The 69,001-nt window shown below is 46.3% G+C and overlaps 1 protein-coding gene across 1 annotated transcript; it reads left to right on the top strand.

The window, feature by feature from the left end:
- The first annotated feature begins 16,256 nt into the window (after nt 1–16,256).
- Nucleotides 16,257–44,470, top strand: TTC9 (tetratricopeptide repeat domain 9). The gene is made up of 3 exons (XM_086613843.1): nt 16,257–16,638; nt 39,764–39,946; nt 44,391–44,470. Exons 1-3 carry the CDS (start codon nt 16,257–16,259, stop codon nt 44,468–44,470), a joined length of 645 nt encoding a protein of 214 aa, XP_086469969.1.
- The last annotated feature ends 24,531 nt before the right edge of the window (nt 44,471–69,001 follow it).

Raw genomic sequence — 69,001 nt, 5'->3', positions numbered from 1 at the left:
AGGGATGCCATCCAGAGGGACCTTGACAGGCTGGAGAGGTGGGCCTGTGAGAACCTCATGAAGTTCAACAAGGCCAAGTGCAAGGTCCTGCACTTGGGTCAGGGCAATCCCCAGCACAAGTACAGGCTGGGCGGAGAATGGATTGAGAGCAGCCCTGAGGAAAAGGACTTGGGAGTGCTGGTGGATGAGAAGCTCAACATGAGCCGGCAATGTGCGCTGGCAGCCCAGAAAGCAAATCATATCCTGGGCTGTATCAAAAGAAGTGTGGCCAGGAGGTCGAGGGAGGTGATTCTGTCCCTCTGCACTGCTCTCCTGAGACCCCACCTAGAATACTGCATTCAGCTCTGGAGTCCTCAACATAAGAAGGACATGGAGCTACTGGAACAAGGGCCAGAGGAGGGCCACAAAGATGACTCGAGGGCTGGAGCACCTCTGCTATGAAGACAAGCTGAGAGAGTTGGGGCTGTTCAGCCTGGAGAAGAGAAGCCTCCGGGGTGATCTTATTGCAGCTTTCCAGTACCTAAAGGTGGCCTACAGGAGAGCTAGAGAGGGACTTTTTACAAGGGCATATAGTGTTAGAACAAGGGGAAATGGCTCTAAACTGAAAGAGGGCAGATTTAGACTAGATATAAGGAAGAAGTTTCTCACATTGAGGGTGGTGAGGCACTGGAACAGGATGCCCAGAGAAGTTGTGGATGCCCCATCTCTGGAAGTATTCAAGGCCAGGTTAGATGAGGCTTTGGGCAACCTGGTGTAGTAGAGGATTTCTCTGCCCATGGCAGGGGGGTTGGAACTAGATGATCTTTAAGGTTCCTTCCAACCCTAATCGTTCTACGATTCTATGTTCCTCCTTATTCAGTCTGTCTACACAAATCAACTTTGTCATAAAATATTTGCTGCAGTATAAAAAAGTGACCTACTTGCTTTCAATCTATAGAAGACTGTGTGTTACACAATGATCTGATTTGTAATGTGAGCACGACACTAAGTGATTGTATCAACTCCTATATCCTTAATGCAGCTCAAATCTATAATTTCAGTATCTGTCCTAGTTTTAAAGGACTCTTAATGCATGTGGTAAATATTTAGAAGCACATTTCTAAGTACTTTGTCCACACCTGCCATCTCTTCATTCCCTCATTCACTAGTACAATACTCAAAACACATCATATGTTGATAAGGTGGCTTCATACGTACACTGATATCGGCCCCAGTCCCAAAAGATGCAGCTGAGAAGCCTCATCCCGGCTGTGGTGTTGTGGGATGTGTGAAGGGGCTAGGTCTTTGGGAGAAGCAAGAGAGGCGGGAAGGTAGTTCAGCTGAGAAGCACAAAGGTTTTGCTAAGAGGTTGGACTTTACCCTTGGGCCCCTGTCACCTGTCCTGGATCATATCCCAAAGGTTACTGCACTGCCACATCACAGGGGTCAGTCTCTGAAATCAGCAGCTTTGAGAGCTCTGTGCTGCTCAGGAGGGCATATTCACCTGTTTTGTGTTATCAGCTGATGGGTTTGTGGCAGTGTCTCCTGTGCTCATGGGTACCTATCTACACGGGGCAACACTTAAGAACAATTTGAGTTAACTGTGTGGTTTACACAGAGCCCTTCATATTTAGTAACGTAAGATAATCTATGAGCTACTGTAGGAAGAATCCTTAAACACAAAGGAAAAGAATAAGCAATAAACTAAACCAACCACTAAATGGGTTAGCAAGTAAACAACACGAGGGGAATTGCAACATACTCTGTTAGTCTCAGCAAACTGGCCAAATTCCCACCAACCCCAAAGCCTCCCAGTACAGAATCTTGCTAATAAGTTCAAGCATAGCTTATTCTAACTGCTCTGCATTTTTCAGTGCTGGTGTTTCTCAGCTTAGCACAGTGACAACACTCAAATAATTGTGCAAGTCCATTAAGGAAGGCAATAGTAGAGCAGGAGATTTTTATAGGCTGATCTTCATTACAAACCATCCTTAACTGAAAACCCATGGACTAAGAATGAAATGAAATTTGGATACTGAAGTCAGTAGGTAGTTGACAGGAGATACAATCATAGAACCATAGAATCACAGAATGGTTTGGGTTGGAAGAGACCTTAAAGATCCTCTCATTCAAACCCCCCTGCCATGGGCAGGGACACCTTCCCCTAGACCAGGTTGCTCAAAGCCTCATCCAGCCTGGCCTTGAACACCTCCAGGGATGGGGCAGCCACAACTTCCCTGAGCAGCCTATTCCAGTGTTTCACCATTCTCATCGTAAAATATTTCTTAGATCTAATCAAAATCTACCCTGTTTCAGTTTAAAGACATCTCCCCTCATTCTAATGCTGCATACCCTTGTAAAAAGGCCCTCTCCAGCTTTCTTGTGTACCCCCTCTAAGTACTGGAAGGCTGATAGGAGGTATCCCCAGAGCCTTCTCTTCTCCAGGCTGAACAACCCCAACTCTCTCAGCCTGTCTTCACAGGAGATGTGCTCCAGCCCTCAGATCATCTTTGTGGCCCTCCTCTGGACCCACTCCAACAGCTCCATGTCCTTCTTATATTGGGGACCCCAGAGTGGAACACAGTATTCCAGGTGGGGTCTCACAAGAGCAGAGTAGAGGGGCAGAATCACCTTCCTCGACCTGCTGGCCACACTTCTTTTGATGCAGCCCAGAATACAGTTGGCAATCAGAGAAGCAAATAGAGGCATCATCAATGAGTAATTTCATAAATCCATATTAATACAGATATTTTTGTTTTGGAGGAAAGGTGTTAATTTTCTTTCTGTTCAGTCAATGTATGTTGCTCACCAGCCTAAGCTGCAGCCCCAAGAATGACATTGCATCTCCCACAGCCAGGAGGGAATAGCCTGCCTTTTGTAGGCAGGGTCTCAACCTTAATTAGGAAATCAATCAATTCAACCCAGCTGGGCAATCTGGGCAATAGCCACAGTTGCAATAGCCATAATTCCCCCTTTTTGTTTTACCAGTTTTTGTTTTTGAAAGAAGGTAAAGGCTTTACAGTGAGCAGAGACCCAGTCCATTCATTCCAACTCCAGCACACTTCCCTCCCATGAATATCACATCAGGGCTTGCAGCTTTATCTTCTTTACCAAAGGACTCTCACTCCAGCCCTGGCTACTCTGGCTCCAGCAAGGGAGTCACAGTCCTCAGGGTCTCTCAGACATATCGCATCGGGGTCACCAGATGTTACTCACCAGCCTAAGATGCAACTCCAAGAATGTCATTGCACCTCCCACAACCAGAAGGAAATGGCCCACCTTTTGTAGGCAGGGTCTAAACCTTAATTAGGAAATTCAATCAATTCCATCCAGCTGGGCAATCTGGGCAATCGCCACAGTTGCAATAGCCATAAATGTAGATTGCTTAATATAAGTTATGAGAATAATGAGGGCATTAAAATGATCACATTTCAATGCCAGGCCTGTTCGTGGCTTGCTGTCTGGCTTCAGATGAATTCCTCATACACTGTGTCTGACCTCGGCATAAGAAAAGCCTAGAGAGCAGCAAAGTCTGTTACCTACTGTAGATTTGGCAGGTTTGCAGACAGGCTCTCAGAAAGTCTGTCCTGTATGCCTATGTACTTCACTAGAATATGCACAGACCTCTGAATTTATGCAGCAGGGATTTTGCAAGTCCACCTTCTGTAGAAGAGGTGTCTTACTGACTTTAGCTGAACCAGATCAAGCCCCTACAACTTTCTGTCCCTGTTTAGAAAATGAGTTTTCTCCTTAAGCACTTTTCTCCACTGTGCCCATCTCGGTAAGTTTGGTTACTCATTTGGGAATAGTGTCTCCATTTTTTTTTGTTTGCAGAGATCCACGCCTTTGGAGTCTTGACTCCTTGTACCACATCTGGTACAACCTGGAAAACAAGCAGTGCATGTCACTTCACAGATTTATCCGAAGAAAACTGTGAGTCAGGGCTCACACAAAGTCTGCTTGCTATTCCTGTCACTGGTATTACTAAAAAAAGGCTGGACATTTCTTAAATTAACTTAGGATTAAATTGGCTTCTCCAGAGAACAGTCATCTGGACAGCAAATGCTACCTGTATGGTAGCATACAGATAAAAGGGTTTTGCACATTTTGCCTGTTTATGCCTCAACACAGATTTTTCACTGCCACTGACATTCAGCTCTGCTTCCTCACTCCTGTGTGGCTGTGGCCTCTGTTTGTCCCTGCTCTGGAAATCCTGATTTGTACAGGAGTTTCAGCCACCAGATCATCTTTCAGGAAGTTGCATCAGGTCCATCTTCAAACATCCACTGCTTCTTCACTGAAGTGCAAAGGTACTGTTTTTATCATAGTATTTTCCATTTTCTTCCTCATCCACGATATCCTTTTAGTTCATTTTTTCCTCTTTCTACTCTGTTCTTTCATATTCTCACTACCTCTGATTTCAGAGCTCCTGTTCAGCTCCATCCAATGCTTTCTATATCACTAATTCTCCATTTTTCAAATCCTTGCCGGAAATATATTTTCTCCTTTCCCTGGCTAGTATTTAACTGCCATCTGCTTTGAAACCACATTCTATTGTAAAGAAACATTGAATTGGAAAAAAATTACTTCCAGCCTCCAAATCCAACATATATCAGGTCTACATTTCTGTTTGTTGTAAATATTATGTATTGTATATACTAAAGTTTTTAACTAAGACATTATGAAGGAGGAAACACATTATTAATGTATCAAGTCAGGAAGCTCATAGCTGCAGTCCAAGACAAAGGAATTTCCAGCTTCAGATGCTCAAAGCAGCAATTTCTCATAGTTCTCTGACAACATGTGCTATATTTTTAAATTATTTTCATGCTCTCATCCTCTGAGGCAAGTGCAGGATAAAGAAAGAGGATCATGAATATGGCTTTCAGCGGCCCTCTGTTTTGAGAAATTTGGAAGCACTGCATTGAAACTACCTTTTTTTTAGCTGGCGTATTCTGATGAAATGTATTTTATGTTGCCTTAACGGTCATACACAAAGTATTCCAACTTTTGTGTCGTTTAACCTTCCATTATCTGAGGGACACAACTTGTACAAGATACTTTATCCAGAGCAAAACTGGCCCATATTACAGCTTGCCCACCTTTTAGATGGCCTAATTTAGAAATATCCCAAACAGAGCTGCATGAGAGTAATGCTGAAAACAATACTTTATAATGGCAACTGTTTATTTTAAGAACCGAAGTCTTTGGATTGTATTCCCATTGCTGCTGTTTTAGCTGAGGACTCTAGTTCCTGTGTGTGTAAGTACACGTACACGTATATGTAGGCAGGACTGACATTTTTGCCTTCTCCAAGGACATTTCATCAACAGTCTTCACACATAGCCCATCAATGATGTTTGGGAGCCAAGCCACCAGTCCGAGGATCATTTCACTGTCACATAAAATGCAGAAGTGAATTAGGAAATAATAAAAAAGGCACAGAAAAGGTGCAAGGCAGATAGCAACAGGGAAAAAATCTTGAAACACTAGAGAAAAATCAAATGCCAAGACAGCAGCCAAAATCTCCTCAACATCAGGATGCTTTCCTTTCCTGAGCTGCTCAGACACTCTTGCTCAGGGCTGAGAAATTATTGTGACAGCTCTGCACAGACATGTGAGGCCATAAAAGCTGCTCTTCGGACTCTCCTCAGGGCGATTCTGCCAATATAAGCTGTGCCCAACAGCTTATGGGGAAAGAAATGCCTTTAAAACTGTATAACGATGCAGCAAGAGCGTGTTGCAGGAACCACTAAATAAACGCTAATTTTCTGCAGTGAGATCCTCGGTGAGCTTTGATTAAATAGTGATAGTGGTACTCTCTACATGGCCACACTTGGGACCTTACATTTGCAATATCACATGGCCCCTCTAAGTGAGTTTGAAAAGCTTTCATAGATCAAGGTCCATTAGAATTTCTTTTCTCTTTGCAGGATGAAGCAATGATGTTTCCTCACTTAAGGTTCACTTAAGCTCCCAGTATACACAGAGTTATACTGATACCACACTGTCCTGGCCACCTTCCATCACTGCAGTGTCCTGGGAGATGAGACCTGGCCTGGAAAGCTGCCTAGACAGGGAACAGAACCATTTTTGCAACAAAAGAAGAAAGCCGAGAACTTCACATGTGAACTGCGAGCCTGATGCAACTAGGGTCGTGCACAGATGGTAATCTTGCAACCATCCTGCCTGGGGCTTTGTGCTCACCAGACCTCACAAATTTGTTTCTAGCAAATCTGGGATTGCACGTCCTCTGGAAAAACCCACATGCTGCATGATGATGAGTGTTGGGAATGCAGCAAGAAGCGTTCCTCTTGCAGAGTTTTTCTCCCTTTTTCTGCCATCTCCTGTGCAGATCAGCCCTACATGCGGTAAATGACCTTAAAGATGTCCAGCTTCCACTGCAGCTTTCACTCAAGTGGTTTCGCTCAAGCACTTCTTTAGATGCAAGAATCCCCGTGCTCAGAAATGGATCCGTCTCTCGGATGAAGTGAGCCATCTGCTTAGCTGTGCACTGCAGCACCCTCAGCACGTCAGGAGAGAGAGAAAAGCAAGCAGAATAACTATATCCAACTGGAAAAGCAAGTGGGAATGCATTTACACTAAAGTTTGACCCAGGCCCTGCAGCTTACACTTCAAACTCAATAACAGCAGAAGCGTATTGAAGGTTAGGAGCATAAAACACTTTCATCTCACCTCTCTTCCAAAGATAGCACAGCTAGCTGAGCTGCAGGGCCTGCCAGTCTGCCGATGGAGTGGTTAAGTACTCTCTTAGGGGAGAGTACCATTTACTGCATCATCAGCCACACTTCCTGAAATAGCCTTTTTCTCCTCGGAGGCCATTTGTCTGATCACCATCTACAACTTGCAGAGGCTTTTGAGACCAGACAGGAAAAGAGCAGAAACTTTCCCTTTGACATCAGCCCAGCCAGGTGCGTCTAGCTCAGCAAGAGCCTGCCCAGAGGCCGGGGTTTGGTCCCCATCAGGCATGACAAAGTTGGTAGGTATTGAATGTTCAACTCCGTGAAGATCGCCCCATGACATAAGACAATAAAAACAGATGCCATGAGACAATTCACATAAGCCCTGGTTTTCAAAGACATAGCCAATCTAGGAACTCTCCAGACAACTCTGCTTGATGCGAGATCTTAACTCCTTTGCACGTCACTGGGACAGATATTAAAAGGCAGCCACTCCTCTAGCAGGTCTGCTAGCTCTGTAAAATTAGCGCTCACAGTTTTCCTCTTGCAGTTCAGCTGTAAGCAGGGTTGGGAATAGCTGTGCCTCGCACTATCTGGCTGTCGCACAAAGCAAGCAATTAGAAACACAAGCGTCCCCATTTGCTCCCACGCTTCGTTTTTAATCTCATAAACAGAGATTGAGCCACAAAACTCAGAGAGGGAGACATTTTTTCAAGCTTAGGGGTAGTTAGATGCATATTTGATGTGTGTCTATATGTTACCGTGGAAGAATTCAGCTGAATGGAAGTTACAGACATATTTGTGAGTTCAACCCGGTGGTACTGGTGTTAGTTTCATAGGTAATGGGCAAGTAACGATAAATATGGACTTATCCTGGAGTGCAGTTGCAATCACAGCTTGGTCCTGGAGGTGTAAGCATGACATAAAGACAGTCCTAATGTGGACACACAAACCGAGCAGGCTTTACTGCTGGTAGTCAGTGGATGGCGTTTCTCTTCCAAGTGCCAGCGAGTAAGATTTATGGGGTTTCAGTGCATTTTAGGATTCTTTTTATGTTGTTCGGTAATTCAATTTCTAGTTACACTTGCATACTGACTGATTAGACTAAAACCCCAAGTGACTTATTCCACACTCCTGTACAGATCTGAAAACCAAGTGTCACCTGGTCCACCTCTTGGAGTTAAGTGGTCTTTACTAACTTTGAACTACCTGCCATTTCCCTGAGCAGCAAGAGGATGCCAGACACAAGCAGCCCTGCAGCAGCTGCTTCTGTGCAGTCTCTTATTCCCCACTAACGCTGCACAATGCGCAGTCTTTCAGTGCGACAGGGATAAGCGTCTTCACCTTCACCAAGGGTCAGAGCAGGCACCCTGCCAGTCGTGGTAGAGCAGCTGATGCACAGTAACTTGAGCCCATATGGCCGTTGTATAGCATTATAACATAAAGCAGTACTGCAGGTCTCCCTGGGGCAGCAATAACTGGGACGATGGAGTGAGGGTCTGCTTCCTTAGGGTCTCAGTAAAAGCATTGTTCTCAAGTCAGATCTAGGTCACTGCTAACTCAAAAGCCTCACACCATGCTCCTTTGCCTAGCGTAGATGTGCTTTCAGAATTAGGACAGCCTTGGATGCTGGTAGATAAGGTAGAGGAAAAACGAGGGCTGAATGATACAGGAGTGCCTACTTTGCAATTCTCAATATCTCCCTGATAAGAGAGTTGTGGGTGTTTTTTTTCCCAAATTGGCTCTTTTCACACACAACAGAGGAATCAACCTCGCTGCTCTTCAGTCCAGTCTGAGTAAAGAGCGAGAGCTTTCCCAGAACACTGAGGTTTGCTTGAAGAGCTGCAGCCCGCAGATGAGCTGTCAACAACTGATATTAAGAGATTGAAAGTGTTTCTCAAACTTTGTCAGCAGCATTCCCTTCTAGTGTGACCCTTCTGCAAATCAGAGTACTCATTTTTAATTAAAGTGCAAAAAGAAACACTGGGAATGATGACAAATGGTTTTGATTTGGCCCGTCCTGGCTCTTTTAGCCTCCATGGCTAAGCCTCTTAGTTAGCAATTTGCTATTGTCTTATGAAAAAGAAAGAAAGAATCCAGTACGTTAAAAACATAATTCGGAACAGTCATTTTAATTCTGAACAGCTGTTCTGTTTAACCATCTACTTCTTAATATTCTTCATCAGCAAACATTTCTGTGACAAAGAGGCTGCTCATATACACGCCCAAGGAACGGCTTGTCACAGAGACACTCTTATTTGCATGCAAACACTTCTGTTGACTATTCTTCCTTGATTGTACACTATTCCTGGGAAATTCATTGTAATCCTGATTAACCATTCTCAACCAGGCAATCAGCAGGCATCAAACAGCCCAGCAGGATCAACCGACCGATCACGCAAGGCAGACAGTGGAAGAAAACACACACACAATACTCTCAAAGTGAAGTGCGTTGCGTTTGATGAATACTTGTAAACAAAGGATCTCTTGTGCTAAAAGGAATTGTTGACTGCAACAAGCAGTATGGAGAGATCAAACGAATTCATATCAAGGTGGCAACCTTTTGCTGCATATGATTTTATTTCCCTTTCCTCTCTTCCCTGGATATAACTGTTTAAGACAATCTCCCAAGCAAAGGATTTCAGAGGCCTCTCTGATTTTGTTTTCCCAGGTCTTTCAGAAGCTCTGTCTCTTCTTTTCCCTGTGCATGGACTAAAGGCTATGGTGCAGAGCTTTACGTACAATTTGGAAATAAATAATGGATGATTGACCAAGCTGGTGACAGACTGTAGCAGCAGCAGCTGTGCATGCTGGAAGCTTGCTGCAGCTTGGGAATTCTGCAGTTGAATGGAGGCAGTGAGGGATCTCTTCTCCCGTTCACAAGGGCTTGACACCATTTTCGTCACAATCTGGTTTAGGCCCATTTAGGAAGGGGTGAGTCTATACCCTATAGGTACTCACAAAGGACTTGATGAAACAATTCTCACATGGCCAACAGTCCCATCAATGACAGTGAGCGCACACGGAGAACTCGACTGAGGCCTTACAGGTTGCACTGCTTTCCAAATTGATATTTGGGATTGAATGTACATAGACTTGAGTCCCGATAGCAGCCCTTAAAGTTTCAATTTATAAAAATCTCACCCAACAGCATAAATGCTGCAGCAAATTCACATCCAGCTAGAAAAACACATCACCAGAGCCCAGGTACTCAGCCTCCTTAGCTCTCCTCAAAAGCCTTTCCAGTTTCCTTGTAGCACTGTCCTGAAATGCGGGGAATCTGTCCTACACTTGCCTGTAAATTAATCATCCTATTGGACAAACACAAACAATTGCAGCTAGAAGGTCTGAAGAGCTCACAGATGCGTATCCAGTATCTTTCTCAGTATTTACAGTTTCACCCAAGAACACATCTCCTAACCGTGAACAGGACCCCACAAAGACAATTTTCTTCAGGTAAGCTGTGAGTAGGAAATTATGGTTTAGTGAGTCACAGATTCTAAAATACTCCTACGAAGCATGTGACCACTGCATAATAATAAAAATAATAATTATTATTGAGCAATGTGAGTGTACACTTTTGGAACCTGCTAAAGAAGTCTCAGTGTGGAGGAGGAGAGACAGGCACACCCAGACAGTTTTAGACACTCACGGCACCTAGGGGCATCCGGACAGGCAGGCACACCCCTTCTATTACAGAATGAGACAGAAAAGCACGTTCTGCTTCTACGGACAAAAAAACTCACCGTTGGACAAAAGACAGGCATGACAGCTAATGCTGACCAATATCATGACCTCAGCTCGTGGCATACAGATAATGACTGCCAACTGGCTTCATTTTATCTGAATGTATGCTTTATTTCACACTTCAGTGTATCTATATAATATATAAACCTGTTCTTTCCAATGCTTTCAGGCTCCTGTCAGGTTTTCAAGCCAGATATCGTTAGAGGTGTTGATCATCTGCAAGGCTGTATGGGGAGTCTAGTGGGCCCCAGGCAGCTGAAATCTAGATCTGGACATCATGTCATATGTTAAATGAAATGTGAGGTATCTCTCAAGTACAAATCTTACCTGACTTGGAAAGGCGATAGCTTCTCATGTTTTCCCCTTCAAGCACCATGTTCCCCTTGAAAAAGAAACAAACAAAAGTGATCCCTTAAAAGAACCGTCAATATGGTGACCTTATGACTGATGTGATGCTTCCTAAATATTTTAGTTCAGCCAGCACGTTACTTAGCTCCTCTCTAGAAGGAAGGAGCTGATGGACTAAATTGACTTTTGCCAGTCATCCCACACCAATCTTATGGCAGCTTTAAACCGGCTGGCTGAGAGATCCAGCTCTCAGCTGAGGGACACTGTTTGGTATCAGCATAGAGTCTAAGTTGGCCAACAAACAGCAATCATTCAGGCACTTCTGTTATCGTCTATTTTGAGATTCACATAGTTGTGACGTTCGTCTTCATACTTACCAGCAATCTGTCAGGAGGAGAGCTTGGACATTTCTGGAAGAACGTCAAGATGGAAAACTCATTCGGGTGTTTAGGCAACATTCAGGACTGAGCCACAGTTTGGTGTATTCAGTTTAGTTCATAATGCAAGGAGCACCCAGTTTTATAGAATCATAGAATCATAGAATGGTTAGGCTTGGAAGGGACCTCAAAGATCATCTAGTTCCAACCCCCTGCCATGGGCAGGGAAAGCCTCCACTACACCAGGTTGCCCAAAGCCTCATCCAACTTGGCCTTGAACACTTCCAGGGATGGGACATCTACAACTTCTCTGGGCAACCTGTTCCACTGCCTCACCACCCTCAGAGTGAAAAATTCCTTCCTTATATCTAATCTAAATCTGCCCTCTTTCAGTTTATAGCCATTTCCCCTTGTCCTATCACTACACGCCCTTGGAAAGTCCCTCCCCAGCCTTCCTGTAGGCCCCCTTTAAGTACTGGAAAGCTGCTATAAGATCACCCCAAGCCTTCTCTTTTCCAGGCTGAACAGCCCCAACTCCTTCAGCTTGTCTTCATAGCAGAGGTGTTCCAGCCCTCGGATCATCTTCGTGGCCCTCCTCTGGACCCACTCCAGCAGCTCCATGTCCTTCTTGTGTTGGGGACTCCAGAGCTGAATGCAGTATTCCAGGTGGGGTCTCACGAGAGCTGAGTAGAGGGGCAGAATCACCTCCCTCGACCTGCTGGCCACATTTCTTTCGATGCAGCCCAGGATACGGTTGGCTTTCTGGGCTGCCAGCGCACATTGCTGGCTCATGTTGAGCTTCTCATCCACCAGCACTCCCAAGTCCTTTTCCTCAGGGCTGCTCTCAATCCATTCTCCGCCCAGCCTGTACTTGTGCTTGGGATTGCCCCAGCCCACGTGCAGGACCTTGCACTTGGCCTTGTTGAACTTCTTGAGGTTCTCACAGGCCCGCCTCTCAAGCCTGTCAAGGTCCCTCTGGATGGCATCCCTTCCCTCCAGCGTGTCCACAACACCACACAACTTGGTGTCATCTGCAAACTTGCTGAGGGTGCACTTGATCCCACTGTCCATGTCACCAACAAAGATGTTAAATAGCACTGGTCTCAGTACTGACCCCTGAGGAACACCACTTGTCACTGGCCTCCACGTGGACATTGAACCATTGACCACAACTCTTTGAGTGCAACCACCCAGGCAATTCCTTATCCACTGAGTGGTCCATCCATCAAAATCACGTCTTTCCAGTTTAGAGACAAGGTTGTCATGTGGGACAGTATCAAATGCTTTGGATAAGTCCAGGTAGACAATGTCAGTTGCTGTTCCCCTATCCATCAATGCTGTAACCTCATCATAGAAGGCCACCAAATTAGTCAGGCAGGATTTGCCCTTAGTGAAGCCATGTTGGCTGTCACCAATCATCTCCTTATTTTCTATGTGCCTTAGCGTAGTCGCCAGGAAGATCTGCTCCATGATCTTGCCAGGCACAGAGGTGAGACTGACTGGCCTGTAGTTCCCTGGGTCTTCTTTTTTTCCCTTTTTAAAGATGGGGGCTATGTTTCCCCTTTTCCAGTCAGTGGGAACTTCACCAGACTGCCACGACTTCTGAAATATGATGGATAGTGGCTTAACAACTTCATCTTCACCTTATCAGGTTCCATGGACTTGTCCACCTTCAGGTTCTTTAGATGGTCTTGGACCTGATCTTCTCCTACAGTGGGCAGTTCTTCATTCTCCCAGTCCCTGCCTTTGCCTTCTGTGACTTGGGCTGTGCAGCTGGAGCTCTTGCCGGTGAAGACTGAGGCAAAGAAGTCATTGAGAACCTCAGCCTTCTCCATATCCCGGGTAGCCAGGTCCCCCGTTTTCTTCCGGAGAGGGCCTACATTTTCCCTAGATCTCTTTTTATCACTGACATATCTATGGAAGTTTTTCTTGTTGCCCTTGATGTCCCTGGCCAGATTTAACTCTATCAGGGCATTAGCTTTCCTAATCTGATCTCTGTTTGCTCAGACAATTGCTCTGTATTCTTCCCAGGCTACCTGTCCTTGCTTCCACCCTCTGTAGGCCTTCTTTTTGGGTCCGAGTTGGTCTAGAAGCTCCTTATTCATCCATGCGGGCCTCCTGGTGTTCCTATCTGACTTTCTCTTTGTTGGGATGCACCGCCCCTGAGCTTGGAGGAGGTGATCCTTAAATATTAACCAGCTATCTTGGGCCTCTCTTTCCTCCAGGGCTTCATCCCATTGTACTCTACCGAGGAGATCCCTGAAGAGGCCGAAGTCTGCTCTCCTGAAATCCAAAGTAGTGACCTTGCTGTGCACCCTCCTTGCTTCCCTAAGAATCTTGAATTCTACCATTTCATGATCGCTGCAGCCAAGGCTGTCCTTGAGAATCACGTTCCCCACCAGCCCTTTTTTGTTGGTGAGAACAAGGTCCAGCAAAGCACCTCTCCTCGTTGGTTCCCCTACCACTTGGAGAAGGAAGTTATCATCCATACATTCCAGGAACCTCCTGGATTGCCTATGCCCTGCTGTGTTGTCTTTCCAACAGATATCGGGGTGGTTGAAGTCCCCCATGAGGACCAGGGCTCGTGAATGTGAGGCAGCTCCTATCTGTCTGTAGAGGGCCTCATCCACCTGGTCCTCCTGGTCAGGTGGTCTGTAGCAGACCCCCACTACTATGTGCCCTGTCCCTGCTCTCCCTTTAATCCTAACCCATAAACTCTCAGTTGGGACCTCACCCATCCCCCAGGTGCTGCTCCATGCACTCCAGATGGTCTTTGACATAGAGGGCAACGCCTCCTCCTCTTCTCCCCTGCCTATCCTTCCTAAAGAGCCTGTACCCTTCTTATCAATGTTTCATGACCTTTTCTGATCACGTCTGCACTCCTTTTGGGAGTGACCACTGCCAGACTCTTCTGTAAAAAAACTTCAGCTTTGCGTAGCTTGTTTCAGGCATCCACTGTCGACCAGTAACCAAAGGAAGAAATCTCAAAGATTTCGTTAGGGCTAATGCATAGGCGGAGAGAGAAGGAAAAGTCACCCTTGTCTCAGTGCCTCCTATAACACGTACATCCATGGGCTCAGGCAAACTCTGAAAGAGAGAAAACTTCAACTTCCAGTGTCACTTTGCCACACTACCCTCCAAGAAACCAGTCTCTTCTTCAATTGCTTCTGCCGCTGCTCAGCTCTGAGGAATTGAACCTCGGTGGCAATCTCCTTTCCTCTGGCAAAGTCAACGTTCCAGCACAAGGGACATACATTGTCCTTGTGAATTCTCCTGAACAGCAATCAATAACAGTACGATGAAACCTCTGAAGTTATTTAAACTTACTTTGTGCAATATAACTAGCAGACAGATTAAAAGATGACCCAGCAGGAATCTTCCTTAATTTTTAGGTTCCACACATCAATTCCACTCTAGCTAGTGTGACTAATACCTGCCATCACCACACCCGCCCCCTAGGATTTCCTGATTCTAGATCACACATACTTTGAGCAAGATTTATAAGTAACTTATCTTATTCTTGGCTTGAGATGCCTGAAAATGATGAGCACCCATTTTCATAAAGTAAGACTTCGTGAAGATGTGTCTAGTAGGTCACCTGGAGATCAAAACACTTGAAATCATGTAATCATTGCTGAATATCTTAGCTCTAATTTCTCTCATGCAAGTATTTTCAAAATTGTGCTTTTATCACAAGTATGATGCTATTTGCTTCTCCTTGAGGCTCCAGCTCTTGGATTCAAGTGAGTAGATGTATGTCTGTACCACACTGTGGCCACAGCCTCGGCAAGGTCCAGAAACCTAGCCGCAGCCGACTCACGTTACTGATGCATAAAGCCCAACTTACTGGCCCTGCTAACAAGGAATTATCCAGGCACCAGTTCCAGGCCGGTATTAATACCTTTATGTGGAGCTGCACTGCACAGCTATCCCAGTTTGCCCAGCTCTGCACCACCACATGCCATCACGGTAGGCTGGACATATCTCAAAGAGAAACTCGAGTCTGTTTTAAACTGTCCTCCTGCTTGCAGAGAGAAGCTTGAACACATTGTACCACAGCTGCAGCTTTACCATGTAAAAGTTACATGGGTAACGAAAAGACAGCTCCCGATATATTATTCAGAAAAATAATCTCACTCTGTTTTCATGCACCCTCTAATTTTTAAGCATGAGGGACTAATACACAATGCAGACATGGTGTTTGGCCTAAGTAAGTGAAACCTGGTGCTCACAGCAGCTCTTCTGTTGTTTGTTGGCAAGAGGAGAGCCACTCCCCTCTGGTACCCCCAAACCAGGCATTGTTCCAGGCATCAGTGAGCATCGACCCATTTCTCAGCAGCACATGGGAAAACCTGTTTCAGGAAAATCAAGTCCCCGAGTGGCTGGTGCCAGGAGAGTTGCTGGGCCTTCGCTTTCGCTGACCCGATGCAGAGGACACAGCAGGCTTGTTTGCCTGGCGCTTGTTTGCCCAGCGATACGGAGTACCCACGCCAAAACACCTTGGGGGACCATGAGCAGGTGCCGGTGGTGGATGGCCACTAGTGGGATTTGGGAGAGGCAAGGGAGTAGGGAAATTAGGGTGAGGAGGGAAAAGGAGGAGATAGGATCCCAACCCACGGACACGGACATGAGACCCTAAAGTGCAGGAGGGCAAGACACGGGGAGGGGAAGGGACTCGCCACCGGGGGCTGGAGGGAGCCCAGTCTGAGGGCGAGCCGGAGGGCAGGCGGGGGGGTTCTGTGGGGATGGCCAAAGGGACCGGGCGCGCACTCGCCCCTTGCCGGGCCAGCGCGGAGGGCAGGGAGCGGAGCCGGGGCACCGCCGCACCTCGGCCTCGCCCCGCCGCGCCCCGCTGCGCTGCGCTGGGCGGCGGTCGCGGCGGTGCGGGGGGCGGCGGTGCCCGCGGCGGGCGGCTGGTGGCGGGGGCGGGCGGAGGCGGGCGCCCCGCGGGCTGCGGGGCGGGGGAGGAGGAGCGGCGGCCGCCGGAGGATGGGAGCGGGCGGCGGAGCCGGGGAGCGGCGCGGGGGCAAGGCCGGGAGCGCGGCGGCGGGCGCCGCGGCATCGCCCGCGTAGGGCGGCGCGGGAGCCGGGCGGCGCCGCGGCCATGGAGAGGGCGAGCCCGGCGGCGGGGAAGCTGAACGCCGGCGGCCGCGGGGCGGGCGATGGGCACGGTCCCGCGGGGGGAGCCCAGCCGCGGGCGGCGGCAGCGGCGGGCAGCGCGGAGCCGGGCGAGCTCATCGGGCGGGCGCTGGATTTCAAGAGCGAAGGGGCGCAGTGCTACAAGGACAAGAAATTCCGGGAGGCCATCGGCAAGTACCACCGCGCCTTGCTGGAGCTCAAGGCGCTGCTGCTGCTGCTGAGCCAGGAGCCGGCCGGGCAGCGCCCTCCCGCCGCCGCCGCCGCTGCCGCCGCCGCCGCGGGGCTCAGCGAGGAGCAGCGGCAGGCGGTGGAGGCCATCGAGGTTGACTGCTACAACAGCCTGGCAGGTCAGCGGGGCCGCGGGGCGCGGGGCGGCGGGGTCCCCCCACCTTCGCCGCGCACACCTCCCTTCCCCTCCGCGGAACAGCGCTGCCTCGCTCCTCCGCTCGTTTCGTCTCCTTTCCTTCCGTTGTCTTCCATTTTTATTGCTGTTCTCACGTTCGGCACAGAAGTGCTGCCGGTGCACGGCTCGGTGCCCGGCTGCCTTGGGGAGCGCTGGGGAGGGGGCGCCCGGCCAGGCCGCTCCTTGCGCTAGCGCTCGTCTGCAGCCCCGCGGCCCCCCGGCCCTTCCCCGGGGCAGCTCCAGCCGGCACCGCTTAGTCGCCGTGTCCTCTCCCCCTGGGAGGCGAGTGATAGATAAGGCAGCGGTGCGGACGTGGGATGCTCGGAGTGGCAGAAATCGTGGCTCGGGAACTGGCCGAGGTCGCACGCTGCGTTTTTCCCTCAGCCCGAGATGTCCTTCAGTCCCTTCACCGCGGCCCCAGTTCTGGTGCCTGTCGTTAACAGTATTACAGAGAGAGGGAGAGACTGCTTCAACTACAGTTGATCTAAGGAAGGAGAAGGGTTTGGGCACTGCTGCAATAGCCCCAAATAGTGCTAGATATAAAAAGAAATTTTTTGGCCTCTTAGCAATGAAAGTTGAAAGCAAATCCAGTAGTGGCTCTTCACTAGCTGCCAGCCACCACTGTGGTCCGTGGACATTCGATGCTCACTCCCTTTGCTCCCTGCCATCTGTTTAGAACTGCTGCAGGAAGATGGAGGGGAGGGTGGGGGGTTTAACTACTTTGTAGTCGGATTCTGAAGTCCTCACAGAGACAGAACTCCTGTTGACTTCAAGGAGCTTTGCCCAAGCAAGAACTGCAGGATCAGGGGTTATTTTTGGTCCCTAACAGCACATGCTTTTTTTTCTTTCCAAGCCTGAAAGCATCTCGAAACCAAAAACTTGTGCCTATTACAGGGCAGAGAGTGTTCATAACCTGGACAAGGTAGACAAAATGACAACATTAGTAAAGCTCTGCTGTTTTCCGGAAGGATGAAGGGTCACTCATTACCCTTTTTATCCTTGGGGAAAAAAATGGCGAAAATCAGGACATTAGTGTGTCAGCTGTCACCATCACTTGGCTTTTGCCTCTCTAGACAGAGTTGGTTAGCTTTGCTTCCTGTGATCTAATGCTAAAAAAGATGCAGAATAAAGCAAATGGTTTGAAACACCGAGCCAGAATCTCCTCATATCTTAAATCCGTGCCAATCTGTTATACTTGATATGCCTTTTGGGATGTATTGGGGGGCACAATTTAGCCCCCTTTCATCGTGTTTTCAAATTCTCTTCCTTCAAAAGCCTGTTGAAATCACATAGAGGGAGAGGCAAGTGAGATTCCAGAGCGATACCGTAATTGCACAGCTGTAATTTTGTCTCTCCAAATTTCTGTTCACAGGTTTATTAAAATCCATTGTATTTGGCAAGGATCATTTAGATTGGCAGGGTTATATGAAGAGCCCATAATATCCTGAACAAGATAGCTTGGCAAGTGCCTGGGCTTGAAAAAGTACTCACAGGAAATATCTCCGCTAGATACAAATGAGACGTGGTAGGTAGAAGGTAAATGAAGTGGGAGGGAGGGATGGGATTTGCTTCTGTGGCACTCTCTGCTGAGTACACAAGTTCCACTTGCTAGAAACGTGTCTGCTCCTGCTGACAGAGTTGTCCTGCATAATGGTTGTTGTCCAGCTCAGTTATTTACCATTTCGGGTTTGCGTGGGGAATTTTTTTCACTATTGGTTGTATTTGATCTTGTCAGCAGTAGCAATCAGACAGTGTGAGAAACGTGCTCCATCTTTAACCTAGATTTGAACAGATTTTTTCCTAAATTTAACCAGTGAACACAAGAGGAAGTGATTATAATTAACCCTCGAGCAGCAAGCAGTGCTTTTCCTGGGATAACCTCACAGCAGGTCAAGGTGTCATTTTGCACAGACGGTTGTCACATGTTTTCAGTAGAAAACAGGGCTTGTCTCGGAAATGCGTAGCTTCACGTGTTTCTGTAAGCAATTTTAAAGAAATGCCCTGCATGTTGGAGAGGGGAGCTTGCAGTTAAATTGGAATTGCAGTGTTGCTACTCCTAGTCCAGTCCCAGAGCTCCCATTCTAGCAGGAGGATCTGTGAATTTGCGTCTGAAGGGAAGGGAAGAGTGGGGAGGGACTTTCTCCAGAACTGTCATAATAATTATTATACTTTTCTAATAGCAGCTTCAAGAGGTGCAGCAGTGGGACTTTATTTCTAAGTGTGGTGCAGCAGAAGCCACCAGTTTCTTTACGCAGTGGGCTCTAGCAGAGGCACCAGCCCATACTGTCAAGAGTTGAAGTCAGCATTATTCGACATGGGGAGGAGAGGAGTTGCAGGGAGTTTTGCTTCTGAGCACTGAATGGGTGCCTAGAGCTGTTTTTAAGATAAATAAATCCGCATAGTGCAGAGAGCATAACAGCAGTACATCTTAATTCTGGAGAAGGCAGTTTTTCACTTAGCTCTGATTTATACCCGGCAGCATTAGCAGCTGTCATCTGAGTGTCCTTATTATCAAGTTCCTTTAGCACCTCCGCTTACTCTCTAAGCTTAGCATTTGAGAAGCCCACCTTGCTTTTGCACTGTCATTTTTCATGTGGCCACCACACATCCACCTGTCAGAGCTATTTTGCATCACAAATATAGATGCATGCACCCACAATTGCTTGTTTAGATGCAGCATACCAGTCAGAGGAGAGCATCAACTATAGATAAATCTGCTTAGCCAAATAAGCAGGTGAGAAATACACACCCAAAGGGGATTTGCAGCAGTCTCATGGGTGAAAGCTGGGGTTGGTTGGTGGTTTTTTTATTAATCCGACTGATTACACGAGTAAGAACGTGTGATGTGGGCAAACACTAAACTGTTGTCAGTCCCTGTATTGCCTTGCAGAACGTAAATTTAGGCACAAATGCACACACGGATTCTTGTTTAGCTCCGCTTCTTTCGTAGAGCACCTTCAACAGGCGATCGTCATACTGCGAGGTGGGGTGGCCAACTCTTTTTACTCAGAGCCCCACAATACGCATTGTGTTTTCTACAGTTCCCTGTTGTGGAGCTATGTGGCATCCCCACAACCTAAACTCTTTAGCCTGTTTTAAAGGATTCCAAATCTGCTGGGTTTTAAATTCTTGTGATTTTTTTTGGTGTTTCAAATCGGCCTAGGATTTTCACTGCTTGCCATCGGCAGTGCTGCTCACATTTCTTTCCCTATGCTACTAGCTGGGCTTCAGTTTAAGCTCCAAGAGTTTTACCTTAAAGAGACCCCCGCTCACATCTGCAAAACCCCATGCGGCCGCGTTCTTACGTGGGCCTGCCGATGCCCCTTCATTTTGCCACTAGTCTCTCGGATAAATGTCACCAGATGCAAGAGCAGCAGCATGGCCAAGGCTCCCAGAAGTTGCTAGGGTAGGCAAAGAAAAAGCCTACGGATAGCAGAGAGCCTGGCAGAATGAATGCAGGGCTGTAAGACAAACAGTCCTTTCTTCATGACTCACTGATGGTCTCTGGCCTTGAGGAAGTCACTTGACCTCTCTTTGCCTCTCTCAGCCCTATTGAAAAATAAAGAACGGGGACCACAAGCTCATCCTGATGATTCATTCAACTGAGTTTACCCCAAGTCAGTGGTTTGTGTTCTTTTGAAAAAAGATGAATGTATGAAGAATGCCTGCGGAAAAGAAAACTGCCCAAGTACCCCTTAGTTCTCAGTCTTCTTTCCACTCATGTAGCATCTTTGATCTAGAAGAAGCTTAAATGCTTATGGATTGCATGCAGGTAGGGATCATTTACCTACTACAAACGCAACCATTACTCTCATTAAATGCAACCATCATTTTATTCCAGCATTACTGCCTAAAAGTTTTCAGGATCAAAAGGACTATGTCTGCTCTGCGGAGAGAAACGAGTCCTGGTCTTTCTAAAGCAGCAAAATGCTAAGGGTAAGCATAGTTTTAAGCTGTTCTGGTGAGGGAATGGTGCAGTGCGATAAGGAAACCTTTGTCGGTTTTCCTAAGCACACAGAAATGCTAGAGTGAATCCTGGCAGGAGAAACAGAACCAGAGGGAGAACTGGGGACGAGGAGTGACGCTGGGGGATCTGGGTTTCTAATCCTACCTCTCTGCACTAACCAGTTGTATTATCTTCACCAAATCTCTTCATTATTCGAACCTCAGTTGATCCATCTGCATTTATGACCTCTTGGGAGTACAGAAAGGCTTTGTTAATTACCTGAATCTAAATTAAGTGTAATGCATTTATATACCCGTTCAGGTATGTTTAGTTTAGTATAGGAGTCCTGGCAGGAGGGCACACATACCTGCACTGAGTCTTACAAAACGTGGCTATCCAAGATACGTCTCAGCCTAGATAGTGAGGTTTGTCCTCCAACACTGGCAGAAACGTGCACTGGTACCATTTCTGACTATGCGAAGGTCATAGCGACAGTCTCACAAAACATGGCACTTCCAGCAGCATAGGAACCTCCTAGCACCCTCAGGCTCCAGCCCGAGCTGTAGGTACTACTCCCAACCATCACCAGCTGCACAGATGTTGGTGAGTAGTCCCACCAAGAAATCCAACTAAAATACTTAATCCAAGTAAAAATATAACTAAGCATGAGAAAAGCTGGTAAAACTTATCTCCGCTGACCACCCACTAGGACTCCTTACAAGGAGTCTCTGCTAAAATCTCATCCCAGTATATAGCCATTAACAAGTACAGGCTCTACAAGGACACATGGTGTTGTGGGTGTTAAAGCAGTCTTGGGTTGTTGCTTGAGTGAAGCTTTTTTTTGTGTGCTGCATCAACAAAAAAAACACCCTCTGTAAGGATGCCATGCATGGGAAAGAGAGAAAGCAGCAGAGCGGGATGTGGTCCGCTCTTTTATGGATTGATGTGGGAGTTTCTCAACATTCTTGGTTTAGATATGTCTACCCAGCCAGAGTGCACGGGAATATCTTGTTTTACAGGCCTGATGCAATTACTGCTCCAGGTAGGTGCAACTGCAGCAGAGAACAAACACAGGTGACTATGTGTGTTTTTTTAGGCCCAAACCCTGACACGTATTTAAGAAAGTAGTGGGATTTGAAGCCATTGCCATGAATGACCCTTTAGAAATAGTCTGTATTTACCTATTCCTTTTTATTTTGGAGGACAAAATTCTCCCTTTTCAGGAAGGAGTTTCTTGTGCATTGAGAGGATGGGATGGAAATACATCCAGATGCTGGGGGGAGTGGGAGGGAGGAAGAGAAAGGATGGCAAGCTGCCTCCAAGCTTGGTTTAAGTGATACACGTCTGACAGCATCTCTCTTGCTGAGGCAGAAGATGCATTTTCCTCTCTATGTGTCACTATTCTTCCCAAGCCTTTTCAAAACTTGAGGCTCTGATGGAGTTTTTTTTCAGCCACTTCTACCACATGTTTAATTCCCTTTGCATGAGGAGAAGCCTGTCCCAGCTGACTTTGTCACCATTTGCCTGAAGCAGAGAGCGATGGGAAGGTATAGAGCCCCTTGCCAGACTGCCCTGAGGAGCTGCAGTCTTGGTGAGCTGAGATCCGTCGAAGTCTAGCTACAGCTCACCATGGGAGATGACGCAGAAAATGTCAAAAATCAAAAAGCTTCCTCAAGAACAGAGTGGCAGTTAATTTGTTTACCTAAAGAGTACTGGTTGTTCTCCACTCTGAGTGGTATGTTTTCTGAGAGTTCTGTAGTAGTATGTCCTGCCAGCTTTACTCCATCCTCCTCTGAAATGCTGTCCTGGAGTATCCTCCAGCAAAAGTTCCGCAGTGAGTCACAGCCTCTTACACCTCCACAGGTTTCCATCAGTGATCTGCTGAAGATGGTTCGGCTGGTTCAATAAAACCTAGTGTCAAAGTCAAAGCTGGTTCCCAGTCGATTGCTAAATACACCTATGAGCTCCATGGTTACCTCCTTTTCTGGGAGCTGGGCGGCCTCTGCATGGTTCAGCAGGTGGAGCATCCTTCTCTTCCTCCTGTTCACTTAGGCTCACTCCTGGAAATTTCTAACCCAACTCCAGACCTGTTTCTCCAGCCTTTATCCTAGAACTGCTTATCAGTTCAGCAGCACATCTCCAGTTCCTCATCAGTGTCCTCTGAGCAGTGCCACTGATGCTCCAAGAATGGAGGGTCATCAGAATTTTTCACATTAGGATTTTAGGATGAGATCTAATGCACACCTGATAAAGGAGGTTGCTGTGGGGAAAGGAACAGTAAAAGTGAACAGTATAAATAAAAGGGGAGGTCTAAATGTTGCCAGGTCCCAGTTTCTTCTTGACATTATGCTATCTCACAGAAAATAACATACAAAGGACTATGAAATTGAGGAAACAAAATGAAGAAAGGGAAAAATACATAATGAAGTTGTGAGAAAATGTACTGGCTATTTATTTTCTTCTTTGTTCTCTCACTTCATGGATGAGAAACTCAAATAGAAGGAAGACAGCTGTTTATTAATCTTGTTTTTGGCTTACTCAGGTAACCATACCAGTAGCTAATACTGAGGGTTAAAAAGGATTTGAAAAAGAGTCAATATTAAATATCATTAACTAGGAAGTTGTTATTCCTGGCTGCTCAGGAATCTGTCTCCTTTTGTTCATTCCTGCACTGCATCTTGGATGGGAAACAGTAAGCTTAGGACATTGATCGATGAATGCAGGTAAATCTTGTTGTGGTGGTGTGGAGCGTTACTATTCTGTTCGCTTTAACAAAGGTTGTAGATTCAGTGCAGTTTCTGGAAGCTTTGCTGGAATTGCTGAAGGTAGCTGCAGCTGGGGCACATGCACTTGTGTGAGGCTGGGAAGTGGTGGTCGGACATTGCAGCTTGCCCTGTTCTTAATACTCTTTCCTAGGCATTGGCAGTCATTGAAGGTGGGGTTGGAATAGGAAGTCTGTCTCAGTGTAGCCATTCGGAGTCTGGGACACTGCTAGAAACAATACTAAGACAATACATGGAAATGAATTAGGCACAGTCACGTTTTCTCTCTGTGATAACCCGTGGCAGGAGTAACAAATGGGAGCAATGATCTTTAGCTGTCATAGCTTGATGTGCCAGAGCTCATCTGTTACTAACCATAGGCAGTAGCTAATATCATGATCTTTACTTCAAAATCTGCTCCATTCTCCCCAGTCTCCAAAATTCTTGACACGCCATTGCCCTGAGGCTCATAGGCTGGATAGCACCATCTGCTTCTCCTTGGCTTTGTCCTGTGTACCCAGTTGTCCCATCATATTTCTCGATTCAGGACTCGAGGCTGCTTACACAGTCTGTGCCTTTCCCCCTTCGAATTCCTCTACTCACTCTCCCAGTTGCAGTGCAGCCAAGTCAGACTTCTTGACCTCTCAGGCAAAGTTTTGTCTCTTTCCAGGCTTCCCCCATCTCTTTTCTGCCAGTGAGGTCCTCTCATCCCCTTTGTTCTCATACTCTGCCCCACAGCACCTTGGTGTGCCTGGTTCCTTTGAGCTGATTTTGCCTGTGCTATATTAGTTCAAGCTGGACCTTCCCTCTGCCATCCAGCAGGACCTTGACAGGCTTGAGAGGTGGGCCTGTGCAAACTTCGTGAAGTTCAACAAGGCCAAGTGCAAGGTCCTGCACATGGGTCAGGGCAATCCCAAACACAAGTACAGACTGGGTGGTGAATGGATTGAGAGCAGCCCAGAGGAGAAGGACTTGGGGGTGTTGGTTGATGAGAAGCTCAACGTGAGCCGGCAATGTGCGCTTGCAGCCCAGAAAGCCAACTGTATCCTGGGCTACATCAAAAGAAGCGTGGCCAGCAGGTCAAGGGAGATGATTCTGCCCCTCTGCTCTGCTCTCGTGAGACCTCACCTGCAGTACTGCGTTCAAGTCTGGAGTCCTCAACACAAGAAGGACATGGAGCTGTTGGAGCGGGCCCAGAGGAGGGCTGTGAAAATGATCCGAGGGCTGAAGCACGTTTCCTAGGAAGACAGGCTGAGAGAGTTGGGGCTGTTCAGCCTGAATAGGAGAATGCTCTGGGGAGACCTTCTCGCAGCTTTCCGGTACCTAAAGGGAGCCTGGAGGAAATTTGGAGAGGGGGTTTTTACAAGGGCAGGTAGTGGTGGAACAAGGGGAGATGGCTTTAAACTGAAAGAGGGTAGTTTTCAATTAGATCTAATCAAGAAATTTTTTACAATAAGGGTGGTGAGGTGCTGGACCAGGTTGCCCAGAGAAGTTGTAGCTGTCCCATCCCTGGAAGTGTTCAAGGCCAGGTTGGACAGGGCTTTGAGCAACCTGGTCTAGGGGAAGATATGTTTAGTTTAGTAAAGGAGTCCCAGCACTTGTGGATCCATTTGCCAAAGAACCCAGAATTGTCTGACAAGTCCTGTGTCCCAAGCTCCTGACTTTATCATGACATCTCAGTCCTATTCACTCCTATATACCATCAACAAAGCAGGAACTGCAACTCTATATATGTCCTTAGGTGGAGGGAGCAACCATCCTCAGGTTGCTGCATAGGCCTTTCAGGGAGCAGGACACTAATTGTTGATTGCAAGGCCACAGCATTTTTCCTTCTCCAGTACATCCACCTTTGACAAGTCAAATCCCTGCCCTACAAAAGCAAATACTTTTCTAGCCACTGCTCAGTGTTCCCTTTCTTTCTTAAGCAGGAGCACTGCTCATCACATTTACTTGCTGCTAGTTTAGGGGACTGTCACGTAGATTGTTCTGCATCGATGGCAACACCAACTCCTTCCATATCAGAGTGGCAGGCAGCAAAACTCTGCTAATCTGGCCATTGATCTAGTTGCCTGGGAGCTGCTAGAAGAGAGCTGCTGGGTCAGCCAGCAAAGAGCCACCAAACTAGTGTTCCTCAAATTTTGATTCCCCCTGATTACAGCTGTCAGTTTTCATGCCTCTGCTGTTACTCTGGCCTGGCCACATCAGGTGCATCTACTAGCTCGTTTCATACTTGAGGAAACTCAAGTAAGGTATCTACCTTGCTATAAATCTCCTTATTCTGTAAAGTGAGAGGGTTCAGGGCCTTCTTGGTGGAACCTAATCAAGCAGTGGTGGAAATTTCCTACCTGTCTGATGCGTCTGTAAGGCTCAGCCTAATGTGCAAAGACAAGATTTCAGATCAGCCCGGTTGGGTGCTGCTTAGCTCAGGTCTTTTTCAACTTGAAAGACTTAGTTCTTGACTCCAGGTAACAGAGCTGTTTACTGCTATCTGAAGCAGATGGAGGGGAGAATACAAAACAAGCAGTGGGATATCTTTGCCCTGCATATTCCCTAGTGTAGTGTGTGGGAGAGGAAATGTACTCCTGGAAGCAAATTAAAAGCAGAGGAAGTGTCTGGGACTTGAAAACTTGTGTCAGACCTTTGATGCTTCATTTGGCTATTCCTGGGCTGATGTGACTAACAAACATCTACTTCCAGTATGCTGTGCTATCCCTACAGTCACCATCTAATCCACAAATTCACCCTGATATGAAAAGCTTCATTATGACATGTAGAATATCCTTTCAACCAACTGCAAGGAAGAAGCTGTGAGAATTCGCATTCCTCTGCTCCACTCCTGCTCCAGAGAGGAAGAGGGCAGAAGGGTTTATGTTTTACCATCTCTTTCAGAAAAGAGAATAAACCAGCCCCTTGGAATGGCCGTAGCCTCTCCCAAACAGGAGCTGCCCAGGGAGGTCATCACCCTACCCAGCTGATCTTGCAGAATCAGAATGATGAGGGAAGGAGTCTGTTATGATGCTCTGGGAAACCATCATAAGGCCGCCCTAGCCATTGCTCTGCAAAGGCACCTTTTTTCTTGTCTATTGCTTCAAAAAGTATCAAATCAGAATCTCTGGCCCATGTCTGTAGCAATGATTATCTCATCAAATAGTATGGGGCAAAGTTAAGCCTCAACTCCTTTAGTCACCATATTTTTTTAATACTAGCGTAATTCAAATCCTAGATTACTATCCTCTTAAATGCTTTGCAGTGATTAATTGCTTAAGACACAGCAGTGAGTTCAAGTTGCAAGGAAACCAGAGCAGCATAAGATCTTCGCCTATATTGGAAGTACAAAGAAAATGTATTCACTTTCCTTTTTACATTCTCTGTCTACTGTGATGAAGGTCAAAGTGAGGCAGCTCAGGAGCTTTGCTCATGGGAGGTGTGTGTAAATTAAATTAATAGATTAATACAAAATAATTTTTAAAACCCAGGGCTGATTAACTTGGAGTCCAGTGCCAGAAGGTATCATGGAGTTAAAGAACCTAATGAGGTTAGAAAAGAAGGCTTAGACACATAATTCATCAGAACATTCACAGCTGTATTAGATAGGATAAAACCTGTAAAGCAAATATTACATTTTCATGCTCGAGAATCGCTGCTAACTGGTTTGGATTTATGAATAAACTTCTCTGAGATTTTAATTTCCCTGTCCGCAGCCATGTCACATGGATGACTCAGTCATCCTGTGATCAGCTAGCATATTCACATCCTTTTCCTCTTTGGTTATTTCCAGCTCGTGAGCTCACAAATTCTACCAGGAATTCCTATTAGTCCCCAAAAGCATGGTCTTAAATTTTGTATTATTGACTTCCTTCCCAAATAAATTTACTGCCGTCCACCAGGTCATGTAGTTCTTTTTATATGACATTGTCGTCCTCATCCCTTTTAACAGTACCTTCCAACTTCACACTGTCAGTAGGGCACTCCTACTTTTACATCAGGCATTAACAAAAACACTAAACAAGCTCAATTCTGAAATTAATCCCTGAGGTATTTTACTAGTGATCGCTATTTATAGACTGATATGCTCATCAGCAGAACCCATTTCAGCTTCTTTAGCCATCAATCATGTAATTCTTATACTGTATCTTCATCTTCTCTAGCTTAACCGAAAAGGCACAGTCAAGACAGAACTGTATTACTGGCCTGATCCAGTACAATGATCTGGGTGTTCCTGGTGCAGGAAAACAAGCTCCCTACTTGGAGAGAAAGTAACCCTCCATATGCCCCAAATCAGACGTGCTCTCCTTCCTTGTTCCTCCCCTGCCAGCAACACATCGCACAGACATGGTGTATAAAGGGTTTGGGAATGATCTGAGATCCTTACCTGAAGCACTTTGCCACAGTTTATATTAATGAGAAAACACCTTGTTAGAGGGCTGGTTTATATACTCCTGCACAGTTGAAACTCTTTCTCAAATAATCGTTTTCAGTCTGATTTCCAACAGAAATGGGTCCTAAGCAGGTATGTTTTCTATGGTCTGCCTGTCAGTCCCTTCTCAATAACTTTCAAACCTGTTGGCCAGCTAGATTTGATGGATGGACAGATGTCTCAGTGGTACCAAGTTTATATATGTATACAGTGTCTCAGTGGTACCAAGTATAAATGGAGGGCCGGGAAGAGACAAGGACACTAGAGACCCAACTACTCAAAAGGGTGACTTTTAAGCTCACTGTACTTCTTCAATCAAAGCTCAGCCAGGTGACACAGCCTGACACAGCCAGGGTTAGTTGGTTGTGTTGCTGACAAACCACTCTTCTGTGTAAGTTTTAGTGCATGTTTAAGGAAAATAAGGTTTCAAGAGCTTTGTTTTATACCGCTCTGTCTGCAATTAGTTAGAAAACAGTTGACTTGGGCATCCTTTGCCTCTTTGATTCCGTCAGTTGTTCTCCTCTTCATCCCTCCCACGGAGGCCATAAAGGTTTCTCTCTGTTCCAAAACATCATTAAAACGAAAAGGCTTTGGGCTACACTGGACCTGGATAACACACGTGAATGGGTTATTATTTTAATGAAGGAAATGTTCCTCCCCATTTGACCTCTCCGTCTTGCCAGATAAGTCTTTTCAGCTAGGGAGAGTTCAAGGAGAAACCAAAAGCATTTGAGTCCCTATCAATTATACATGGCATGAATACACAAGGCGGCGGCCCTGCAGACAGCCCGCTCTCCACCCTGCGCAGACTCTGCAATCATCGGCTCTTTCACGTGTCCTGGGAGGTGAACTGCGAGCCACCACAGGGCACAGCACACAGCTGTGACCCAGCCACGTCACCCTGCCCTGTTTGTGGTACAGGAGCTTTCATCCCAGATTGAACATGCTGCGGTAAGCCAGGCTTGAGGCAATTGTGGTGTGCATGACTGTCAGTGACTTCACTTGAGAGCCTTCAAGCTGTTCCAGCTGCATTTCACAGTACTGCTGTCAGTAGTTTGAACCACTATGAGCAAAGGATGCTTTACCCTTCAGTAGAGGAGGCAGCTTGAAATCCATCACTTCCTCCAAAGTGTCTCCCTACTTACAGAAATCCCCTCCTTGTCTCAGATGAGTTTAAAAAAACACCCAAAACATCATTCCATTAAGACCTTAATTTCACTATTTAATATACTCTAGTAAGAATCATAAAATATTTGACAGCACTTGTTAGAGTTGGACTGCTGTGGAACTCCAGGCACGTACCAGATGGTTGTCACCACCTGATGTTACTGATCTCTGATAGAATTCTATGTACTTTTCCCTTGTGAAAATGTCTCAAGAGACCAGATTCCTCCAGTGGGTGTCAATAGCAACAGGAGGCCAGAGGAGGAAAGGGTACCATGTAGAGAAGGTACCACAGTGAGAGAGTAAAGCAACACAAGGTGAACAAAAGCAAACTGCAAGGAAGAGGCGGTGGAATAAATAGCAACTGGAACAGTAGATCTGGAGGCCAGATGTGTCTGAAGTCAGATTGACTGGACGAGACTGCACTAGATGAGTACTGATTTTAAAAGATGAAGACAGGTCAAAGATTACTAGATTATAAATATAAACTGAGAGAGGAGGAAACCTCCAGGGGGTTTAACCTGGCAGATGAACAATAACAGCCTTGGTGAAAACAAACAGAAGGGACTTTCATCTCTTCTAATGTAGCTGCAGGAGGAACTAGTATTTATGGCTATTATAGAATCAAAATTATCTAGTATTTAAAAGCTGATGGAAGCTCTTGCTCTACCAGTGCTTTGCTTGGGCTTTGCTCCTACCTCTCCTGGCTGGGAAAATCAAAGGCATAGAGATTGGAAGATGCAATATGAAGACCATCTCCACCTTAAGCTCTTTATTTTGGTACGATAAAGATTTGCTGGTACACAGCTGGGGGCAGATTTTGGCTTCAGAAAAAATTGTTTGCTTGACGTCTTAAGTTTTAACTACTACTTTAATATTACTGTAGCTAAGCATTTTCAGTAAGCCTCTGGTTTTGATATGAAGGACTGGTAACTACAGGAACTGGTAAGTCAAAATACTCTTTCAAAACAGAAGCTATAAGGATCAGATGAAAAGTTTGCTGAAATTCCTTGCTTCTCAAAGCTGTGGACCTTTGAAGGAAAACTGCAGTGTCGTATCACTGGATTTGTGACAAAAAAGAAGCACAAATCACTGCAAACTTGCCTTAAAGTAGCTTAAAAATCATTTAGAAATAATGAACACTTCTGAAGAACTGCACTCTTGAAAATTAGGAAAGTCTGAAATATGGGAACATACACAGCAAAGGCAGAAATCATTCATGCTTGCTCTTGCTTAAGTTCTTACATATTCACATGCCTGGCTAGGATGCTGCTCTGACATCCCCCAGCAGTACCTTCTGATAGGAATTAGAACTCAACAGCAGCCATCAAGGAGAACTGAGTTTGTGCTCTGAGTGGTAACAGGACAATCAATAACGAGACTGCAGAGCTGAACAGCAATTCAGGAGTCTTCTGTCGATACTCATGCATGGTATAAGGGTACAGATAAGACATATCCCAGGTAACGTTTGCTTAAGCTGTTCTTAAACACTTCCAAAGCTAGGATCCTTCACATCTTCCCCAAGCAGTCTCTTTCAATGCTTCACTCTCTTCACTGCTAGCAAGTTCTTCCTAGCTGAAATGTAAGCCCCCTTCTTACTTCCCGAATACAAGAAGAATAGATAATATCCTGGTTATATCCCTTTTTGCATTAAAGGGTGGTGTTTTTTTTTTATTTTTACATATTTTAAATTTTTTTAATTTTATATATAAACACTGTTAGCCTATCTTCCCTCACGGTCTTCTTGAGGGCTTACATTCCGTCTTCTCTGGATTGCTTGTGATTGTCATAGTCCTCCTGTGGATTACATCCACGTTTTCTTTCAAGATTGTAATCCAAAATGAGACACAGTACTCTCATGTCTTGCAAACTGCTGCTTTTCATACATGATGGTGTGCATTTTTCTTCATTAACAGTATAGCCTTGTTGACTTTAGCTGGTGATCCACTTCACTCCCCAGATCCTTTTCAGCAGGATTGCTCTCTAATCAGCTGTTCCCCTGCTGTACTTATACAGTGAGATTTTTTTTTTTCCTGCCTAATTGTAGGACCTTTCACTCGCCTCTGTTGGAATTGCGTCCTATTTTTATCAGGACCACACCAGTTTCGGGGGATCCTTTGGAATTCTACCCCTGTCTTCCAATATGCACCAGCTCATCATATCTGCAAATTGACAAGGCAGGCTGCAATCTGTCATTTAGGTCTTTATTGACAATACCAAATATTATGGGGCCCAGGACAGATCAGTGCAGAACCCTACTTAATATTGTTTTTCACTTTGTTAACAGAGTTAAGTCTATTCATTTAGACAGTTCTCCTTCAATTTGCTTACGAAAATGTCACTAGAATTTGTCATTTGAGTAGTGTAAAAGCCATGATATGTAACATCTACTGTTTCTCCTTTATCTTCAAGATTGATCGTCCTATTGCAGGCTGAATTTAAACTGATTTGTTCTGACAGCTCACATTAGCCATTACTTACCTCCTTATTATCAGCCCTATGCACTCCAAGGGATAGCAATAGGCAGACTCCTAGGGTGGGCTGCCAGACACAAAAAGCCTGACACAGAAGAGGCTCAGCAGCTCCTTTGAGAACTGCTAGATGCCTCTTAATGTGCATGATGGTGTAAGCATCATCATACTTATCATAGAATGCTTTGGGTTGGAAGGAACCTTAAAGATCATCTAGTTCCAACCCCCCTGCCATGGGCAGGGACACCTTCCACTAGATCAGGTTGCTCAAAGCCTCATCCAACCTGGCCTTGAACACTTCCGGGGATGACGCAGCCACAACTTCTCTAGGCAACTTGGTCTAGTGTTTCATCACCCTCGCTGTAAACAATTTCTTCCTTATATCTAATCTAAATCTACCGTTTTAGTTTGAAGCCATTACCCCTTGTCCTACCATTACATGCCCTTGTAAAAAGTCCCTCTCCAGCTTTCTTGTAGGTCCACTTTACGTACTGGAAGGCTGCTAGAAGGTCTCCCCAGAGCCTTCTCTTCTCCAGGCTGAACAACTCCGACTCTCTCAGCCTGTCTTCACAGGAAAGGTGCTCCAGCCCTCGGATCATCTTCAGGCACTGCTGCTGTCTCGCTCTTTCCTAGAAAAGCTAATTGGAACTGTGAAGTCATGGTCTTTCTTCTGGAAGAGGTGTGAAGGAGGCAAGAGCAGCAGAGGACTGAAGGGGACCATGCTATGTATTGGGTGGAAGGCATGGCCAGGAAGGCAGGATGGGAAGAAGGGGAAGGCGGCTTGGAAGAGGTGGCACTCTTTGGGCTCTCCAAACATTTTTGGATCCACACCTCACTTAGCATTAATCCTTCCCTACAGAGACAGACAACCTGTCATACAGTTTGGATTTTAATTTTCCACACATTTCCCTGCAAGTAAAAACATACAGGCATATTTAGGCCTTTTTGGTACCTGGAGAGGAATAAATGAGAGCCACTAGCTGGAAAGTTGTGCTGTCATTCTGATATTCCCTTTTCATCCCATTAAGTTTGTCTGGGAACTAAGAGTCAGCTGATCAGATTATTGCCAGACATTATCAAGCTGTCTATAATTAGCTTTTTATGGGTGAGAAGCCAGAAAATCCTTTGTTTGCAAGCTTGGACTATAGAGAAAGAAGAGAAATATTTCATGGAAGAGATTGTTTGGAAACTGCAGATCCTAATTAGCGTCTCAGCCTCGTAGTGAAACTGCAAGAGGCATTTCTCTGAAAAAAAAAAAAGATGCTTTAAACATCCTCTTTTGAGGAATGCTGGGTTGCGTTCTTAAAAGGCACAGCATACATGGAGCTCAGTGGATGCTTTACCATGTCTGCTCTCTTCCCTTGGTGTAGGCTTCTTACATTCCTGCATGTTATATGGCACCTTTTAGTGGCAATCTGGATTGAAAATTTAACAGAGGTTCAAACATAGGTTAAAAATTGGGCTGTGCCATCCACATGTAACCTGAGCAGTCTGCACACTCAGTGTCAGTAACTCCAACTTCAGAGAAATTTGGATAAGCATTCCAGTAGTCCAGATCTTGTTATTCTGTACGTTACAATTACAGCAGTTTAAGTCCAAGGCAACTTTTATTCTAAGATAACCCTTTACATTTTCAGCATCATCTTATGAAAGATTTTACCTGATTCATTTTGGAAGTTAATTATAATTTAAATTACTAACATATGGCTGAAATTTTCAATGTCATGTAGTAATAGTATTCCTTTTAATTCCTCTACGGACAACATAAACACCATTTACCCAGACTGCAGCACACAGAGGTTAGTGATACAGCCATTACTGGCATGGTTAGAAAATCACTGTCTCTTCCAAGACAAATGTTTTTCTTTTTTTTTTCCCTCCTGTTTTGTTTTTGTGTTTGTTTGTTTTTTTTTTTTTTTTGTTATATCCCAATAATTTTTCTTCTCAAACACTTAAATTCAACCAGAACTTATCACTATCATGTTTTCTCTTTTCTGAGGAAGACCTTCACCATGAAGGATTCCAAGCCTTCTGAAGTGACAGAAGTATGAGACTCTCCTAGTCTGTCCTATTAATTCGAAACTAAAGAGATATGAGAACAAAGCCTGTTCAATGATATATAAAGGTCTTAATCAAATGTCTGAATAAACCCTGAAGCAGTTACATCAACGCATCAATCATGTTTTCCAAAATAGAGCCAGAGCAAGTATATGCACCATCTTCCTGCAATTTAAACAGATTTTAAGTAAGCTGCTGGCTGCTATACTTAGGGCAAGATTCTATCAGAAAGTAAAGCATTTTGCAGAGTTTAATTGTGGTTATTTCTGGGGATGACACTGTCGGTTTGTGAAATACATATTGAGTTTGTAGTGGTTGGAGTACCTAGCACTTACTAAGGAGTAATAATCCACATATAGAAAGAAAGAAACTCCAGTGGTAGAGTCAAGAATAAATATGGTAAAGAGTGAATATCCACTTCAGGTTTAAGCAGTAATGGATTTAGCTACTTCTCTCTACTGCCACTGTCTGGAACAGTCTCCTTGGCCTTGCTCACCTTGCAGTAAACTCCTGCAAGTGAGCCAAATGCACTAATACATTTTTGGAAGACAAATGTAATATCCCCTAGATTTTCAGTCTGAGCAGTGGGAAGCAAAGGTCCTTGGCATTCAGACCCTTTTGCGTGAGTATACGAGAGTGGTTCAACCACAGAAGCCACTCTTAGGTCTTGCACAGGACACCTGCTCCAGTCTCCAGGGAATATTGGCAAGGGCTAGCTTTAAGCATGGCAGGTTAGTATCCCTTGATGAGTGTACTCAGCAGAGAAAAAAGATGATTCAAGGCAGGAATGTGACTGTGATCTGCTCGAGGAGCTGCTCTCGTGCACACCCAGGGAGACTGGTTTCCTCTGCTTGGATTTCACTGCTGTAAATGCTCCTCTTGGTCCTCAGGCTACCTGCACTGTGTCTTTATGTCCTTAGCACCTTGTCTCAAACTCTTAGCTCCACTTCTCCCCCCCATACTTTGCCTCCTCAATAGACCGCAACTCCCTGCTCGTACACCCCTTTCACCACCCTAGCAGTTCTGTGCCTCTGTCCCCATAAGTGTTTCAGCCCCAGTCTCCTCCCCTTGCAAACATCTGTCTCCCTGTCTTTTCTGTCATAAGATGACCCCTCTCAGCTTCGTTTCCACTCTCTGCTCTTCTTTCTTCCTGTGACCAGTGAGCCAATAAGAGAATTTTCTTGCTCTCCAAGTTTAGAAATCCCCACTTTTTCCTAGATCAGATTGTGCCCAGGGTGGACCAAATATTCAGTGGAATTGGGTACCGAATTCTAAGGCATCTCTACTGACTGCTATATGCAGTACTATGGTGGTTTTATTTTCAGACGGTTATCAGTTGGCCAGCTATGTTTTACCCCAGGGATAACAGAAGGCACCTGCTTGACACAAATGATATCTGCCAGATTTTGGTTTGCAAAGCCAAACGATGCGAGGGCATGAGACAAATCCAAAGAGACAGTCACCAGAGATCTTTAACAAGGGAAAAATGAGATATGTTTACCTAGCCTGTTTTTCAAAAATACCCGAATAGTCTTGGCTGACATTTTGCGAAAGCACACATCCAAGGCAGACATTGCACATGGAATATTTTAGTCCAAAAACTTTAAAGACCAGCAAAGTAATAAGCAGTTGACCCTCTCCTATGGTGGAAGGCGCAAGGCGATCTTAAAAACAGGTAGCGCTACCAGCTTACCTGGGTGATAGCAAACTGCAAACAAGACAGGAGTTTGTGAAATAGGAACTTACAACCCAAGATATTCCTGTAGGGCAAGGGCATTTTCATCTCCCAGAACAAAAGCAAATGGAATTCTTGTTATGACTAACACAGCGTGCTGAGCCCAAGGAACATGCCACAGGGTAGGGATATGCTAACGTTTGCACAATAATTTGGCTCAGTCTCTTAAGTGTTCTGTAGCACGGATAGATCTTGAGCCTTGCCTACAGCGAGAATTTAGCCACTGGTATAAACTGTGTCTGGAGGATTGTTCTGGCATGCAGATTTACCCTTTGGTGAAAATCCTCAGGTAGACAAGGCTCTTGATGTTGTTGTTCAAAATCTCCACGTTAAGACCCATACGTTCTTCTTCCAGGCTTAGTTCTTAGCTCAGCCAAAATTAGAAGCCAGAAGTTTGGGCCAAACTGAGCTATTTGTGTAACCTGCAGAGGTGTTCACACAGAAGAGGTTTCTCTGCTAAGTTGCTAACTGGCAGCACTTCCAGTTGAACTTCATTTTGAGGGCTCAGAGAACAGCTGTACAAGTAAGGAAAGCTGAAAAATATGGGGTTTTTTAGTAAGAGACTCCAGACACTTCTTCATGCAGGCTATTAAAGACAAGATAGAGGAGTGGCTTGATCAGAGTCTCAGAATACCAGTGCAACAAGCAAACACAAGCTTTTGAGAGTAGCAAAGGTGTGGCTAGTAATTACACCAGTGGCCAGTAACTGCAGCTAAACAAAATATCAGTATAGAAACATCATGATGTTTCTTAAAGAATGAAAGTAATTAACCTTTGGGAGAAAAGAGCTCTCATGGATCCTTTCTCATCCATCAAGCCTAGATATCTTCCTGAAAGATACTCTAGAATTGAAAATTAATTCAGGGTGCAATAAAGTAGAATCCAAAACCCCCAAATGCCGGGAGTTTGGTTACAACTTCCCACCATTGCTAACCGCAGCTACTGGTAAAGGTTAAAGTTGTAGATGTATTTTGGCTGTACAGGTGCTTTAATGTTTGTTTTGCCTAACCTTGTGCTGAGCAGGGCCACACAAATTAGCTCTTACAGTACGGTTATCTATTGGTACCAGATCTCTGTACTGCACCACTTAAATTATTGCAACTCATGGAACTGGCTGGCACAGACTGAGTCCACAAATTAAAACTTAGAAATCTAGGCTTAACACTCCTCTTATGAGGAAAAACAGGCAAACCTCCGATTTCCTTGCTTAAACATCAACAGTCAGTTGGGAAGCGTGGTGGACAGGGCCTCTCCATTGGAGCTAATAGCATTAACCTTCTCCTCCTCCCCATAGCACAGCTCACCCAGTAGCTTCAAAATGGCTCATTTTACAGCAGATAGGGACTCTACATCACCGTGTGACATACAAGGTTTTAAAAATTGGGAGTAACTTATTGCTTAAGCTGTCACAGTAAATCAGCTGCCAAACTGAGAATGGTAACTGAGTATGATGGATAACCATCACACACAGCAGGGAAGCAGGACATCCTATGTTCCAAGCTGGAGAGATGTAGCCACCAGATGCTGTATTACAAGGACAATGAGACCCACAGGGAATGAGTGACTGTAGGTTTGCATCTGTGAGTAAGGGGCATCCTTCTAATGGCTGAAGAGCTGCTAGAGATGGTGCTGTGTGGGACCAAGCCTGTTGAGTTTCAAGAAAGTGGGAGCTGGATAAACTTCACAGTTCAGTCTCTTTGACTGAGGTCTGTTCCTCAAAAGGATTCACTGGGGGCTTATTACGAACCAAGAAGGAGGGTGATGAGGTGTTTGATGTGGTAAACAAAGGCTCCCAGACAGAGATGCACACGTCTATTCAGGAAAGCAGCACATTTTCAAAACAGTTCTCCCCTGACTGAATTAGGTGGGAAGTACAAGGATTCCACATCTCTTCCATTTCTGAAAGCTGAATTACTAACAGCCTCAATATTTGCATTGAATCACGGTCCGTTAAGATAATTTGAGTGCACCAAGAACAGAAAGCACGCACCTCTAAATATTTATAAGGGAGATACTCCCTCCAGGTTCACTTCCATTAGCCGCTTCCAACACTGGCTCTCCAAATGGCCAACCTTCCAGCAGAACTGTTTCCTGCACATCCATCTGCTCGCTTTGTTCAGATAAACACGTCTCTCCTGCTAGCCCTGTGGTATTGGCTTCTTTCTGCCGCGTGCACAGGGAGTGGGGATGCCCTGCAGAATCTTTACTGTGGGCATGAGTCACGGAAAGAACTCAGCTGGGTATCTGGAAGCCCATTTTGGGTTTATGAATTAGCAGGATATGGGAGACTTTTTCTTTTCATTTAAAGCAATTCGTGAAGCAAGTCTAATATACATGAATAGACTGCCTGTCATTTTGCACAGAGTCATCTCTATGACTCTCACTGGAAATACCAAGTAGTAAATGAATAGAAAGACTGAAATCCACCCCACACCTCCACCCGCCCCTCCCCCCCCCCCCCCCCCCAAATTGCTCTGAAGGGCAGTTTCACAGAATGTGAAAGGCTGGATGAGATTGGCAGCATGCAGAAAGCTGCTGCTGCTGCTGTACGTGCTACTGGACAGCAGATAAACAAAGCAATCCCATTTCCAGGGCTGCGAAGCCAGCAGTAAATTTACACAGCCATCTTTTAAATAGCTTTGAAAAATAAAGGAAAACAAGGCACAGTCATTTCAAGCTCCATTAGAAATAGAGTGAGAAAAATCAATGTTTGACAAATAGGAAGGGACAAATTCTGGATAAGGAAATGCTGCTGAGCTTTTAGAAACATGTGGTTTTTAACTGGCAATCAAATAGTGAGCGACCAGATGCCTTTGAAATACCTGTGCACTTTAATGGTAGGAGCTGTTAAAATACATTGAGAATCCATCATTAAAGCAAATGGGACAAAGCTCTCATTAGTAATTAATTACTGCATCACTTAACCAAACCTACCAGTAGTGGAGCTAGTTCTGCAGTCTTTGCTCGACATACCTGTACCATCAATTCTCTGCTAGTAAGAGTCTGTTGATGATTGTTCCCAGTCGGCTATTTAAGGTTTAAACGTGTACTTGGGTTAGAAACATATTCTGTCCATGTTAACTGATTGTAGACTCGGACTAATTTGGGTTAGAAGGAAGCCCTGGAGGTCATCTAGCCAACCTCCTGCTCATGAAATGTAAAGTGAGATACAGGGAGGGTGCAGGGCTTACTTTAGGGGTGCAGGAGAAGGGGATCGATTATATTCCTGACCTAGCATCATGTCCCCTCAGCTGCAGGCTGCAGTTACCATGCAAAAAATGAAGTCTGGCTGTTCACTGGTGACACCTGAACTGTGATGACTTGGATTTCCAGGAGCAGTGAGTCTCCTCCTTGCCAGAGACATACTGAGTAACACCACCTGCCATGGGAAATGTCTCTCCATGCCCTGGCACTTGACATTGCCAGCCTCTGAACTGATCCTTGCAGCAGCATCCTGCCTTCCTTCCCCAAATCGTGTCATTCCCGAAGTCATCTTGGGTTGCAGCACTAGGTGACCTTGTGGACAGCAGGACTTTCTTCATTTCCCCCGAGCCTGCGACTGCACAGTGTCCTGTTCTTGTCAGCGTTCCTCAAACCATTCTTAATGCCCAATATGGTTAATTAAGTTTAGCCCACCAGAGTAAGCACTACAGTAAGCCATGAACAGGGCTGTAAAGCGTGCCTCAGTGATCTCTCCCTTTCCTCTTTATCTCACTCCCAGTTGTGGGAAACACACTATGGTGATTTTCTTCAGCCCCTTGATGTTCATGCAGCAATTGTCCTTCAGCACACGGAGTCCTCAGCACGCTGTTTCTTCACTGTGTTTACCTTTTCCTTTAGGAAGTCAGCAGAACTGACCTCTGGGGACGGACTGGTGTTGCAATGCTTTGCAGAAAGCACACTGCCTAGACACATTTTTTCCTTGGGCTGCAACCCCGGGAGTCTCTGGTTTGCTAGCAGCACATTCCAACAGCAGAGCCCCTTGCTTCCTGTAGCAAAACTCCGTCCAGGACCTCCTGGATAAAAGGCAGTTACATATTATTTGTAAATCTAGCAGCCTTGGATTAAGCCAAATATGAAATTTCATCCAGTTTAGTGCCTTTGTCCCTTGTCAGGTGACAATTTGTTTGACTGCCTTTTTGTACTTCCCTGAGCTCCCGCCTTCAGTCTGAGAAGGGATTTTACTGTGAAGGAAGCCAGTCACTGCCGTACGGTGTTCCCGCTCTGCCAAGGGATGTTGATGTTCTCGCTCTCTCCCTCCGGCCCCCCTGAGCAAACACAATCCCTTTTCTTCGCAACCCCCAAAATAGAAGTGTTGGTATTTTAATTGCAAACAATCAGGTTTGGCAAACGGTCAGTATGAGCGCACCCCTTCTCAATCACAGATCTGAGTCATTTCCCTCACCTAAGCTGCTCTCTTCCCCCATGCAGCAGCAGGGAGAAATACGGCACTAATGTTCTTCTGTCCGTCCGTCTATCTGTCTGTCTCCCCACCTCCCCGTCCCGTCCCCTGCAGCCTGCCTGCTCCAAGCCGAGCTGGTGAATTACGAGCGAGTCAAAGAGTACTGCCTCAAAGTGCTCCAGAAAGAAGGCGAGAACTTCAAGGCGCTCTATCGATCAGGAGTGGCATTTTACCATCTGGGTGACTTCAGCAAGGCCCTCTACTACCTGAAAGAGGCAAGATCCCGCCAGCCGACAGGTACGGGGAGGGGGGGATGAGCGGGGACATGGCTTTGCATGGAGCGCTTTTGCATTTCTTCTCATGAGACTTGGTCCGTTCCCAACTCGATTACATTGATTTCCACAGGGATGAGCATGACTCACTGTACCCTGAGCTGTACTCCCCTTCAAGCGCTTTCTCATAGCGCAGCGAGGCTGCAGTGCCCAGAGATTAACCACTACTGGGGCTGCAGCACAACCTGGAAGATGACAGTATTGCTGGAATGCCATCTGTGTGGCCTCTTCCCCTCCCTGGTTTATTTCTGAAGAAGAAAGCAGGATGGGGAAGAGTGTATCCTGACCATTACACTTTCTGACTCTTTGAGAACAAGCTTTTCCCCCTCAGCAAATTCAAGAGGCTATTTGTAATCCCCAACAGCCATGACTTCCACCGTCCCAGTAAAGGCTTAGTATTGTAATTTGATCAGAGACACAGACATTTACACACAAAGTATTCGTCAGGATGCTTCAACTTTTGCCATGAAATCAGCCAAGTACCTGTCATCCACATGTCAAACCCCAACAATTCAAACGATTCATTTTGGGACAGCAAAGAAGTTGCTATATATTCAAGCAACTCAGCCTTACCAGAGCAACCTCCTTTGTGCTAACCTGCCCCACCTCAGAAGGCAGGTAGAAGGCTACGGTGCAGAGATGGTGCTTCCGTTTTCCAAAGAACCACCACCTAATAGACAAAACCACGCTATTGTTTAAACTATATCTTTTAAAAGAATTCTGTAATACTCAAAGGAGAAATAAAGGATTGTGAGAAAGTAAAATGGAAGCCACATGCAAAGAAAACCCCACAGAGCAGCTCTTCCACCTGAACCTCATAGGGGAGAACGACAACGCAGCATGAAGCAGGAGTGAGCCTGGGCCATGGCAGAGCACGCTGGAGCTGATGTTCATGGAACTAGAGGAGGCAAGGGATGCTAAGCTGGCTGTGCTCGGTGTCCTACAGGAGCTGGTCCCGCAGGTCTCCTGTGGTCGCTGTGCCCTGGAGCAGCACCGGGGCGAGTGCGCTTTGGGGTGTGCTGGGATGTCCCTCCTCTTCTGTCTCCCCCGAGGGTGCCTGGTCCCATCTGCTGCGCTTGGCCGTGGGCTCCAGGCAGTCTGACAGTGCAGCTGTGCCCCCACACTCCCTGAGCAAATGTGCTCAAAAGCTCGGTTTAGCCTATTTCAGTTTCCAGTGTGCCCTTCTGCTTTCAGCCCTTGCCAGAACCAGGAAATGGAGAAGCCTGTGCAAGAGCAAAAATAGTCAGTGGAAAATAAGGAGTTATCCTAACCTTGAGGTTCTGACTAGGCTCAGATGTCAAAAAGTCCTTTTAGCTGAACCACTTTGCTGCCTTTTTTAAAAAGATGCATTTTTTGATTTTCCCCGCTCCCCTCAGTGATACTATTTATTTGGTATCCCTCATTGCTTTTCGAAATAAATACTAATTTATGCAACAGCTTCAAATACCACAGCTTGCTGCAAAAACATACCAGAAAGTGTCCCCAGAGGTCCTTAATGTATACAAAAAACAGTTTTGGCCTTCAGCTCTGCATCAGAGACTCTTCCCTGATATTGTTAGACCATTCAGGGCCATTGTTCCACTGTTTTATTTATGATTATGGAAAACGTGAAGGGTATTCAGAGGGAAAGAAGTGAATACATACAGTAAGAAAGGACATGGCTGTTAAAACACAGCAGGAGGAATCAGGTAACTATCAAGAATTACTACATGACCTGGAATAAGTCAGTGTCTCCACTTTCAGTGTCTCCATCTGCAAAATGCGATTGCTTTCCTTTATCTGAGGTTTCACTAGGCTCACTGGCAAAAGTACTTGGTTATTATTACAGTCATGTTCTGTGTGTTCTTTTTTTTTAAATAAGGAATGTTTCTGGCACAAATCACAGTTATTCTCTTTGGTGGGGGAGATTGTACATGGTAAAGAGGAATTAGCTAGCAAAGGGTTTTACTGTTCTAAAGGGCTGTCGGCACAGCAAATCCCTTCTGGCTATTTACTGTCTGTCAAGGGTGAAAGTTGGGTTTGGCCTGATTTCTTATGCTTCCTCCAAACAAAAATCACAAAAGCAGATGGAAATAACACAAGATAATTGTATAACTCTCCTTACTAAGGGAGAGGGAAGCCGCTGTTGAGTTGTGCAAAGCATACATGCAGCTGTCCGTGAACTCCATGTCCTGAGGCTGGTGCAGCACAGGCAGTCAAGCATACACCTTACCTTCAAGCCTTGTTCAGCTCCTTCCCACTGGCGGGGCCGCATCATCGAGGTAGGTACCGACTGGGATTGAGACCAGACCATCAGCTGGCCTGGTAATACCAAACACCCACAGTCAGTCTCTGCTGGCCCCGCGCTGAAAGCTCACATTTGGACATCACAGAGACTGCACGTACAAGCCAGGTTTGCCATGCCGCCTGGAGTAGGCTCATGGCTGAGCTCAGGAGCTGCCTTCCTGAACACCTGCAACTTGGAAGTCCTGGGAGCAAAACCCAGGTCACAGTGTCTGCACAGCAGATAGGCAATGGGGCTCTGAAGCTCCAGGGAGAAGCAGAAATGACCTTTAAAATGGCAGGAGGTGGCTCTGCACAAGGATGCAGGCATGGTCCTAGAAGCCAGGAGACCTGTTCTTGCAGCTTTGCCAGCATCTCTTTGTATGGGTCTGACCCCTCATCTGAGTTGTGCTCATCTGTTATTCCCACATCGGCCAAAGGGAATCACTTCTTCCTCACTGAGAGATGAGAGTCGAGTCTTCCTTAACGTTTACATTTAGCTTTGAAATACTTCTGCAGGCAGAGCTAGCATGGTGCAACACTATTTGATGGAAAAGACCTGATGAAGATAAGGCTCTACTTCTCCTGTAAACAGAGCACTGCTCTCATTATTTCTCTTTGGTGAAACAGTGGCCCTCAAAAAGGAAGCAAAACGTGCCAAAACCTGCCTGGGAGATTTATAACTAGTGCACAGTGGGAGTATCTCCCACCCGCTATCAGGCTACACCTTACTTTGCCCCTGGCTTCCCAGGTGTGTGGAAGTTTCCCAGGTGAGCAAAGCTGTGCCATCAGCAGCCAGCTACCTCCCCCGCGAGCCAAAGGGACCTGGCGACCTTTCATTGCCCAGTTATGCACTGAGCGCACCTCTGCTTCCCTCAGCCCGGCGTCGAGTCCCTTTGTGCCCACAGCTGCTTAGGTGGGTGCAGTACTCACACTTGCTAGTGCTAGACGTGTTACCAGTAATTTGTTCATCTCTTTGAAAGCTCAAGCACTTCTCATTTCCCTGTCTGAGAAACGTGGGTCATGTTGCTGTTCGGATGAGGAGGAGACAAGGTTGCCCTCTGACTGTGGACTGCAGTGCACTTCAGATTGGTTTCTGAGCATCTAACAACTTAAATGGACTAAGCTGGCCCTGTCTGTCTGTCTGAGTAAAGCTGTGAGCAAAGAACCATTTTCAATCAATGCGTGAGTGAAAGTGGCTATTTTTTTGCTTACTTGCTTCTGATACCACATGGCTTTTCCATGTGTGTGGGAAATCACCCCCATGATAGTAAATCAACATGATTTGAGAAAGGGTTGACCATGACTGCAGAATCACGGGGTCTGTCTGGAGACATGTACCCATTTAGATCAACGTGGCTTCAGGGTGAACTGGTTCCCTCATTGCTGAGGCCAGGAGGTAAAACAGAACTCACATGTTCTGTGTTGATGCACTGAGATACTGGAAGGAGAAAAGGGGCTCAGCTTATCATCTGCACGATGCTGGGCTCTCACAGATCTCTACAGGGATGAATCAGTAGTTCTCTGCCTGTAGGAACTTCATTAGACAGGTTATACAACGCAGCACGCAGCATATGACAAAAATGCAGATAGAGTGTCATGGCGGAAGGACTCCCAAATATGAAATTTCAGGAAAGCAAGGGTAGAACGAGAATGTGAAGGATGCTCTTCCCAATTCAACTCATCATGGAAAAATGTAAGAAGAATGAAATAGGCTGTAAAAGGAATAGGAGGGTGAAAAGGCAGGGAATAAGTGTACACAAAACGCCTTTAGGGGTTTGCGTGCAGGCACAGAGGGAATGGAAGCCAACGGAGGTGCCATTCCACAAAAGCAGGCAGGAATGACCTGGATAGTTTCGATTGTGCAAACTCAACTGTTCTGACCAAGAGTAATCAGAGAAAAGGTAAAACTAGCTGAGGCAAGATCGTGAGCAACGGGGACAGTGAGCACAAATCAGATCAGCCTATCCAAAAACCAAAGCTGCAGGGTTTGATTCAGAGCTGCTTCCAGCTGATGCTGTTCTTGCAGTCAGCGCTGAAGCCATGTTGCTCCGCAGGTGGTGCACCAAGCATGAAGGTGCAGTGTGTCTGTCTTTCACAGGGAGTTGTAACCACCATACGTGTATGTGTGTGCTCTTTCCCTGCAGATACCAATGTCATACGATATATCCAGCTGACAGAGATGAAGCTCAGCAGATGTTCCCAGAGAGAGAAAGAAGCCTTGTGAAAATGAAGCCACTTCAGCTGAAGTGCCCAAGGGGGAACATTTCCTTCCTAGAAGCCCATTTGGTGGATTTTCCTGTTTGCTCTGCCTCATCCTCATCTTCTCATCCATCCACATTCCCATGCTCTTCATTGAATCCCAGTTTTGAAAAAGAGACTTAGACACTGGATATGGCTGCTTGCCAATCGTGGTAATACCCCTTCCCCGTGGCAGGAGAGCACAACGGCCACAGCCGGCCTTTTTCCAAGGCAGTGTCACACATCCGGAGTAGGCAATGCTGAGGGACCTTTCTGGTCCTGAGCTGACTGCCTATTACCGTTAGGGAAGCAACCCCCAAAACAACGACCTCCTGACCAGGCAAGTTGAAGACAAACACTTTCCGCTCTTGAGCGATCACTGGAGCTTGGAAGAGCTAAGAAACCAAGAGAGCTGCTGGTCGCTTCACAGGGGATGCCTTTTTACTATTGGTTCCCCGTGCCTGCTTCTCCAGTGTGTGTTATTGGTCTTCAGTGAGAGCCCACACGCTCCCAGGCTAATGCCAGTGAAAACTGTTTCTAAACATCCTCTTAACGAAAGCACAGAGCACCCCTCGAACCCCCTGCAGAGCTGTCCCGGTGCCGGAGGAGAAGGCTGTGGGCTACCACAGAACGCTGAATGGACTGTGAAAGCGTGGTGTACAGCGTGAGGGAAAAACTGTGAAATAATTCATTAAAGGCAAATAAAAATTATTAATAGGCAACAAGTCCAGGCATTGCTTTCCAAAGGGACCTCTTGGGTTCCCCCTGCCAGACAGGCAACATTGTCTAATGGGGGGGCAGCATGGGGTGGGGAACAAGGGACGTCTCTGTTCTTATCTTGGCTCTGCCAATGCCTTGCTGTGTGATCTTGGGCAAGTCACTTAGCCTCTCTGTGCCTCGGTTTCCCCATCTGTACACTGGGGATAATAATACTTCCCTACCTCGCAGGGGTGTTGTGAGGATGTATTAGTTAATGTTTGTAAGTAACAGTACAGTGATGTACAGTGCGAAGTATTAGTACATTGGATTGAGGTCTTGATTCTCCCACCTTGTGTTGGTGCTTCCTGTGTCCTGTTTGTTTCTTTTGTAGGAGAACACAGTGCTAACAAACAGGGCAGGACCAATAGCTTTGGAGCCTGTTTTAGCAGCCCATAGGGCCTGTGTAGTCCTCCTCCAGCAGCCTGATTACTTCTGAGAGCTCAGGCTCCTTGGCTCAAGGGTCCTTTTCTGAAACTGCCAGTAATGGGATCAGTTAGTGCCACAAACCCATTCCCAGTGTGACTGCCCCATCAGTGGTCCACAGGGACCTGCTGCCAGTTGCAGGATGTACATGAGTGGTCTCATGGTGGTCAGCGTGAAGTGAGCGTACCCAGAGCTACTTCACTCAGCCCTTGGCTGAAACATGGAAACTGAAACACAGACCGCTGGACAGACAAAGTTCAGCCAAGTACTGCGTGCTTTGGTCCCTGCGTGCTTTGGTCCCAGCTGACATGGTGTCTGCGGACACTTGGCTATGGCATCCCACATTCCAGCTGTGGTATCTCACCACACTTTTCTCTAGCCAAAATTTGAAAGAGTTGGTAGAGAAACATCAAGAGAAAAGGCAAATCTCCGTCATTGTCTCTGAAAAAACTGAAGTTTTATTCTTTAGATCAGGGACACAGCCAGCCCACATTGGGGGTGGTGAAGAGACCATCTTAAAGTGGCATATAAGTCTCTGAGATAAGGTGGACCTACATCAGTTGTGTGAAACTTATATTACCTGGGATGGCACCAGAAGTTCATGTTCCTCAGATGGGTGGTGGAAAGCAGCTGCTTCCCAAAATTGGGAACACTGTGTGCAGCTACTGTGAGGGAGGCAGCACAGTCACCTTCTTCAGACAGCCCATGGTTCATACATCTGTACCAGAAATAGCAAGCACCTCTGCCCACCACTACGTGTGTCTAAGCAATAAATGAGGCCACAGCTGCTGCTAGGACAACAATTGCATTAAAGACAAAGTGGACAAATGAGGGAAATTCTGTAGGTGACCAGTAACTAGACCAGAAAAAAAGTTTAGGCAGAGCCGTGCTTGGGTGCATGTAAGGTGTGTCTGGTACTGTCTAAAACACAGAGCTAATAAGGCTCCGGTTCTCAGGTGCATGCAGTTCTCCATCTCCTAAATACATCACAGCACACCGCAAATTCAAGTAGAGGTGACTTCCCCCCTACTTCATATTGCTCATGACAGTTCATCCCACAGCTGCGTCTGTCTCTTCGCTGCGAGTGAAATGAGGATTCATCCTGCAGGCCATGCAAGAGGAGAGGACACTACCTACACAGTCTCTGCCCCAGGAAAGCTCAGGCAAGCAAGACAGGCTTGTTACTCATGACCTTAATGTAAGAGAAAGGGAATTTTCCAGTCACTGGAGATATAGGTCCATGGACTGTCATTTTGTTTTGAAACAATTTTAGCCCTCGCAATGGCTTCATTGACATACTGTCACTGCATCAGTCCCATGTATACCTTAGTATAAAAAGGGCACAGCAGACTCCAGAATACAACCTCCTCAGTTCTCAGCCTCTTTCCTTCCAGGAGCACTGCAAAGCATGGGGGAAAGTGGAGAGCTAGTGAATGTGCATATGAAAAAGATCTCAGGGAGCCTCTAGGTTCTACACAATCACCTACTTTCTGCAGAAGATGTTTTTCTTTATGTAGCTTGACACTCGGGGTACCTGCAAGCCATGCACACTCACATCAGGAGCTGGTAGAAGGAAGCCACCAAAGAGAAAACAGTCAGGGACTGTTTTGCCAGATATGTAGCATCTGTATGCCTCCACAGTGACAGAGAGCTTGAGCAAAACATGGACAAAACTCCAGCTCGGGGCCCTCCACTTGTCAAGGAGAGAGACAGCAGTAATGCCATGAAAGCCAACAGAGCTCCTGCGGACTGCACTCTCCCCAGAGCAGCCAGCTCTGCCTTGCAGTATCAAACATCCCAGTAGACTTTGCAGTCTAAAACTGGAAAGATGTGCAGACACATCACTGCTTCTACTGCATGTGTCAGGGGAATAGGGAAGAGCCTTTGAAACTTTCTAAAAGGCTTTGTCTTCTGCAGGAAAAAAAGAGAAGGCATATTTGACATCCAGCACATCAAGGGGCTCTTCAGCTCTAGAGGAGCAAGGCCCTAAAAGACCACTGGCAAGCTTATCTCCTGTCCACTGCTGAATTTAAGAATATCCAAGGGAGAAGCCTGTGGTTTTGTTCAAACACTGCCTTAACAGGAAACTGAAGAGTGAAATACGGATTGGCCATAATGGGGAGAACCTAGTGTCAAGCCCCCAAGAAAGAGGTCTGTATATACAACAAGAACCTCCAGAGTCCATAATAAAGTTACACACCTTTTCCAGTGAGTGGTCCTTCACAGGCAGATGTGGAGGTGTGTCGTGGTTTTTGGACTGAGGGTCGAGACAAGAACCGAGAGGGAGCACCCACCAACCATGGTCCCGGGCAAAACATGACTCAGGCTTTCTTAATAAAACAAAACAATTTATTAACAGTTACTGAACAAGAGACACAAGGAACGAAACCGGTTACTTGAGAGGAGAAAAGAGAAAACAAGGCCAGATCTTAAAACAACACCTCCCCACCCTGTTTCCTTTCGTTCCTGGCTCAACCCCCCCCCCGGCGGCGCAGGGGGACAAGGAATGGGGAGTGCAGGTCAGTTCATCCATGTTGTTAACTACCGCTCCTTTCTCAAAGGAGGAGGAGTCTTTACACCATTTTTCCCTTGCTTCGGTGGATCCCCTACTCATGAAGAAAAAAGTCCCCAAACTTTTCCAACGTGAGTCCTGCCCGCAGGATCGCAAATCCTTCCCCATGGATTGTACCAGTTCAGGCTTTACCAGTCTCAGCCTCTTAGGGAGCTGCTGCCACTCGCGTTGGCGTGGGTCGTCCCACGGATCCCAGATGCCTCCACGACCTCGTCGTGCATTCCATGCCCCATTATTAACAGTACCTGGTCGCGCATCCCCTGCTCCACGACCTCTCCTGGGCTCAGGCATCTCCTTCCCGACGTGGGTTTCTCCACGGGCCACGAGTGGGTCTCTGCTCCGCCGAGTACACCTTGGCTGCAGGGGGGCCACCTGCCATCTCACACCGATTGCAAGGGAAGCCTCAGCTCCAGTACACCTCCTCCTGCTCCATCTTGACTGACCCGGTCGTTGTGGTTGTTTTCTCTTAGATCTTAATCCTCTCTGGGGGAGCTCGGCCCGGCGGGCACCCCGGGAGTGGGGCGCTTACCGAGTCCCCCATGCGGCTCCCCCGGCGCCATCTTGAGCACATGGCGCCGGCCCAGGCCCGAGCGGCCGCCCGGCCGGGAGCCAGGGCAGCGCCCTCCTGCTCTCTCCTTGCTCCTGAGCAAAAAGCCCTTTTCCCACCCCTTTGTCCCAACTTAAATAGGGCAATTCGCAGAGGCGCCGATTTGGCTCAACCTCCCCCGGGGGGGGATGGGACTCAGATCTGGTGGCACAGGGAGCAAATCCCCTCCCCTGCCACCAGAACACCCCCCCCCATCAAACTATCACAAGGTGTGAGCAGAGAGGCCACTCAATTCTACTCAAGTTACCCGCCATTGCTGTAGGGAGTTGGGGAGACAGAGAAGGACACTCTGTTGGAGGTGGTCATGTCCACTGCAAGTTGATGGCATTTTTCTGTGGAGCAATCAAATGGCAACATGAGAATACACATCCTGGAAACCTGGAAACCAAAACAAGCAAATAATCCTTTAGCTCAGCCAGGTAGTATATGCGTATGGCCTCAACATGCGGTACATAGAGGAACGAACATAGGCCCCTCCAGGTACCCAGCAGGGCTAGAATGTCTCCAGTGCAATGGGAAGGGAGTCCGTTCACCCATCACGTGTGAAAACAGTAGGAACAAAATGGCATGGCAGATGCCAGGCAGAGCAGTAGGAAAGCTGACAGCAAGCAAGAACTGAGATTGAAATGAGAGAGAGGTGAGCCAATCATGGGATATGAAATGCAAGCCAAACCCAGGTTCATGGGCAGAATGAGAATTGAACTAGAAAAAACCTGGCCAAAGGCTTAGCCATGTTATTTGCAGTTCATAACAAGACCCAGTTTTAATTGGCAGGATACACATCAGGAAAAAGGGCAGTAAGATTAGAGGTGATTTTCCAGCTAGAGGGGGCAAAAGAAGGAGAGGATTCCTTCCTCCAGCATGATCATTTTTGAAAGTGTCAGGAGAAGATACACACATGCTGGCTGCAGAATATTTCCGAATATATGTAAACCATTGGCAGGTGGTAAAAGTGGCCTGGACAGAGTGGAGAGGTCTTTGTTTAAACTAAGAAGAGTGTATGTCCGGTTTCCTGAACTGACAAGAAGGCAAAGGTCTGGCTATTCTTACTTGCTACTGAACCCAGAAGCCCATAAGATGAAGAGAGGCATCTTGTGTGCAGAGCAACTCCCTTAGCCATGCATCTCCATTTTACTTTCCCAGAATTTCTCTGCAAGTTTCGTCTGTGTGAATGTTCTCCCCAAACTACAGCCCAGCAGGCCTGGGAGCAGCTGTATTCTTGTGATGCTTCACGTAAGATCTCCAGAGGCTTTGTCTGCATTATTTTCTTTATGCTCAATCCCTTGATGATATTACTTCTTTTTTCTTTTTCCAAGGGGCAGGAAGGGAAGGGGAAGGGTATGCACTGGACAAAGGGTTAATCAAACCAAATCAGGACCTGCTGACTACGCCTCTTCTCTACTCATTTATTCACCTTTCCTTCTGCCCCCTGAAGCACATCGATGTTCCTCCCAAGTTTCTACTGTGAAACTCCTTGCTCTGCACTGTAGTTTAGAGGCTTGGCAGGGGTTACTTAAATAAGGAGGAACAGTGGTGGGCCAATGTGCCACCCATGTGGGATGCTTGGGAGGGTGCAGTAAATTATTAGGTTCCTTAATACTATCCACAAGTTTGCACAACCGATTAGTAGGACTTTGTATCGCTGCAGCTGGTATAAGATGGTTTCCAGGGATTGTTCTGAGTTGATGTTCTCAGGAGTTCCTCAGTTACTAAACGCTGCAGGCGATGCTGCCACACCAACAACAGCCTCCATGCTGCCTCAGCGAAGGCGATGAAAAGCCAAGACGCCCTCCTGGCTCCTCTCACAGCTACAATTTAAGTGAGGTAAATTCATAGATACCTGATAAGAAGATGAGAGGAAACCTGTGACAGTACATGACTTCAGCAGCCTGGGAGGTGGAAGGGGGTGTAAGTGGTCCCACAGATGTAGGGAGGGGGAAAAAACCCCTCTGGATTGCTTCCCAGAGACAGATGCTTCCCTTGTCACAGCAAGGGGCTAGCTCAAAGTGTTCAGCCTGGAGAACTGTGCCTACAGCAGCTGTTTCCAGCAGTGGTTTTGGTGGGGAAACAGGAAATAGACTGTGTGGTTCCCAGGAAATTACCTTGTTGCCCTAGTTTCATGCTCACTCCTTATCCTATGGAAAGTATCTGTTGTGTTACATGGACAGATAAGAGGGCGAGGGGGTGGAGAGGGAATGAGGCAGGATGGAAAACACAATACGCCTTTTTCCCCCTCTTCCTAGCACAACTGTACAGGAGCAAAGTCACCAAATTGCCTCCAAATCTTTTTCCCTTGCCAATGTGGGGACCCATTTAGCCAGCTGACTTGTCCACCACAAACTGGGAACAGGAGGCGGCGTTCCTGAATTTCATAGAATCATAGAATGGTTTGGGTTGGAAGAGGACCTTAAAGATCATCTAGTTCCAAACCCCCTGCCATGGTTTCATTTCCCTCCTCTGCTTTGCAATGAGCAGCGTGTGCTGGGGCTGCCTCCGTGCCGGGCTGGCAGCAGCCAGCACTGCACTTCTCCTTGCCCACTTCTCCACTGCACCTCCTGCCTTCCCTGCTGCCTGCTTCGGACAAGCTCCAGATGTGCTTCCTGCCTGCTACAGCTGTGCTGCCGTGCAGGCACACAGGCCAAACAAGCAGATGGATTTTTCCTTATGTAGCAAAATTACCGTTCGTGTTTGGTGGAGAAACAGTCTGGCTGTAGCTGTGAGCCCCACACACCGTGCTGTTCAACCACAGCAGTGGTGAATGAAGTTGATCTACAAGAGAGGCTGACTCCACAGGCCCTCCTCACAGCCTTTCTCCTTCCTTTGTCGCCAGCCAAGTTTTATAAATAGCAGCAAGCTCTGCAACAACTAACTTCCACAACTTTTGTTTCCTTCCAGACGGATCCCCTTCACTCTGTTTTGCCTGCAGGGAGGATGAACCTGTGCCAGTGTGTAGCTACCTCTGGCAACTAACTCCCCATCACTGGTGAGGCAACAAGCTGTAATGGAGCCAGGTGAAACTGGCAAGGGCATCAGGGAATAAGAAGATGAATTTGGCTGGGGCTTTGCGGCCAACACGGATCCTTGTACATGTAATGCCACCAGATCTGCAGTGATTACACGTGCCCAGACACCTGTCATACATGGCACCCACGAGAGCTCCCTGTTGCTCACCACAGCCCACAGAGGCGATGGAAGATCAGCTCAGAGGAAAGGTGAATCACTGCGGTACTCTCTTCGTTACACTATTTTGTCCCCACTGCTGGGCTAACAGAAGTATATGAGTGTATGTTCTCTTGTCTATTGTCAGATCTACAAACCAAACTGTGATTCATATGAAACTGTACATTTCCCATATTAGACCCCAGCTTACCTCAGTACTGTAGAGGTTTGGTGTCAACTGCTGTGAAATACTGACATCCAAAATGCAAAATAGAAGCACTGAAGATGACAAAAAAGCTTTATATAAAGAACTCTGCTAAGAAAAAAAAAATCACTTTGAAAAGAGGAAGATCTGGTTACTGGTAACAGAAGCTAGATTTAATATTAAATAATCTCGACCAGTGACTTTGTTTGCAGCATTTTCGGAGGCATTTTTTGGTCCATGCATGTTTGAGGGTGCGTGCGTGCAGGTGCACGAGGGGTGCAGCCCTGAAGGCAGAAATGTGCACGGCAGAGCTGGACCAGACCTTGTCCTGCGGCCAGTTCATCCCACAGTAGGACCTGCTCTAGCTCAACCAGTCCTGACACCTTTCTACTGACTACTTTGCTATCTTGAAACGAGAGCAGGGCAAATGTTTGGTTACCAGTTATCGCTTTATGAGTCCCCAGTTCTGTAGGCTTTCGTCTGGCCATGAATCTGCAGTGAACATAACTGCTTACACACGCTCCCTGTGGAGGGAGAGGAAGGAGAAGAAATCCAAAGGGCAGTCAAAGCTTCGTTGAATGTGGAAACCAGCCTGAGTGAAGTGTCTCACGACAAATCACTCAAAGCAGATCCAATCCACAGCCCGGGATCCTGTTTGGGTGAAAAAAGAGAATGAGAGAATCTCAAAGGAGAGTTTAGGTGGGAAAAGGAACAGAAGAGAAAGAGGCACAGATATCCATAGCCTGAAAGTCTGAAGGGCCTAGCATGAGCTCTGACTCCAGGGCAAAGGAAGAGTTTTTGGAACGGGAGACATGACGAGTCAAACGCAAGAGAAAGAGGAAACAGAAAAATGGACAGAAATATGGTAGAAAAATTAAGAGATGGAGCTGGTAGCAAGTCTTCCCATCCGTGACACAAGTAGGACTTTTGCCAAGTAGGACTTGGGCATCTGGGTGACCAGACCATACCATAGCTCTGATCCTGGAGATGGAGAGAGGAAAAGTGAGACTGATATCTCCCTGAGGACACAGGGAGGAGACCTCAGGCAGTGGCTGTCTGCTGGACCTTTAAACACTGATCCCTTTCTTTCGCCTTTCTATTTGCTTTCCATATGGTGAACCAGGAGACAGACCAATTGCCTTGCCCAGTATATCTTTCAACACGTCAGCAGCATTGGGGAGATGCAGGGCAAACGACATACATTTTAAGACCTGTATTGGCTGGAAGTGGTAACCCACCTTCATTACCCGCTTTAGGGACAGGGTTATTCTGAGACCTGAAACAAAACAAATGACAGCTTTTTTTTCCAAGGCTGATAATGGAGTTTGATTTTCTTGATCACTTCGGATTCCAGCCCTTCTGCCAAAGTTGTCCATAAAGCAGGCTACTGTCCCAGTGTGGTGGGGGGCAGTTTTCTGCTGTCAGTGCCTCTGGCTTCAGCAGTGATTCAAACTCAGATGCAGTCACACCTTGTTCCTCTCCTGCAGCAGCATCTTTAACTCTTGTTCTAGACAGAAACTGTTGCTGAGCATGTGATACTAAAATTAAAATGTATTTTAATGGCCGCTAGGAAAAAAAAAAGTACATATTCAGATTACCCAGAATGAAACAGATGGACTAAGCGTTTCTCTGATTTTGCTTAGCAAAGACAGCTGGGGGATTTACAGTTGGGAATGCAAGGATTTTCACTTTCTTAACCAACAATGGATGGTTTGCAGCCAGTCTGGTTGCCAGTGTTATTCTCATTTCATGATGGCAGCCCAAAGAAAGCAGCTTTCTATGGCTTGGAATGACCTCAGGGGAAAGTCATGGGCTGGATGGACTGTGGTATCAGCTCCCTGAAAAGAGAGGGTGATAGAGCTGCAGACTCTGCAGTCTTCCTCCACTTCACACAGCAGCAATATTGAGTTACAGCAAATCTTTTGGCATCAGATAGAGCCCGGCCGTTTCGTTTTACCTCCTACGAACTTCTGGTTAGAAAAACGGCCACAGGCAAATGGCATATTCCTTCACTCAGAGCTGGTCTCCTGCATCTTGCTGGGGCTGAATTAGATCCAACCAACAGCTTGCTGAATTCAGTAGGTTATCTCTGAGGCTCGGCTGCCTGTTGGCAAGCTCTGAGCATTGACTCAGGGAGAGCACATAAGCCCATTCCCTGAAATAAGGCAGCCAAGATGCCAGCGCTTTCATGAGATCCTTTAGATGGCCTCTGGCTGAGCAAGATATGGGGGCTTATCCAGGATGCACACACAAATTCGAATCTGGGTATCAGATGGGCAGAACAGATATGTGACCCGTTTGTGGTCCAGAGGCCAGTCTCTGACATCAGCCCCTCAAGCTGCAGGGGTGGCTCATGAAGCCAGGGCTGACCTCTGACTGGCGAACCCCCAGTGCTAACAACTCCCACAGGTTCTGAGAATCTTCAGTGCTGGGACTGCACTGTCATCCTGAGGTACAGGCAGGTCTTTCTTTCTAAAAGCCCTTCAAAACCTGAGTAGTAAGGGCTCCAGACATCAACAGGCAAACTGTAAAAAGCCATGAGGTTTTTTTTTTTAAGATCTCATGATTCAGAGGAGCTCAGTTTATCGCTTCTTAGTGTTTATGGCAGGCAATGCTGCCTGCTGATGTGTCACACCGGCCTGGGCTTTCATATAAGCAGAGAAAAATAGTTATCTAGTCAGTGGCCCAGCAAAGTGGAAGAGCTGAGTAAGAGAAAAGCCTGCCTCAAACATCACGAAACCAACATGTCGCAGCAGCACCTCAAACTTCAGTTTTCACCTCAACCTGGCGAGCTCAAGCTGCTGTTCAACGAACTTAAGGCTGCCAGTCTGGGAGATTTGATCGACTTCTGGAAAATTATTTCCATATGAGAGAAGAAGGTGAAAAGCTGTACACAGGAATAGGGTCTGAAGCTGCAGATTACAGGTAACTGCACAGTCTGACTGTCAGATCGGTGTCTGGGAATACAATACTGTCAGTTAGGAAAATCCTGTAGTTTATAGCATAGACAGTCAGTATTCAAATCAACAGAAAAATGAGGAACGCTACAGTATCATTAGTATGGGTTCTTGTTACAAAATAAGCTCTGTTTTTCTTCTCAAGCAATGCATCTTCTTCCAAGACACATGCTGTCATTGAGAGACATCTCTCATTTTCAGTGTTCTGGGGCAGCCATTTCCTGTGCCACCGTTAGTCTAGAGACAGATGTGAAGCTCTAGGGATCCCAAATGTTTACGTCTTTGTGATCCAATGTCAGATGAACCCAGTTAAGTAATGAAAGATGACTGTCTAAGAAAAGATGGGATCTCTCCTTTTCACTCATCACCAGTATAAATACAGATTCCCTGCAGGAACTCCACAGCTCTGTTCATGATGAGCAAGCCAAGTCATGTCATCTCGTGCCATAAATCTGAGTAAGTACCAACTCTGAAAATAGGACTGGAAAACATTCTCAAGAGAGCATCTACACCACCCCATTGCCTTAAGGCAACTAGATGAGATCAAGTTAAACTGCTCCTGAGAAATGTTTATCTAACCTGTTCTTAAAAGCCTCCTATGACAGAATACCACTGCCTTCATAGATGGAAAGTTAAGAGACTTTTTACTAAAGCTTAAACTAAATCTCCTTTGCAGTGATTTAAACCAATTACTTCTTGTTTCAGCTACAGTAGATATGACCAAAAAAACATTCTCTAGCCTTATAGCAATTCCTGATCTTTGTGAAAGGCTCTTCTCTAGGACTATGCTCTTTCAGCTTCCATCAATGTTTCTGCAACTCAGCAAGTTTTCTGGCTCCTTGCTTGTTCTCCTCACTCTGCTCTGTGTTTCTTCCAGGTGGTTTACATCTTTACTGAGTGCAGTGCTGAAAGCAGGACAGTTCTCCAGGTGTGGCCTTCCAGCGCAAGATAGAGTAGGAACATTATTTCAAAAGACTTGTATATGATGGGCCCATGTATATGTTTTTTGCACTAGCAAAGCATGGTTGATTTATGTTCAAGTCTCACCTCAGGCTGCTTTGACTCATCCTAGTTTTTCTGCTGCAGTGTCGCCATCAGGTCTTTTTGTATCTATGTAGCTAACTCTTCCTACTTTATTGCAGCATTTAGCACTCCTTACTGAGTTGCATCCGATTTGATTGAGAAACAGATTCCAGGAAATCAGACACCACAATTATTTTGACACAGAAAGAACAGATCTGCATCACTCTGCTTTTTGAAGGATACATGTGGTCAAATTTTAAGACAAAGCAAAAGTAAGATTCTGGCACAAAGTACTAGCTTTTAGGTGGGGGAAATCATTATACCTGTTCCACTTCTGTAGTATTGCTAGCAAGTTCTGCAGCTGCACAAGTTCCGCAGTACTTCAGCAGCTAAAAAAAACACTACTTGACAGCTGAGAGACATAGTCTGTTGGGAGCATCACTCTTTTCTTTCCTTTCACCAGGCAAAGCAACTCCTTCTGCTCTTTTAGATTACCTTGCAGAGTCAGGCACATCCAGATCATCCAAAAGAAGTAGGATTCATAATGTCTGAGCAAGATGGGAGTGTTCAAGAACAATGGCACAAATATTGAGAGCTAGTATGTCGTTCACCACAACCTGCAAGTTTTTTCCTCAGCATCCTCCACTCAGAAGATAGATGTTTCTTTCAAAACCTTCTAAGCAGAGGTCACAGGCAATGCAATTCATAGATCTGAATGCCCAGCTCCCCTGGGTGTCTTGTTTTTTTAGCAGCTCATGCACCTAACCATGAACAGAAAACCAGAAGATGCTCAACAGAAATGAAAAAAAAAAGGAAATTGTTAATCTATGTCCAGATTCCAGTAAAGATGATGCTTTGGATACTCTTCTTCTTTTCTTCACAAATTTTTATCCTGTACTTACAGGTAGTGAGTAGCTCAGTGTCATACAGAAAGACATTTGCTTGCTGCTTGCTCTTTCCCAACAGCTGAAAGTATGTGCAACAGAGGACTCGGTTTGGTAGGTCATGGTATTCGAACGCACACATTTCAGTGTTTCTGTCTTCAATGAACACTGAAGACACAAGTGGCAAGTAGTATGAAGTTGCTGAAGATGTTAAAGTGATGTTAGTGATCTCCTAACATCACTGAACATCTAATTCCAGGGCAAACCCAGCTTTGATTGGATCTGATGGGAGACCTGTGGCAAGAGCATAGTCAAATCCGTAGCTGCTTGGTTACATTGAACCAGGCTGTAGCAAGCTGCTAGAACTCCCTACCCATTGCAGGGTCCATGCCCAGGTTCATGTTAAAAGGTGTTAATTGCTGAGACCAGACCATTGCTTGCAGAGTAGGTATGTTCCTCACTCTCCAAGACTACCAGTGATGGCCTAAAGCCTGTGATGTGTGCTGCTATGCGAGATCTTCGGGCAAGCACGAGTTCCAAGTGTACCTTTGAAGTGCAGGTGAAGTGGCCAGGCACAAACATGCAGCATCCACCTTCGATAAAAAGTGTGCTGCACATACAAAGTCAGCCTGTCCTCATAACCCAACTCGGTGGGATTCAGCTTCTGCCCAGAGAGGAAATAATCCAAACACTCACCACTCTTGATGGCAGTAGTTAGCTAGACATCTAAAAAAATGTTAAGTTTCCATGGGAAATCCATAGGAATTTAGCCTGAAAATGTGAGCTGGATCCAGACAAATGTTGGCACCTCCCCAAGGCACTGAAGGAATTAATGCTGATTAAAGTAGCTGAGGATCTGGCACATGGCTACATTGCTGAAAAGTAGCTCAGAGAGGAAGAAAAGTTGTGAAGAGCAGTAAAAGCTGGACTTCTCTCCTAGTTCTGCAGCTCCCTGTTGTACTTGGCCCGTGTCAGAGGGCTGTGCTGAGCCTCATTTCTCACGGTACTGAACTAGCCCCATCTTCTATTGCTGAGTATGGAAGAATTCAGCAAATAATATTTCCAGCATGCTTTTGAAGGGACTCTATGAGCATGAAGTATTGTTGCTGCTGCTGCTGTTAGAAACAAGAACACAGTCTGCTGCTGAATAATTCATTTGATGTGAAAAACGGCCAGCGGGTTGCTGAACAAAAATGCTGTACAATGAGACATAATGACCGAGCGGTTACGGGGAGCTGGATACAGATGGAGCTCTCAGGTTGGCAGATGGTGACATCAGGCCACAAACAAGCATGGATGTGTGTTGGGTTGCATACTTCATTTTCTGAATTATAATAACACTTTGCCTTTAACCTTTGAGATAGTGCCCCATCCCTGGAGGTGTTCAAGGCCGGGTTGGATGAGGCTTTGGGCAACCTGGTGTAGTGGAGGGTGTCCCTGCCCATGGTAGGGGGCTTGGAACTAGATGATTTTTGAGGTCCCTTCCAATCCTAGCCATTCTATGATTCTGATTCCATGACTACCTGATATGGAGAGACCATCTCTGGTGGAGAAAAGGGATTCAATGTTGCCAGTGTTTTTGGTATTTGACTATTCTGGTCAGAGTGCAGAAGCAGTAACTAATGTTGAACAGGAGGTACTGACCTGTCACAGCAATACTGTTTTTCTTGACGGGAGGAATGGACAGAGCTGCTCATTTCCAACTAATGTGCCATGTTGCAGACACCAAAGCTTTCTGTGGCATTTTTTTTAAAACACCAAGATTTCCTCTCTGAGAGAGCTCTTTGAAAGAAAGATACCAGCATGAGCAGAGCCCAGCTTGCAAGTGTGGGAGCTCTGGAGTCAAGTCTCTGTTCTTCATCAAATCACACAGAAAATCTCCCTCTGCTCTGGCTTGAGAAGAAAACCCATTCCTGTCCCTAAAGTTACATTTTTTCCTCAAACATGGCCAATCATTGGCTTGAAAATGGATACGAGACCTCAAAAACCACTGCAGAACCATATTGTCATTCAGGTGCACAGAGCTGTAGTGCCTCGATTCTTGTTCAGGGTCTGTGAAAGCTTTCAGCATACCAGCCAAAACCAGGCACTAAACCAAACACTAAACCAGAAACTGAGACCTAGTTCACCTCACTTGTCATCACAAAGTAAACAAAACCCAGATACTACTGATGGATTCAAGCCCGGCTTAAGAGATGGAAAGACGAAAGTCCCTCCTGCCTCCCAGGTCTCTGGCCAATTTTGGCCTGTGAGTTGAATTCAAGGGATGGGAAGTCTGGAAGATATGGGCAGCTTGGAGTCAGGGAGAGAAAGTGGAACACGAGAAGAGGCTTTATCATGCATTTTCTTTATAATAGCCAAAATACCCTTCTGTTCTTTCTCATATATCCCAGAGAGAGCACAACCGAGGTGTGAAGAACTATTTAATGGATTTAGTAATAGTATTGATCTTCTGTCATTTAAAAAGGGACTTGGAGCTTAATTAGATCTGTAGAAGTGTCTCATTATTTACTTTCCAAAGGAAAGGATTAGATATCAGAGAAAGAAAAGGGCCTTCAGCAGGCATGGGTTTGCTCTGCAGGATGAAAATCCTTCATTTACTCTTACCCATATATGTATTTAAATGGGAAGGAATACAAACAACTCTCCGGGAGATTCTGCCTGGAAGAATTAATACAGCAGCGATAAACAGAGGTACCTCAGCAAAGCAGCAAACTAGCTCTTAGCTTTTCAACACCCTGATTTAGGTCTGTAATCTGGTCACCTAAGTGTTAACAGTAGAAAATTGTATTGCTGGTAACAGTCAGAGACAGATTGAACAAGTTTTCACCTTCTGAGGTGCCTTCCTGCTACTGAGATACAAAGCAATGTTTACTCGCCAGCTGAACGCATCTGGGAAGCGGGGCTGAGAAAGAAGAAACATGAAAACCTCTGATGCCATTTTTACAGTCACCTTCGAGACAACAGAAAATTGGCTCATCACACTGTTGCCCGTAGTGCCCCCTCAGGAAACACTGAGATAGTTTAATTTCCTTGACACTCGGAGCCGTAAATCCCTGATCTGTCTTTCACGGTGGCTGCAGTTTGCGTATCTGTGTCATGACAGTACCGAAGCTGTGCTGACACGGTGTAGAGGCTGGAGAATTGGTGAGTCAACATGAGATAACTCTACCAGAATTGAGACAAATATTTCAGGTTGAACATAAACCGTGACTTTGCAGTGAGAATTTTTTTATTAACATCTCAGAAGTTCTCAATATATTCCAGGATAGGCACACCCACATATATACTTGCAGGATAACTACAATGAATAATCTGGTTTGATTTGGCTTGCAAGACATTCCTTAAAACAGCTAATCCAATTCCATGCAAACTCTACACCAGTTTTGGCCACTGAATCCCACAAACAACAGAGGGAATTCAAGAACCTCTGTATTTCCCAGCACTGGAAATATTTCTCATCAGTTTTCTTTCATGTACTTCTTTTTGGAGACTTTTACATAAAACATCTCACTATTTAATATAGGAAGCTTGCAGGTGGCTTGCTTTGTTGGATCAATATTGATCTACCTTGATCAGCACCACCATTGTACTTGATCATCCTGATCTGCACTTGCTGTTGCCCTGGCAGGTTTGCAGAGGAGAAAACAGAATGCTATTTGGGACCTGAAGGTTTTGGACGTCCCCTGTCAACCAATCACGCATGTGAGGAAAGGAAGGTGCACAAAACCAAATGACCAAGAAGGGGTTCATCCTTTCATTTTCTAACAGTAAGGAACCTTCTTCCAGCGCAGAGATGGGTTGGCGGGTGAGTCTATCTGCTTGGAACGGTGCAGGCAGGCAATCCCAATGTGGCCTTCAAAGCACAGGAATATTGCTCTCTGAATCAAAGACAACTTCAAAGTGGCAGGAGGAGCCACTGCCAAATTTTAAGAGAAGCCTGAAAGCGGCTGTCAAGTCTGCAGCCCGTGCCAAAGTGGTGGGGAGCAGTAGCAGGTGTTCCGCTCTGACACGGGGAGCCCTGGCTCTGGGAGATGTCCCTCCAGGTTGGTGGCATGCTCCCAGGGCCAACGGGCAAGGTGACAGCGACTGCCGGGGAGGTGGAGGGTGAGGAGGAAGGGACGGTGGGAGTGTAAATTCCCCTCCTTGTATAACCAGTGGATTTCACTCGGCAGTCACTGACGGAAGATAAATTCAGCAGAATAGGAACACAATTTTTTTTACTGCTCCTATTAAGAAGGTGACAGCGTTGGAAAGGTGCTATTTATTATTTACCTATGCTGCAGTATGTTACATACTTTAGACTGACATTAGAGTCCAGTATCTCAGTGATATTTTAAGAAGCCTGTACCTTTGAAAGTCTGATGTAGATCCAAAAAAGCTCACAGCGGCAGGAGTATCCAGCAGCTACAAATACATTTTCTGATTACAGGAGTCCAAAGTGAAGAGCAACTTTATCTAAAAGGAGAACTTTCCCCTTATGCTCAACCATCTATTTCGTACAATAATTGAACGTCTGCTGGCAAACTCTCTTGTCATCTGTTGCAATAAAAAGAACACGTGTGATCGTAGCTTGGCTGCGCTTACTGAAATGCTGCAGCCCACAGCCTCGAGGGCAAAAAGCCTGACAACCTCCTTCTCGGAGTACCCCTCGTACATGCAGAAATGCTTTGGTCCCCTTGCTGGTTTTGCCAACAGTGCCAGAGCCCTTCTCTTCCTAAGGCAAAAGTCTTCAAGCTCTCCTTCCGCTATCAGAGTATTTCTTACAGGGTGCCTTGGGCTTTCTATCAGGTTTGTAACCTCCTCCCCAGATTGCCTGTTCTATATTATATCCAATATCGATCACAAAAATAGATGGCATTTTTGACTTCCAGCATTCAGTCTGAACCCTACTGACTTAGCAGGCGTGGGGAAGATGTGGTGAATTCATCTTAGCTCATAAACTCTCTGCACTGCACCTTTTTAGCTGTAGGAGGACCCGCCATTTCATGAAAGCAAACTACTGCAGCATGATCCAGAAAGCAGCTAAATGCTTTACTGCTATTTTTCCATTTGTCATCACATCTAATCTGAATGAAGACTTACAGCCTGAAAACAGATATTCCCTAGAAGTGTAGAAAAATCAGCAAAAGTAAACTGCCTTTTTAGAACTGTATTCTATAATAAGCAAGTGCTACTAGGAGTGCTAATATCATTAGGAGTGAGGCAAGAATTTTGGTTGGGTTTTAATTCACGATGTTGTGGTGCTGAGAAGCGTACCACAGTTGTTCTGGGCTGTTCTCTGGTGGCTGCGGCAACACCAGCTCTAACTCCCTCTTCGAAAATATAAAAGACAGATGTGCTGTTTTGAGGCGGGTGTGGATGCCTCCCCAACCCATGCACACGTGGGAAAGGCCATGAATGCACAGGCATGTACACTCTTTAGAGGTATTTTATATATCACTCAACCTTATCTCATCTGCAAAAGGAGATTGTTGAATCCTGGCCTCTGAAGCTCAGTGCGTAGTTATTCCAGACTTTCCTTTGTACTCCTATGTACTCCTCACTTAAACTGATTTTAGCTCCACATCAGACTTCCTCTCATGTAGATTAAATTCATCAATTTTTGTTTTGACTTGGGGGACCCAACGGCACCAACAGACCCCTGGTCTTTTGCATGGCCCTTGCTCTGCATCTCAGAGATGCATGTCTCTCCTCAGCCGTTTTTCATCAGCTCAGCTGTTCCCACTCCACCTTCAGTCCTAACCCCAGGCAACACGACTGGAGTGCCAAACCTTTTACATTTTGTTGTTCTTTGGTATGAGCATGAGGTTGTTTATTGGAGTGATGCCCGGAATATCATCTGTCTTTGTTGAAGGCACATCGGTGAGAGAGAGCAAGGGCATAGGGAGAAAAGGACATGTCCAGGAGAACAGGGGACCTCTTCCTCCCCTTGCCATTCAAGGCAAGATGCTTCTCTCATCTCCTTTAGTTTAAAGTTGTGCCAAGGTCTTGACTTGCCTCTCTCTTTCCTATCTACGGGTGCAGTTAGAAGCAAGGATCTTATCTAGCATGCCAACCATCTACCTGTTAGAGGAGGTCAGAAGTTATTTTCCTCTCCTTGTCCCCCGCTAGAGCTAAAACAGCAAAAAGACTGGGTATGAGAAGGATGTATTCACCCTGTAACACCAACCAGAGGGGCATTAAGCAGGATCAAGACTTAGAAATCAGCACCGACCAGCTATTAGAAACATCTGGTACTTCACAAAGTGAAAGCCCATCTCCAACATGCAGAAGAGCATCACAGACCAGCTTCCAGGGTAAGGGCAGTTCCAGGATATACTATGCATAAAAGCAAAAGCACCTTTAGTTCCCTGGGCTTCTGTCTGCTTAATCATTTGCCCATCAGTGGAGGACACAGTAGCTTACAATGACAGCTCCCAACATAAGTCAGTCTCTCCTGTATCATTCACCTCCTTTAGCCGCTATGCTGGGCCCTATCTGGTGTTGAGCTATAAAGCAGAGTGGGACTTTTCTTCCCTGGGTTATGAAGGAGAGCCCTGCCCCTTTCTCCACCAAAAGGTATTTTGTCATTTTTGCTTTTATGTTAGCGTTTGTTGTTAAGCCACAGGCAACTCTATTTCGAGCCTCAGATCCTTTTCTGAGGTTCCGTTTCTCCACCAGCGTTTCCCTGCTCCTTTCATGTCTGTAAAGCTTATTCCTTTCGTTTGAATCAATACAGCTTTATTAGGATGGCATCTTTCATAGAAACTGCATCCTTAAATGCCCGTGAATAACTCCAGATCACAGCCTGTATCTGGGACAAATTACTGCAAGCAGTAAATATTGTGCAAAGTGAAAACATTCAGTCACACTATATTTGTTTCACGAAACCTTGTTATTGATTCCTTACCTTTTCTGCAGCTCATGGATTTCATATCTGTATGCTTTTCCTCTCCCCTCAAACGCTGGTGTTACCCAATTTTGTCCTTTATGCAGGTCTGATTATATCCGCATGAAATCCTGAGGAAGGAAGATGTGCTTAATTAAAATACGTGCCCAGCCCTTCTATTTGCAGTGGGCATGTGAGATGCCTAGCTAGATAGCTCCCTGCCTTTCAGTATATCCAATCTCATTAGTTCCACCTAATTTATCCAACGTATTACTTTTTCAGAAGAGGTGCTGAGCGTCGACCCCAGGACATCGGCACTGGTGTGTAACACGCTATTGTGAGAAGTGCCAGTATCATACACTGAAGGACTAGTACCTGTCCCAAGGACAGTTGAAGCCCAGCCTTGCCTAGTCTTCCCAGGTCAGCAACATCAGGCAAATAGCCACACTGTGGTAGGAAGAGGATGAAAGGCATATAGGCGGCGTCCTGGAAGGCTCTAAAAGGAAAAACGATGGTTCTTCAGATCAAAGCTTCAGACCCATCTATATCCTCTCCCTACACATCCTATAGCAGCCTCCCAGCTCCTGCCTCCCTGTCTCTACATGCACTGATGCAGAGGTACCAATACTGACTTTTACAGAGGCATTTCCTGTATGTTGAGGATTGTCCCCCTGAAATATGAACAAATTTGAGGGCAAAACAGGAAAAAAAGCATCTGGCATTAAGATTCTGATATTTTTATATGACCAGAGTGTGTGAGAACAAGGGTTAAAAAGTATTAGCGCATACAGTGAAAATTAGAAGCAAAGCCTTGTACTCTGATTCCACAACAATTTGGGTCCCTTCAGGATGCACCAATGTTAAGGACAGGTCACTCACCCTGCCCACCAGATTGCATGGCAGATAACCACCATCTGCCACAGCTTACCAGCACCTGGCTGAATCCCTGGGTCTGGCGGGCTCCAGAAGCCCAATGAACTTCTCTGAAGGGCCAGGAGACCCTGACACCTCCAACACGGGAAGGAGGGACAGTAAACACTGCACAGAAATCATCTCCACTGGAGTCCATAAGGGAACCCATGGCTTGGATTACATGGGCTCAGCAATCCGGGTCAGAGACACTACGTGTAACGTACAGCACAGCTGAGGGATGCTGAGGCTCGCTGGGTATTTTAAGCTTTGACCAAGAGAAATGCTTTATCATTCTGCACTCATGCACCTGTCAGTAACTTCCCTTTTATTAGCTAAAGCCCACAAAACTCACAACAAAATGTATGATTGATCCTCTGGGTAGAATGCAGTATTTTCTTAGGAAACAATTATCGAAAACCAAAAATAGCCTCAACTTCTATATGTCATTTTTCTTCTTAATGGGCCATTAAAAGGCTGGTTCTTGTGCCACATTAGTCAGTACCTTGCTATAGCATTCATCACTTTCCTGGTAGTGCTGCTCTCACTGGAGCATCCTGTGCTTCCCTGCAGACCTCTAGAGATACCTAGCCATTTTGTTTTAATATCGTTATCCTTACTAACAACTGAATGTAATTGTCCATGAGAGCAAGCTAACGTATACCTCAAGTGAAAAACACTTGTAGAAAATTGAAGCGGAGCGCTGTGGCCAGAGAGGGGAATTAAGAGGCGGGACTCCCAGGCTCTGCTTTCAGTCCTGCTTAGAGCTTGCACCTTGGGAAAGACTTTTTAACCTCCTTTTGCCTCAGTTTCTAAACTGTAGAATGACCCATGGAAGAGGCTTGTTTGGAATATTAAACAGTGTTTGCAAAGGTCCTGGATTTAAAGTGCTAAGGCCACACAAAAATAAGTCGGTCTGCACTTCCTCTGCCCCTTAATGACAATATTTTCATCCCAAAACAGTGATTCTACCCATTTCCTTCTCCCATCCTCCATCCCCAAGTTGCTCTTCTTAGGAGATTTTCCTCTTTCTGGTTATTATGCGCACTCATTTAAATTGCAGCCAGAGATGCTGGTAGTGGATGTTAGGAAAACAATTGTAACAGGAAAGATAGTGAGGTGATAATAGTCTTCCCCATCATGTATTTGAAGGAAAGGAACACGCAAGCCCACAGGAATGCCTGCCCCACAATCACTCTGCGGAGTGGCGCACTTATCTCTCATCCTTCTTGCTCATGGCTTTGCTTTGCCTCCACCATCTCCTGCACCTGAGGCCAGGATGGATGAAGTGCGGCACAGCCTTGCCGAGTCAGAGGCACTGTCTTCATTTAGATGTGTGCGTGCAGTTCCCTTCCTTGGAGGAACCTGAATTGTCTCAGCGATCTACACTTGTCTGGCTCTCTCCTTGAATCTAGAGAAAACTGAACTCCTTGGGTTTGAGATGGGTTATGGCTTTAACTGCCTCAAAGATGCGTAAGAGTAGCCAAAACATAATACACTGAGGTAATTTAGCCAGTGAACAGAAACCACAAGGGCCAGGAAGGCATTTTGGGGAGCTGGAAGCACACCATTTGCACCTAATTTTGCCTTTGAATCCTGAAGCTCACTGCCAGACAAAATCAGCACAAGCCTTAGCCTGTGCCTGGGACAAAACTGACAAAAGGCTGAGCCTTGATAGAAAGAGAAGAGAAAAATCTGAAAAGCCATTACAGAATCAAATGTAAGCAGCTGCAAGAGCAAAGCCCAGTTCTGTGACAGTGATACGCTCACCGTGGTTATTATTTTGTACCTAGTTATCAGTCTGTGATTGTCACCTATAAATACGGAAAGTAAGCTCAGCTGGAAATAGATGTTATCTGCACCAATTAGTGTCTCATCCGCTTGAAAACACAGAAAAAGGCACAGCTACACAAGCTGCAAAACTGAGTGCTAGCAGACGAGCCTCCAGAAACACATCCGAGAAGGTTGGGTGGGAATTGAGAAACTGGATGGGTACACCTGGAAGCAAGAAGAGGACCAGAAGGGTATATAGAGAGCACATGCGGAGCAAATCACTCCTGGAGTTAGCAACAAGACCTAGGGTTCCACGGCGCCCTGTCACCAGACTGGGACGTGCAAGCATCCTGCTGCTGGATGACTCGCTCGTGACCTACATTAAGGCCGCTTTAGATGTGAGAAGATGGAACACCGAAAGCCCAGTGGCACCTGAGAAAGCCAGTGTTTTGCAGCTTTTGAAGGCAGTAGGTGCATGCTGGCGAGTCACTGAATGCCTACTGTAAAATTCCAGCCATCAGCGAAACGCAATTTCTGCAGAAGCTCCATGCTGGACAACGAGTGGGCAGCTCGGTGCCGGGACTGAGCACACACCCGGTCCCTGCCGACCCGCAGCTCCCCACCCTGCCCAGGGGGCAGAGGCCAGAGCCCAGCTGATTTCTCCCACTGACCCTCTATAGCACGGTCTCTTCTCTGTGGAGCCCTGCTCTGGTGCAGTTCAGAGCGCAGAACCCAGATGGCAGCTCTGGATGTTTTCCTTTCTACCCACAGAAGCCCTTTTATCTTTCAGCTGCCAAAGACACATGTGGATCCTGACAGGAAAACAATCAGCAAGTCTCTCTATCAGCCAGAGACATCAGGGACACAGGCATGTTTAAGCACCCCTCCTGTTCCCAGCCCTTATCTGCTCGAACGCAGCCGCGTGACCCTTGGAAGAGCCCAAGCTGGTCCCTCACCATGGGCTACGGCCAGGGTCAGGATGGGCAAGCTGCTTGGATCCGCTGTGAGGCTGCTGTCTGGTGTAACGCCCCAGGAACAGCCCTGCCCTTTCACCAGTCATCTCGGACAAGTGACAAGGGGTGTTGAATGGAAAGGGAGTTGTGACACCCATGGGGCCTCTCATGACTTGTCACCTGCTAGCGAGGCTCTTCCCACTTCCCCTTCATCTGCCCCAAACTGGCACCAAGTGAGCCACATCAGAGGCTGCTTCTCGGCTAATAGTTGTGCAAGAAGCCCTTCATCTATTTTTATATAAAGGCTGAGTACTCAGCAAGAGGAGGGACTGAGGCAAGGAATATAACTAAATACATAAAACGGGAAAGAAAATACACACGTGGTCCTGGGGTCTTCCAATACAAGCTCCAGAAAGGTTACACAAGATGGGCACATCCACTTTCCACTGATGTTCAGAGCTGCTGCATGGTCCTGAAGATAAGGAGCTTCCAGCCCTGGGATAGATGCCTGCAGCCTGTCTGGGCAGTGTCCCTCAGTTCTGCCCAGGAGTGAGGCAACCAGCAGTAAAAAGAGCATGTAATCAGCCGTAATTAAAACCCACCACGACCATCACACCTACCAGCAAAGAGAAAAGCTTCAGAGACAAGATGTCCACTGCTCCAACAGAGAAGTGTCTCTCCTCATAAGCCTCCCGAGAGGGGACAGGAGCCCTTTGCTTGCAGGGAGGAAAAGTGAGGGTCAAGCGCTTGCGTAGCGGGGCTGGAAGCAGGTCTGTGCGACACCCGTTTGTAACGCCCAGATAAAACATCCTTCAGGTGTACAACAGGTCTTGAATGGGTGGTGGCTTCTGCCTTGTGACTGACGAGGGGAACTAAACCTAGTACAGCACAGGGCCACCCGGCGCTTGGTGCCCGAGAGTGGCCTCTGGGTACCACACGACCCAGAGCAAATTAAACCCAATGGCCTGTCTGAGCCAGGCTTTTTTTCCATGTCTGCTAATGCCCCTGCAGTAATGGTAGAGTTTTATTTTTGGTCTGTCACTGACACAGCATCACACCGAGACGTAGATGTGGTAAATTTTCTCAGGCATTAAAGTGACAAAATGAAACAGTTTTTGCAGCAAATTTTGTCCTTCGAGTTCTTAAGCAGGACACAGACCATCAGAGCCTGAGTCACTCAGCCTCGCACCAGCACAAACTTGCCGTGTGTACCCCGGGCTGCCTTTTTATGGAAAATCCACCTCCTTACCAGTCCATCATGGCACAAAGTGTTTGGCAATTAATAATATTTCTGCACTGGTAGGAACATCCCCTACACTTTGAGGACACAGTTTCTTCCTGGCAATCCACAGCGCAGCTGCCAGAGGCTGCCGATCTGAGCCGGAGCCTCAGTGGTTATTTTAAGCACTGTTCCCAGCTGCA

The sequence above is a fragment of the Tauraco erythrolophus genome, chromosome 6, assembly GCF_009769465.1.
Source record: "Tauraco erythrolophus isolate bTauEry1 chromosome 6, bTauEry1.pri, whole genome shotgun sequence".
In the NCBI taxonomy this organism is placed as follows: Eukaryota; Metazoa; Chordata; class Aves; order Musophagiformes; family Musophagidae; genus Tauraco; species Tauraco erythrolophus.
The sequence above is the reverse complement of the archived record's forward strand: the minus strand, read 5'-3'. Positions and strand labels throughout refer to the sequence as shown.

Excerpts from the sequence above, each read along its gene's own strand:
- TTC9 (XM_086613843.1), top strand. The coding sequence starts at position 16,257 with ATGGAGAGGGCGAGCCCGGCGGCGGGGAAGCTGAACGCCGGCGGCCGC. Across the intron at positions 16,639-39,763 it reads CTGCTACAACAGCCTGGCAG|CCTGCCTGCTCCAAGCCGAG; the intron begins GTCAGCGGGGCC and ends CGTCCCCTGCAG. Across the intron at positions 39,947-44,390 it reads AAGATCCCGCCAGCCGACAG|ATACCAATGTCATACGATAT; the intron begins GTACGGGGAGGG and ends CTTTCCCTGCAG.